The sequence below is a fragment of the Aquila chrysaetos genome, chromosome 4 (genome assembly GCF_900496995.4).
Source record: "Aquila chrysaetos chrysaetos chromosome 4, bAquChr1.4, whole genome shotgun sequence".
NCBI lineage: Eukaryota > Metazoa > Chordata > Aves > Accipitriformes > Accipitridae > Aquila > Aquila chrysaetos.
Window position 1 is genome coordinate 44,626,757 of NC_044007.1, and position 72,089 is coordinate 44,698,845.

At 38.7% G+C, this 72,089-nt stretch overlaps 1 protein-coding gene across 9 annotated transcripts; it reads left to right on the forward strand.

Moving 5' to 3' along the window:
- The first annotated feature begins 8,023 nt into the window (after positions 1–8,023).
- Positions 8,024–54,604, forward strand: PCMTD1 (protein-L-isoaspartate (D-aspartate) O-methyltransferase domain containing 1). 9 transcript variants are annotated; one of them, XM_041122821.1, is made up of 8 exons: positions 8,194–8,290; positions 10,247–10,365; positions 28,323–28,750; positions 33,401–33,503; positions 45,771–45,942; positions 46,483–46,503; positions 47,529–47,652; positions 51,943–54,604. In XM_041122821.1, exons 3-8 carry the CDS (start codon positions 28,444–28,446, stop codon positions 52,311–52,313), a joined length of 1,098 nt encoding a protein of 365 aa, XP_040978755.1. In that variant the 5' UTR covers positions 8,194–8,290; positions 10,247–10,365; positions 28,323–28,443; the 3' UTR covers positions 52,314–54,604. The 9 variants fall into 9 exon arrangements, with proteins under 9 accessions (XP_040978761.1, XP_040978754.1, XP_040978755.1 ...); XM_041122820.1 differs by lacking the exon at positions 10,247–10,365 and having other exon boundaries at positions 8,181–8,290; XM_041122823.1 differs by lacking the exons at positions 8,194–8,290; positions 10,247–10,365 and adding an exon at positions 8,296–8,386.
- The last annotated feature ends 17,485 nt before the right edge of the window (positions 54,605–72,089 follow it).

Genomic DNA, 72,089 nt, shown 5'->3' on the forward strand with positions numbered 1-72,089 from the left:
CTTAAAAGCCTTTGAAATTATTGCATGTAGGCCAGCTGACTATCAATAAGAGGACTAATGATAGTGTATTATCAGCCCATATACAGAAGAGAGGCTCTGCAAGTTAAATGTTAATTCATATAAATTAAATTACATATTGTTCCATGTTTGATTAACAAAATCAGGGAAAATTACAGGCAAATTCTCAACATTTATTAATTTCAGAATAAAATTTTTGCTATTATTTAAGATAAAAACTACAGTAACTTCCTTTCAATATGACTCATTCAAGGGAAGCTCAGACTGTTTGGCTTCAAAATATTAATCATGGTGCTACTAAAAAAAATAGCATTATAAATTTAGCAAAACACCCTATTGATTTAAGAAAAGGATTACATAAAGAGTCTGTTGTTGACTCACTGCCAGCTACAGCCAGAGACAAATCAACATATTTCCAAGGAGAATGTCTCGTGCTTGCAGTTTACAATCAATGAGTAGGACAGAGGTGATAATATATGACACTTTCTGCTGACACATTCATTTTGTATCCTAATATACCTCTGAGACAAATTACAAATGGTTGAAAGCAGAAACACTGAAGGAAGATGTTTCTTTTCTCATCATGGTAAAAAAAAAATAAAAATGAAAGTAGGTATCCATAACCTTTTGAAAAAGAATAGCTTAATATACCCTATTATTTGTAAAATATCATTACAGGTGAGTAAGTTACTTCTATACATGAAATCTAAAAGACAAACACTTGTCTTGGTACCAAATTCTAAAAGATTTTTTTAAACATTTGATTGCATGACTGGATTTTATAGTATGTCCACTGTTACCTAGATGTGATCATTTTGTTATGTTTATGAACATTTGGTTATACACTTATCAGTGACTACAGGCCACTGGAACCCTTCCACTGCTATGATCTCAAGCTTGTTCTTAACAGAAGAAAAAAACACGAAGGCACAAGCAGTAAATTGGAAAAGTAATCTGAAGGCCAGATAGCTGATCATGAGAGACACATCCTTGAGATGAATGCCTATGGCCACAGACACCATTTAATTTCATTTTTCATTTCATTTCAGTCATTTTCATTTTTTAGTTAAAGTATATTTTTTTTCTAGCGTGTGCTTTCAATGTTTTAAAATATGAACTGAGCATAGCTTACGTTCTGACAGCTAAAATAATACTTCTGGCTCTGTGCCATCCTTTGCCTGCAGCCAGGAGCACTCCCAACATGACTGCTCCAGGGAGCCTGGGAGTGCTAACACTGTCTGAGCAGAAGATTTCATGGTAAGGGAAAAAAAGCATCCTGCACTCTCCTGACCAGATGTATGCAGGCATATCACTTCTGGTAATTATCACTGCTATTCCTGCTTACTCAGGGCAACAAAAGAAGATGTTTCTGCTACTATTGTATCACAGTTCCTCTAATAAAGCAGGTAAGAGTTGCAATCACTTAAATGGGGCATGAGAGGTGGGATGCACGGATAGATTACAGGTATCCCAAATAAATGTATGGGACTCAAACCCCAACACATTTTGTTTGGAACTGATTCTGCGTGCTTCAGAAGAGCACGATTGTGACCCACAGCATGTGTAACACTGTTCAAATACTTAATGCAATTTGTGTCTGAGAAGAGTGTATTTCAAAATCTACAGCAATGAAAATCTCTATTCCTAAAAATTACAAATGCCTTTGCAAGGTTACAGTACCAACTGCCTCTCAGAAGGGGGTGGGAGAGGGACAGAGTGTGCAGTTCTAAAAGAAAATTAAAGTGGCAAGTCTTAAAAGACCAGTAGGAATACTCCATGAAGTAAGCTGGCACATAGACATGGCCTGGAGTAAATGATCATTTACTCCTTTTTCAATCAACTAGCTCTGGAGCTTTTAGGAAATGTTATTCTGATCTAAAGCTTTATCAGCATACAACCACTGTTATCTAGAACAGTTATGCTGGGTTTTTTTACCCAATTTGCAGATTAACAAGGCCAAAGATGCAGAGACACTAGAGCTTGCATATGTAGATCTTACCAGTCTCACAGGTGAAATCTTTCAAGCCTCACCTGTCAAAGCAACACCATACAAACGTGACTACGCTACTTCCAGAGCCAGCACACATAGCTGCATGGCTGCATTGCCGGTTTCAGATGTCTGCACCAACAGCCTACAGAGCCAGGTTGATGTTTCACTACTTACCAGGACTGGGGGTTACAACATAATATGTGACTGTGCACTCAGACGAGTCCATTACAGCTTAACTGTGAGTGGGTTGGTGCTATATGTGCAACTGAACAGACTCAGCTTGGGTTTGGTACTCTGTGGGGGCTGATCCAGTTCCCTTCCTAGGAACCTGTACACTACTGATCATAAATCTTTGCAAATGGCCTGGTGGCTGCTGGGGTACAGCTGAGAGCCACAGAAGGTACACTCCAATATCTGGGAGCAAAGAATGCAAAAATAAAACATTTTAGAAGTACGATAGGCAGGCCAAACATTAAGGGTAAAAGAAACTGCTTTCCAGCAGTTATTTCATTACTTTTCCCTTTGTGTTACTTACAATTTTCTCAATAGTACAGTATTTTTTGCTCGCAGACAAGATGTTAATGTGGGAAGACCAAGTCTGCAAGACAGGAGAAATCCACTGCAGCACTTCTCCATTTCAGAGCCCTCTTCCTCAAACAGGCTACACCAATGACAACATATGATACAGTGTGAAGCACATGCTCACTATATCCAATTGCCAGAACTGATATCTACTGTAGGGAGCAGAGGGCAGTATCTGAAAACTGTAACTGCTACTTATAGAGCACATGGATTTTGTGTTCTACACCTGTAAAACTGATCAGTCAAAGCTTGTCAAGAAAGAAAATCCACCAAAAATAAAGGAAAAGAAAGAAGGCAATGAAAAGTTAAAAAGACAAAGAAAGAGCTCATTGCATATACTGTATGAAGGCAAGAATATCAGGAAGGTATCAGTATGAGAGGGCATGCAAAACAGACACAGTAAATCAACTATAATTTTAAAATGCCTGATAATTAAAGATGAAACAAAAGAGCAGAATGAGATTAGATTGAGGGAAGGAAGTCTAATAAGATTGTGGAAACTAGAGAAAAAAACTAGTTACATGTAAAATGACTGAGAAACAGGATGTTACACACTCACTGAAAGTTTGAAACATAAAAGTATATAAGTGTTCACTGTAGTTTCAGTATGAAGACACTATTTTTTTTAATTTTGTGGACTAGAAGGAAAGCAGCAGCTTCTGATCTCCATATCAGTCTAAGCATTGGACTAAGAACAAGTTCAGAAAACAATGCATCCTTCTCATTCTACTTATGGCTGCTCTCGGTGAAACTCTTTGTCCAGTTCTTCCGCTGAAGTTTTTCAGCTCCAACATTTTTACTTTCTAATGACTGTGCTACACTGGCCATGTATTGTCCCTCTGATGAGAATAATAAAAGCAACAGAAACAGCAACGACCATTAACTCTGGTCCTACCATCTTTTTGAGGACAATTTTTTGTTCCTGCTTCGTTGGCATAATGGAAGCTGACAGATATTTTCAATATGGAAAAATATGTGCAAAAAAAAATTAAATATGCAAGAATTGGCAATATTACATCTTTCACACTTATTTTATTCAGTTGAACCACTAACAATTGGAATTATTTGCTGGATTAGAAATTTATAATCTTAACATTTCTTAGAGTTATTCTAAAAATGACTTTCAATATTTGTCTTAGCTTTTTGTCTGCCTCTGATGTAATATCAAGTACTACTTACCCAGATCTTTGTATGATCCCACTCAAGCTAATTCATCTTAATATACAGAGAGGGTCTATGCTTTAAACAGAAATTTAACTTTAGCTTTATGGATCAGGTTATCTATTTACATTTCCATAGTATTTTGATTGTAACATATTCCTCATTGGTTCATCTCTATTTTACTACTATATTAGGGTATTTTTTACATGGACTTTCTGGACCACATGCAGACCCAACACTACATCCTATTTTATTTTTTTATTTAATTTTACAGCCTTCAAAAAGCATCAGTTGAAAAACTCAAGCAGAAGTAACTTCCAATAAAGAAGAAATGCTGATTGTTTTAGATCTCAGGGCCACCATCATACTTCTTAATTATTTTTTCTCAAGCTGACTGAACCTCTGTATTAACTAGATATTAGTTATAACAAATGTGGTTCAAGAAGTGCTGACATTCAGAACACTTCTTCAGATGTTTATCAGTAGGGAAAATGAATGGCAGGTAACCCACAGAACAATAAATATCCATAATTAAAACAGCTACATTAGAATTTGTTTCTATGTCATTGCACACAGTGTCTTTTTAACTCATCTAAAATGAAAGCCAAAGCAAAAAGGGAAAGATAGAATGAAAATTTACCAGAAAAATCTGGTTTCATTAACTACAGAAAAGAGCCGAATCAGAAAATGATCACTGTTTCAAAATAATAGTAAGTTACTAATATTTTCGAAAAAGTAGTGTCAACATTCAAATGCGTGCACCACAATGTGAAATAACTAAATAGAAACAGAGCTAAGGTGTAGGTCTCATATCCTTCTCCTTGCATTAGCTTTCCATAGCTAAACAAGCAAGTAAAGAAATTCTTACTTGGTATGGATAATACTTAAGAAATCCAACAAAACAGTATACTGTTATAACTTTATTAAAATTAGACTGTATTGCAGAACATAAAAAATATTTTAAACACTGTCAGCTAAAGCTCTGTCAAAAATTTTACAATTTTAAGCTTTATTCAATTACCAAAATGGCATATATCTCTAAAAATAAATTTTCAAGAAAAAATACTTGTTTTATATGTATTTTCTGTAGCATTTGAAAATATTTAAAAAGTAACTCAATAACACAGAACATGAAGTTGAAACTGACTTAAAGCAAGCCAACTTAAATGCAATGACACGTAAATGGTTTTCATTAACTAAACTGAGATGTACAAAAAATATAAGCAGTATAAATTACACATTATTTGTTAATTTTATGTTAACAGGATTACATTCAAGGAATGCAGTTTGCACCACTCTACTTTTAAGCTAATGACATTTTTAGGAAGGCCAAAATGCTGGTTTAGTCTAAAAAGCAACTTTTTTCTACATAAATAAGAAATTAAATACACCTAACTACTCAATATATACATCATCATCTTCATTTGGAATAATTTTCATTATAAAATGCTATGCATATCTAACTTTCTGCTCAATATGGTTACAGTTAAGTCTCAATACTTAACCTTAATGACCCGTAGCAGCAAATTTCGAATTTATCTAAAAAATGGCAGTCTTGAGTATGTATTTTTCTGTTAGGCATATGAATATTATAACCTTGACCAGCAGCACAGAACGAAGACAGACTGGATTCTTCCACCTAGTTCAGACTTTCTTTATTTGCATGATCATGAAAAAATAACAGAGAATTGGTACAAAGAATTGAAAGAATAAATAACGCTCAAATCTGCAGAGACAGTAAAAAAACCCCAAACTTTCATAGAATAATGAAGTTTTGGGGGTACATTAGCCTACACAATCCATTGTTTTATGAGGGTGAAAGGATGTTCACTGTGCTTCAATTAAGAAGTGCTCTGCATGGGTTTTGAACTCAGCTAATTTATACAGAGCTTTCATGGGCCTGTCATGTAATACTTAAGCTGAGATATGTTTTTTGAGAATATTAACTTATACTCAAATGAAAAGAAAGGTTGCCCAAATTATGCACATCTCAAATTTAAAATAATGTAACAATAAGTATCTTTCACATCAAGATGCAGAAGTTACATACTGCAACAGGAAATATGTACCTTCTAGTCTGACGATGGATGATGGGAATTAGAGCAAATTTGGACAATTGTACATGCTTGAGTAGAATTTTCTGCTCGACCTGAATGCTGAAGCTTCTTTTCAGCTCTGAGAGAAGACGGCAGAATGACCTTCCTAATTGGATGTCCATGTCCACTGTAAATGGAAAAAAATGGTATCAGTTCAAGCCTAACACGGTAATTTACAGGGAAAAAAGCTATCTGAAAAATTTTCTTAAAATTAAATGAGCAAAATATGGCCATAACTTCTGTCCTGCGTGAATAAAGATTAAGTGCACCTTGTCTGACAGGTAATGTGTTGGTCATGCACAAGAAGATCTAGATGCGATGGACAGAGAGGGAATGAACAGGAAACCCTCATACGTACAATAGGCAGGGAATTATACACACTTATTACATCTATCTAAAAATTCTTAATAGAAGAAATATTCAATACTGAAAGCCAGCAAAAGTTACTTAAGTTTACTATCTGAGGGCAAGGCATATTTCAATGTAAAAATGGAATTTGTTTCTCCTCCCCTCCATTTCTCTCATGCAAGGGGCCATCAGTAACAGTACAGCAGTAACAGTACAGCAATTTGTAGGACTATTTGAATCCCTCAGTCCAACTAACAAAAGACAGAATTATTTCTCAGTCATAGCCTAGCAGAAACTCTCCCCCTCATGTTGCCAATTATCTCCACCTCAGTCGTTGCCCTCTACAACCATTGTGTGCAGCAGGTATTAACTAACTCCACCCCCCAACAGAGCAATACTCACTCCTGGCCTCTTACCAGCTACATTTTTGTGTACTTCATTTCCCAGGGCTTTTACTTAGAAATCCTGTTCCACCAGTACTCAAACTTTGGCTAAAGCTCAAAACTTTATGCCTCTCAGCTGCATTTCGCAAAACTCTCAATACTTAAACCACTCCAGATTAAATTATCATTGTAAATGTCACCAAGTTACCCAAATTGCTGTTTTTATTCTAACAACCACTCTAGATCTTCAGGTTTTCATATCCAGTACCCTGAAGTCAACAAACACTACACCTTTTGCCTGATCATTTGGTATGAACTTACTGTTCCGCAAGTGTGAATACCACCCATTTTCTGATACTGATCTCTGGTGTTTCTCATTCCTTTCCTCAATGGAAAACTGATTAGCCAAGCTCCTGCAAGTCCTGACACCTGTGTACTTTTAATTCTTCAAAACACCATAAGCAGCCTACTTTCCTCACTCTCCGACTCCCCAGTCTCATGTCATTCCTCCAGCCCCCTCTGCAACCAAACACGAGACGATGCCTTGGAAACCTCGCTTGAGACCAGGGCTCAGAATGACCCAATACCTTCGATCACCTCGGGCTTCCCCTGGGGCCCCAGGCTGCCTCGGCCTCCACTTAGTCCTGTCTGTTCCTTTCCACAGCGCTTCCTCCTTTCTCAAATTCCTGAGCTTTCCCTGGGATCTCTCTTCCTCCCTGTAGTTTTTCAAACTATCTCATCTTTCAGAGCATCGGCAACATCAAAGCCCGAAGCCCCTTCTCTCGGGGGCCGGGCAGTGCCGCTTTCGGACTCCCCTTGTGAGAGGCCCTACGGAAGGGGGATCTGAAGAGACGCCGGCCTCCCCCTTGCCTCTGCTCGTCGGAGAAAGGCGAAAACGCCGTAAAATTAGGAGGCCCGGTGAAAGCAGAGCAATCCCGCACGGACACCGAGCACCTTGCACATGTTTTAAAAACCGGGCCTGAGCAGCTGCGCGTCCTCCCTCGCCCTCCTGCGGTGCGGCGGCTCCTCCCCCCGCGGCCGGCCCCGGCCCCGGCCCGTCCCTCCACTGCGAGAACCCTTCCTCAGCAGCTCACGGGAGACAAGCGGGCCGCCTGCCACGGGCGGTGGGGACACGGGCGTCGCGGCCCGGCCCGCTCCCAGGAAGGGGTTTCCAACCGGGCGGGGGAGGGGAGAGCCTGTGGCCTGGCGCTACCGCGAGGACAAGGATCCCCACGTCCCTAGGCGACTGGTGACGAGCGCCGTGAACGCCGGCCCCCCATTGGCTCTGGCGCTGGCAAAGCGCGGCCAATCACGGCTCGAAACAGAGCGGCTCGCCTTCCCCCCCCCTCCCCCTTTCGAGCCGCCCCGTGGCGCGGAGGGGGTTCGGCCGCCTGCGGAGGCGCAGGGTCACGTGACCTTCTGTTTACATCCTCTCAGCTGTTGGGGCCCCTCCTCCCCTCGCCGTCTCTCGCACCAACACAAACGGCGGCGGCGACCCGCGGACCCCTCCGACGTGCGGGCCGGGGGAGGGTAACGCCGGCGGCACGCCGCCCTCCGCTCGCACCGGCCCCCGCTCCCTCGGCGATCGCCCCCTCTGCGCTCCGCCCGGGCGACGGGAGCGCTTTCCCGCCCGCATTTCCCCGCACCCCCCCGCCCCAGGCGGGTCTCGCCGCTGCCGCTCCGCGCAGGGTCCGGGGCCCGCTGCAGAACGGGTGAGTGTCCCGCGGGCGAGGTGGAGGGGGCCGGGCGGAACTGCGCTCCCCGGCCGCGCTGTGCGGCGCGGAGACCGCCGTCGGATAGCCGGGACGGTGAGTTGGGGCGGTGGGGGAGCGCGGCCCGCCGGCCCCCGGCCCTCCCCTCGCCTCCCCGGGCGCTCCGGTTCCCATTGTCCGTTGGCCGCGCACGCAGGCGCGCGCCCTGCGGAGCGGGGGGAGGGGGAAGGTTGTTTTCGTGCAGCCGGGACGGGGCGAGGGCTTGCTGCCGCTCGCCTCCGCGGGGTGGGGACGGACGGGACGGGGAGTGTGTGCGTACACCCTCGGCAGCCCCTTCCTCCTCCTCCTCCTTCGGTCGGTCCCCCCCCACCCCCCGCGTCCTTTCGCCGCCTGCGTAATAAATAATCTCTGGCCCAAAAAGGGGTTGGGAGGAGAGGTGGTTGATGCGGCTGCCGCGGGCCCGGGGCAGGTGTGAGGGGACGGGGACGAGAGAGAAGGTTCCAGCCTTGAGGTCCGGGCGGGAAGTAGAGGCAAGGTGAGGGCAGCGCTCGAGCGCTCGTCTCCCCGCTGTGGCTCTGCGCCCTGCCTCCTCCCCGTGACGGCTGGGTTGGCTTTTTTTTTTTTACCTTTGAGGAAATGCAGTGAGAACGGGAGCTTACTCCCCGCCCCCCCTGAATCCCTGTAACCTCAGCGTTTTGCGGGGGCTGCGTCTTCCAGGCCGAGGCATTTTGGAGGAGGCAAAAGGGAGTGTGAGACAACATTTTGTTCTGTTTCAAGAAAAACCTGTGGGCTAGGGAAGGGTGTCTCTGCTTTCGGGAGGGGAGGTGGTGTGGCAGCAGCGAGAGGAAAATACTTTGTTTACATAAGTGAAGTACGTAAAACGCAGGGTAAGTTTGCCCTCCGGCCCGCACGCCGCGGTGGGCAGGCGGCGGTGAGCGGCCCTGGCGGCAGCCGCGAGGGAAGGAGAAGGCTGCCGCTGCCCCCCGCCTTGCCATAAACGCACATTCTGTCTCTGTTTACATTGTGGTCTCTGTTTTGGCTGGGAGCAGCGTAAGGGGAGGAGCAGGAACTCGCTCCGGGGCAGCCACCTCCTCCCTTCTCTGTTTTCTTTGTTGTTATCTGTTCGGGAGAGACGTCCTGGGGACACGTCTGCCTGTAGCAGAGCTGCAGCCGATGTGATTCCTCTTCGGACCGAAACCTCGGGCCGCCGCCTTCTGTGCATCTGCGGGTCTCGTCTCTCCTGCGTCGTCGCCCTCCTCCCCCCTGCCTCGGCAGTTGTCAGCGGCTCGCAGTGAAGTTGGAGGAAGGGGAAGGGAGGGCGGAGGGGGAAGGAATCTTGGCATTTATTTGATACGCAGTCAGCAACCTGGGCCTGATTTGTACAGCTCTGTCGTCTTTGACAGCAAAAGGGAAAAAAGGAAAACCACTTATGGTGGAAGGACGGGGGGTGTGTGTGTGTTCACTTTTCTTGGTGGAAGATGAAGGAAAACATCTTTAGAGTCTGCATGAGAGAAGAGATGGAAGTACTGAACTGGTGCAATGTTTGGGGAGAATGCTCGTGTCCTTGCAGTACTTGCCCATGTAGCTACTGTTCTCCTGGCGGGTATTTTTTACTCCTGTCAGGTAAAAGTCAAGCACAGTTGAACTGCAAGACTTTAGCAAGGAAGTAAGGTTTCTTCTCATAATAAGCAATAAACTTTGAGACGCACACAAAAAAGAGACACAGGTAAGGCTAGTCAGCACTACAGTGAATTAGTGAAGATACTCAATCCCTCTTGACCATACGCCTTCTGTATTACAGAGAATGCTTTTAAGATGCAAGATGAAAACAATCTAATGCTTAAAGTTAGTAAATGATAAGAGTGTATTCTTAGAATGCCTTTGTAACCATAATTCATTATTCTTGCAAATGAATCATAATATGTGTGATACATTTTTTTTTTTTTCCCCCCACAGGACCCTTACCTTACTCTGGGCAGACTATCTCTGGAAGGAATCAGGCTTGGATAAATGGAGCTGTCTTCTGCAGAACTCCAGCCTGATTTGTTGGGAAAGTTTGAAAAATATTTAAAGGTGTAGGTGGAGAAATGTATGAAAGATCTATTAGTATTTTAACTGACTTTGGGTGAATAAATATAATGTAATGATAGGAATGTAAGAAGTACGTGAGTGAGGTCAGAGAGCCACAATGAGGGCTTTGGAGATGGACACTTTGCCAGATGTTCTTTACAACAGTCAGTGTCCCTCAGAAATGCAAGGAAGAACAATTGGATGTTGTTGGGAGGTCTGCAGTGAGGAGAATGTAATGAAATCACAGAAACAGAAAAAAGTGTGTAATACTGGGCAGCCCTGGATGGCCAAATGTTATCGCTGGGTCTGTGCAGGGTTATGTTCCTTCCCTGCATAATCTCTGATCTTCACTGTAGAATTCTTGTAAAAATCTTTCTGCTGTTCCTAACTGGCTTTCTCCCTGGGTTTTCTTCATCCGATCTCAGACTTCGTGTTGTGACTTGCTTTAGATACTTGACCAGCCAGTTTGAATTTTGCAGTACTCTATTTATATGTTTATGAAGTCTTGCCATTTTTATGGTACTAATCTTGGCAGAGTGGTGATTTTTATTGCTCAGTCTTCTGTTCGCCTGTCAGTGACTGCCCCAAGCTGCAGCAGCTCCTTTTGAAGAGGCTTCTGCCTAACAGGAGACTAACAATAGGACCCGACTGCCAGATATGTATTGTAGTTTTCCGTGCCTGTACTGGACCATACCAGAGCAGTCACTTGGCTGTGTTTCTGGAAACTTGGAAGTGTGGTTCCTTTCAGATGGTAAGTGTGTATTCTGAAGCTAAAGGTAGACTGAAGAATAATACCAGTGCAGATGGAAGTCTCTAAAGAGCATGTTGGCTGTAACTTTTTTAGGCAAACTTGAAAGAAAAAACAGTAACACAAAGATCAAATTTGGAGTTCCTACTGTAAGACATGGTTAGTAATACAGTTGTGTTTTTTTTTTTTTCCCCAAAGATGCTCCCAAAACTCAATATAGGCAAGATAGTTTTTCCATACAGTGTTCCAGAAAGGTTTATGCCAGGAGTTTTAAGAGTTTCCCAAAACAAATACATTAAAAGCAATTCTGAAATAGTTAGGCAGGATGGGAATGCTCATCCAAGTATTCAGTGCATTGTGAGAAACACCTGAGAATACAGTCATTGTTTCTGGATGAGAAGTGTCTTTACACGTACCTGTTCTTTTCATTTCCTGCTTTGTTCCCGTTTTCAGCAGGAATGTCACAGAGATCTGCTATTTTACCCTGCTGAACTGAAAGTGATGCTCTGTAGCTGATCATTAATCAGCTCTCTGTGTAAGGAAAGTGCCTTGAAGTCTACAGCACTTGGCACTCTTGAATGCAAACATCATTGAATATTACCTCATTTATTTTACCTACTTAGAATGTAAATTCCTACAAGCAAAAGTAGGAAGCATATATGTGCCATCTTGTTTTGCAAATGAGTAATCAGGTACGTGGCTGGCCTAAAGGCACTCTAGGAATCTTCTGGTAGGGTCAGAAGTTGATCTGTATGCTTCATGTTCTCCAACCAATGACTGAGAAATTTTTTTGATGGAGAATTCTTTTAATGTATCTGGTTTGCAGAAGTGAGATCACAGTGTTCCATCACTTCCTTTTATGGATTTCTGGGGAGTAAAGTGAAGTATTTTATATTAAATGTTATGGGTATAATTACATGAAAACATCAGGAAATAACTGCAGTGTTCCAATTCCTTTGGGACTTCCTTGTGTGCAGTGGATGTTAATGAGAGCCTTCAGGCCTGCTTAATGCAAGCTCTTAAAGCAATTGCTGCTGCTATGTTGTTTAAGAAAACTGGGCTGGGCTTCTCAGCCTTGAAGAAACGGTAGAATTTGTAGCAGGTTAGGATGCTGAATATCGTTTTTTGCAGGTCTGAAGGATTAGCTGACTGCCATTCAGAACAGTAGTGTTAGTTCTTTGTCCTTTTTGTCCTGGTACATCATGCCAACTTTATGTTTCAGAGTTAGTGTTGCTACTGCAAAGTTGACAGTGATGTTAACTAATCCCAAGGAGCTTGAAATCCTGATGAATGTGTCTGTGTGTATTCTTGTTAAATGTACTTCTGATCAGAAGCTTACTGGAAACATTGAAAGTAAAAAGTAAAGTAGAAGTAAAGTAAAAGTAAACTGAAAGTAAAGATATCTTTAAAGATGGCACTTAGTCCTAAGAAACTTATTATTTCTGAAAGCAAAACTATTGGAAGTTGTATCTAGAGAGCAACTGTGGTGTCCATCACTTGTATGTTGTGACTACAATTGGTATGTGATTTATTTCTCAATTTTATTAGTCCTTTAAATTGAAGCACAAAAATATAATTTGTCCTTCATTGTGAAGAGAAAGCACTGGTTTAGAAGTCATCATAGAGCAGTAAAAAAAAAAAAAGACAAAACCCCAAACTCCACAGCCTGGAAATAGTTTAGATGTGACATCAGGAGTCACCATGGTAACTCTCAGGCTACAGATTCTGGTGTATTCTCATGTGGAGGAGTTCTAGAGCGGGGAGGTGATCGTGGAGCAGGAGAAAACTGCCCCTCTGGTTAGAGGGCTGTCTTGTGGCAGAAAAAGACTTGGAGCTTAAAAGATGCATTTAATGAAGGCTGATTCTGGAGTTCTGGCTTTGTTTTGTATAATGTTTAGTGAAGAAAGGATGTAAAGATCTAGTTTGTTACAAGTGCGGAACATTGAGTTCTGCGTTGCACGAAGTTGAAAATTTAATGTACTGCAAGTGTTGTTAAGGTGATGTAAAATACTGAGGCTTAGAATTTGTCTCAAGTATTGCATTTCACTCCAGATTTTCTCAAAGTAGTATTTGCTCAGCATACAGTTGCAAAACAAATACTGAGTTTGGATTTGCAGTGTTTCTAGGATGTAAAAGAAGACAAATGGAATTAATGTTTAAAAACTTGTTTGAGGAAACAATCCAGAACTTGCCAACAAAACCCTAAAATAAGATTTAAAAACTAATTTAAAAGCTAACAGGCTTAGAGCAAGCAGTTTGATAATGATGTGGGATGTTCGGAATGCTGCGTGGAGGACATTTATATGAAGGTGCTATAGGGCATCTGAGTTGTCAGCATGGAGCTGTTAGATATGAGATGGGGTTTACTGAGGGCCTGTGTTCTTCTGAAGTTAAAAAAAAAAAAAGATGGCAGGCAGGATGAAGTCAAGTAGAGGTAGCTGAGCAGTTAGAAAAGGGACAGTCTTTGTCTTGGTTGCTAACATGCACCCTTTACTGGAGATGGTGTGTGTTTATATGCACAAATGCACAAAGAATATGTGTACAACCAACCAGTTGTGCAGCAACGTAGTGACTGTGAACAGGATCTCTGTCCTGAGAGTTTTTTAGAACCTGGTGGTGACAGGCTGCACATTTAGTTCTGGTCACAAGTCAGAGCATCTCCAGGTTCGTTCTTTTGGTCTCTCGTCTTAGGAGTCTTTTGGCCAATGATGCCTTAACTTTTATCTGGTTGCTTTTCCAGTCCCAACTGTTGCGTTCCTTTCAAAGGACACATCCCTCAGCTTTACGTGGTTTGTGTTCTGTCTAGGAGTCTTAAATCACACAACAGCAGCAACACTTCTTGCTTATTTGCAGGGAAGCAAGGACAGGATGTGGGCAGAAGAGTTTTCTCTTGTGTTACTTAACACTAGTTGTTGCCATATCATAGGCCAAGTAGCCTATAGTTAGCATAAGCACCTACAATAGCACTAGAGGTCTGTTTAAGCCCCTGAGTCACATCACAAGTATCAAAGGCTTGCTGTTATTACTACAAAAACTTTTCTTGGCATGATTTCTAAATAGGTAACGCTTATTAAAGCTGTCAGTAATCATGATTATTTCTTCATTTTTTTGTAACAATTGGCTTGTTAAAGTCTTAAATGATAGGTGCATATTTCTAATGGCAAATTAAGCAATCTTGAAAACTATTTTCAGGATGAATAGCAGCAACTTTGTGACACTGGATAATGTTTCACCAGGAGGCATCTAAATGTCATTGGGAAGTTTTTTTTCTTTTTATTTTCTAGCTGATGTCTACAAATGTTTTTATAGATTTAGTGGTAGCAATTGGAGTCAAATCAGAGTTCTTGTACGGTACTAGTTTAAGATGTCGTGAAAGGCAGTATGCAGTAATACAGTAGACACAAAATACATGTGCTCCTGAACGTAACTATTCACAGTATGCATGTTGGTACTATCCTTCAAGCAAAACAAATAGCATTTGTTATCAGTTCCTGTTGCCTTCAGGAGTGAAAGGGAAGTAAATTACAAAGAGAATGTCTAAGAGATGACATGTTTGTCTTAATTATTTGTTCATATTTAAAAAAAAAATGACAACCTGCTTCTCCAAAAAGAGATACCTGCATCAATGTATGGCTTCCATAAGTGAAGTGGTAGTCATTGGAATTCTTTACAGTAATTGTCAGCTAGTGAATTGCATCCAGCAATTGATATGCCTGTGGTGTCCCTGTCCTAAATGAAAGGCTTAATTCCTATAAATGGTTGTTTTAACATTGAATGAGGAATTAGGACCATGTGGTTGGACGAATGAGAAGTGGTTACTATTCTGAGAATTTATTTGGGTTATTTCTGTAGCAGATGTTTTCAGTGGATATTCAGGAATTACCATGTGGTTTTCTTTACAAATATTTGAAAGAAAAAGCCGAGTAATACTCTTCAACCCAGTCCGGACCACTGTGCTATAAAATGATCTATATATCAAAGTTAGAGAAGAGAGTTGGAGCCACTATCCTGGTAATCATATTTTCAATGCAATTGTTTTTGCTTGATAGGTATGGCTAAAAGGTATGCAAGTTAGCATTGCTGAAAACGAACTCTGAAGTTCACTAACGGAGATGCTTAATTTCAGCAAACAAAGCAAAAGGTTAATATTCCTGCAGTACTAATAATTTCAAGTAATCGGGAATGCTGTGAGTATTTCTACTAGGACATCAGTTTGCCATTAAAGGATTTGATTTCCATCTGAAAATCTTTGCCTAAGACCCATGAAGTTCTTGTTTACTATGTTCTTCTTGTTGGATTCTGGCAGGTAGGGTTTTGCTGGGACATGTGACCCTGCTGTTTATTTGCGAAGCTCTCCCCTTTACCCTTTTGAGAATGAACTGTGGTTTTGTTTCCATTCTGTGTAGCCACCTGCTGTCTAGTTTCTTAAGCTTTGCTGTGTTCTTCCTTCAAGAAACTCTAAATTTGGCATCATTGCAGCCAGGAGGTCAACGAAACTGGAAGGACACCGAAAAGTTGAGTTGCTCAGTTTCTTCGTAACTTCTGCTGAGCTGACAGTTGCAACATTATAAATCCCATAGGCGTTAGTCTCTGCTTATTTACTTCAGTTAATTCATTAGGACTAAAACTCATTACTGCTGAATTTCCTGAGATTCTGCAGTGCTTTCTGGAGTAATTAATTTGTCAGAAAAAGTCAGTGTAGGATTTGACTTCTCCATTCTGGGGTGCTCTGGATAAACTGGAGTTGTTCATTATATAACTACAGCAGGTTATGTGACTGTAGCAGCCTCTTGTGTTATATTTGTAAACTACATTTCGCTCAGGTGAAAACCATGTGCTTTGTATGACTGAAAAAAACCTGATGGGGTAGGATTATGCAGATGAAGATACACTGTGCAAGTGCACAGCTGCTACATAAGCAATGATAAAAGGTTCTCAAGTTCCATTTCTTGGTGAAATATTTGTATGAATATCTTGAAGTGGTCACTGAAGCTTTCCTAAATGCTCCAAATCCCCTTCAGACTACATCTGCTGTTGCTTGTACTGTGAGTAAATCATAACTTTGGAGCCATATTTGTATTAGTACTTGATTCATACCTGGAGACAGAGAAAAACAGTAGTGCAGAAACATTTTCAAGTTAAAAATGTGCTTATGTATTTTGGTTTTGGCTTTTAAAGAAGGCCTATAAGGGGTTTTGTTCCAAGTATTTCAAGTTCTTAGTTTAAACATGCACAACCCCTGGTCCAGCCAGTAGTGAGGCTGAGCACATATTCTCAGTAGCACAAAAACACATGTATTCAGCATGTACGTATATAAATGCATAGTTGGCCACCACATCAACACAGAAAGCACAGTACTAATGCAAGCACAAACAGTGCCAGTGGCCTTATCCTGTTGACCTTTCTGGATGGTCAAGCTGAATGTCTGCTAGTGACAAATGCATGTATATAGTATGGATCCTTCCAGTTACTGGGATTAGACACTCGTTCTACCCTGCAACTGGCCCTTGGGTTCATTTATCCCCCAATTGCCTCTTAGACACGCACACAGTCATGCTCAGCCACCAATCCCAAACACCACAGGTTCTCTAGCAGTCAACTCCTTCAGTTGCCTCACTCGGACAGTCTGCCAGGTCCCTGGTTCCCAGGCCACACTGCCAGTTTGCTGGCTAGTCCAGCTTGGTATTCCCTGTGGTTGCACCTTGACCAGCAAAAGCTCACCCCCTCCTTTGCTGGCACCACAGACCTGCGGGCCCCTGTGACCTGTGGTGTGACTCCGCTTGTCAAGTAGATTCACATGCACAATGAAGAGAGCCCCAGGAAAAGACTTAAAAAAGGAGGTTAATGAGCAGACAGGATAGACAGCAGTGATTTGGGGCAGAGCACAGCTAGACACACATACTGACCTGCAACCTGTTCACAGGTGACCTGTCCCTCTTGTCACCATGGCTCTCTGTTTTCCAATACTTGTTCTTCCCCAAGCTGCTTTGATCCCTCCCTTTCCCCACCTTTGGTTCCTCCCCTAAACATCCCGTAACAGGACTTGTGCAATCCCCAAGTGCTTTTCCCCTGCATCCCATGATAAATCTGGTAACCCTGTAAGCAGTCACATCTCTCCATCTGAAAACGGCCCTGGAGAGGCTGGGGGGTGGTGGGGAAGTGGGGAGAGCTGATGGTTCTCCTGCAGTAGCCCTGGGAGGAGCTGGGTCAGGGTGTTAAGGTGAGTTCAACCCAGGAGTGTGCCTCTCTGCTCCTTTGTCTGTGTGCAGAATAGCTTTTTATCCTATAACCTACCAGGGTTAACTCTGATATGTGCTGGCAAATAATCTTTAATCGTTTGCAAGCCCAGTTGAAAATTTATGGAAGTTGCTGGCTGGCCGTAGAGGTGTGAATTAAAGTGATATGGTTACAAAAGCAATACTTTGAAATGTTACCTCAAAGTAGGGTGTTTTAATAGCAACAGGAACAGGGAGAATGCTAGAATGATTGCATGAAACTTTGTGGAACAGGCTTTGGTAACAGTCTTAAGGCTGTAACCTTTTAAATTGTAAAATAAGGAGTTGATTTCCTTCCCCCTCCCCCCCCTCCCCCTGCCCCGGATGACTTGCATTTGTGTAGAGACTTCTTTGGTAGACTTTTAAAATACATTTAGTTCATACTTGATTTGTACATTTTGAAAGTTTTGATAAATCATCAGTTTCCTTTGCTAAGAACCATGAAGGGATAGTTAATCTCTTTTACATAAAGTAAGCATTGGACATCTTAAGAAACAGGGATTTATGGACAAGGTCACATCAGTTTAGGGTGTGCTGTTTATAGATTTATGGTGTATGTGGAGGATGAGGCAGATTATGACATGGGCCTTTAAATGTGAGGCGCTGGGAGATATGCAGGATTTGGGGATTAAAAAGAAGAAAGTTAGGTGCAAGTAGATAGCCGTTGCTTTCTTTGACAAGATAAAAGTAACTTAGTGTGCATGTGTTTTACTAAACAAGCTACATTTGAAAAAATTGGTGATCTAGTGTGATGCTCCTGGAAGATCGCATCAGTGAAAGAATTTTGTGTCATGGTTCTGAGGAAGAGAAGCAGGAAACAGGAGTAGGCCTTACTCAGTTCTTCCCTCTTGAGGGTTGCAGGCCTAAGTAATAAAGTAACCTCTCAAAACATATTGTTGTATTGCACTGGACTATTCTAAGAATCTAGTAAACAGGATCAGGACTTGAACTTTTTTTCTTTAATTTTATTTATTTAGTGTCTCTTAAGAAGAGGATGCATAATAAATAAAAGTTGAGATTCTCAGGCTGTGAAAGTAAACATTTTGGTAATACAGTATTAGAAATTGTTTATGCTGTGATTATTGCATGCTATTTTGATACTTTTAGATGTATTTCTAAAGATCAGAAAACCCAAAGGTTTTAGTGCATTTGGAGCTTGATAAAGTTGATTGATATTTTTGGTTTTTATTTGGGCCTGGGTTTTTTTTGGAGACTGCAGTAAATGCATAGCTCTAAGATGAGGTTTCAAGTGTCAGGAATGTAACCATCTTCTATTTTTACACTTGACCTCATTTCTATTTTCTTTTGCTAAAGGCAACAGGCGTATGTTGTTCTGTTACTGCTGGAAATGAGTTATTTAAGTAACTTGAAATGTTTATGTGCAATAAGCTTTTGAACTTTACCACTGGCTGAAATAGTGAATACTTTGTCTTAGGCCACATTTCGCCTACTCAAAATTATATGAACTGTGACTTGATCTGCTTAAGAGCTATAGCTGCAGAAACTACGTTTGTGGTAGAAGGTTAGGAAAGTACGTTTCAGTTCTTGTACTAAACCTGCTTGATATTTCATTATAAAAGAGGATTCTCTCCACCACCCCGCCCACCCCTTGCCAGCTGTTACTGGTTGCTCTCTGAAGGTGATACTGAAAGTAAAGGAGCACCATATTTTACTGTGGTTTGTTACCTTCAGGTCACCACAAACTAACAAGTTTTATTTTAAAAACATTGAGTATTTGGCTTGTCCTTTATGTCATCGTGTCTTGGTTGTCTTGTGATCAGGATAATGTTAAAATTTACAGAAATGTTTGTGTCAGTTGTATGCCTTTTGCCTTTTCAGGCTAAACAGGATTAGATACTCCAAGTGTTGGTTTTTCTTTTACACATCTCTCTACAGCTCTTCTAATTCTTAACATTTGACTGTTAACGGCTTACATAAACCTGCTTGAAATGAGTATTCTCTGTTAAATACCCTTGCACAAAGCTATGTATTGTGGCGATGAGTTTTGCAGCCTGGTCGCTCTGTAGCTCACTAATTCCTGTGAAATATGTGCACAGACAGCAGTTTCTCTTCTGAAAAACAGGTGCATGATACAGACTGAGTGAATATCAGACATCTGTATGTATTAAACATCACTGATTCATATCTGTCTTACGAACTTCTGGTATTTTAGTCTTGCCAGTGAACAAGCTGCTATTATCTGGTACCTCCTGTTGCTGTGGGTCTGTTAGGCCCTCTAGAGAAGCTTCTCATATTTCTCCTTTCTCCCAGCCAGTCTGTGATAAAGCAGTGCTATTTGACTAGTTTATACTGGATGCACTTAAAATAGTTGTAGCCTTGGAATAGGCAGAGCTGTAGGCACACCTCTCAGGAGCTGAGACCTTAAAAAGCGTCCTATAAGAGGACTGCCAGGTTCTTTCACAGACACTACTGTCAGAGGAAGGATAGGGGATCTTATATATGTTGGACATTGGATTAAGCTGACATCCTTTGCTTATGAGATCTTTTTGTGGGACTTTGACAGGTCACTAAGCCATTTTAAGCTCCCCAGAGAAGAGACCATTTTATGCAGTATCTTACAAATGAGCACCACCAAATGTTTTGGACTCGTGTGGGAAGAGAAGCAATATTAATTGTTTTGAAATCTGCAGGTGATCGGATACTATAGGGTACACAGAGTCGGCACAGAGCTAGTTTTCATTCACTTATAAAGGTATACACGCAACCTCTTGAGGTGTAATCACCACTTTGCATGTAGCTGAACTCTGATGGTAAGCAACAGACTGGCAACTATTGTTTTGTTGACATCTTATCACCGTGTACTGTGAAAAACGCATGCCATGCTGCTCTGATCAAGTACTGTTACCAGGAACTGCTAAGTTCCACCACTCAAGCTGCATCATACACTGCCATAGACATCAGTTCTTGTCATTGTCAATCAGTTATTCAGACTTTTGTTAGCAGTTAACACTGCTCTCTGAAATTATTGAAATAATTTAAATTTTTTTTCTTTAAATCTTGTAGACAGTATCACTGGACTGACATATAACAAATTTTAGTTCTTTGCTTTTTCTGATCATACTAGCTAACAGCATCTTGCTGCTTTGGAAGATGATTTTCAGAGCACTTCTGTTCATCTGCTTCAGAATATGAGGAGGAGCTGGTTCTGGGGACTGAGCAGCAACTGGTTATTAATATTGTCCATCAGTAATGGACAAGCTGTTTATGCCTGACAGACTAATGTCTTCTGCACAGGCAGTAATGTTGGGTGCTTAAAATCTCATGAGACTTTTGCAAAGACAGGCAATCAGAGTATTCCAGAGCTGTTTAACATCTCATCAGCCTCTCATCCATGGAGGCTTTTTCATTTTATAAATAAGAGCATTTCTTAACAAAAGTTCTATGGCAGAGGCTGGCTAAATTAAAACTTACTGTGAAATTAGATACTAGTAGATCCTTTTAAGAAAAGGGAGTGTTTCTGTGCTTGGTTCCAATTTAAAGCTTTTTGTAACATGAGTGACTAGATTCAAAATATTTGTGGGTATGCAAATCCCAAAGATCTCATGTATTTGAGGTGGGAGGTGGGGGGACAATAATTTTCTGCAGATGACCAACAGACAGTCTTTACTAGTGATTAATGAGTCAGTAAACTAGGGCAGTGAGACAGCTTTTCTGTCTTTCGGCAGGGAGTTTTTGCAGGATATAATTAAGAAAGGTCAGTTAGTGGCCCAGAGAGCATTCTAGGATGTGAACACTGAAGCTGGGTCTGTGGTGACCATAGTGACAGCTATTGGAAAATCATATGCACAGCCCTAAATAGATAGACCACAGCTGAGGACTTGCTTTCTGAGGGTATAGGGCTATTTTAGTACTTACTGGGTATAGATCTACACCTTTAAATTTCAGAAACTACCCTCTACTGTAGGTTTCACCCCAGTATGGCAAATTACGCTTCTAGCTGTCTGGGGTGGAAATGGTGAACTCTTACTTCTTTGTTTTGAAGTAGGCATTCCGAACATGTTTATGTGTGTCATAGATGGGAGACTTTGAAGAAACTGCTTGTGAAGCCTGGGAGGCTCAGCTTTGCCAGCATTTTTTGGTTGCCTAGATTTTAAGCAGTGAGGAGAACTGAATCAGGATATGGTGTTAAGCTATGCATTAAAAGTTCCATCCAGGAAATAAGTAGGATTCTTTGCTTTGCTTTTTAATAAGAGGTAATGAATTTTAAAGTCTTTATCAGCATACCTGAAAACAGGTCTGGCATACAGAACTGGTGTATAGAAAATGTTCTTTTCAGCATTCAGTCCTTGCCATTGTGTGAAGAGGGTAGGTAGAATTTCAGATGAGAAAAACAAATCCAGTACAGAAGAAAATATAGACTGAGAAAGGAATATATCCCAGTCCAAAGAAGGAAAAAGAAAATATGTGGGTTTGGTTTTGTTTTGGTTTTTTTTCCTGGGTGAACAACCAACAAAATTCTATGTTGCTTTATTACTTTAAGTTCCTGTGAACTGTCTCGATTTTTTTTTTTTTTAATAAGAAAAAAAAAGTCAAAAGGTTGAGTAGACATTTAGCAAGGTTGGTTCAAAAATTACCCCCTTATGTAACTACCAAGGTTGAGGTCATTTGGTCATGAAATCTGTGCTGATGTGCTTGTCACTGCTTATATGTTTGTGGAGCGCCATAAGCTTCAGTGCATCTTCTGAGAGAAATGCAGTACCATGTGTGCTGTTTGGTGTGTTCAGGTGACTGGAGATGAAGGAAGAGTAAGAGCAAGCACACACCTGGAATCTTGTATAAACAGCTGTTGAAGGCCTAAACAGCAGGATCAGGACTTAAGCTTACATCAGACTTGACAAATATTTTCTGCCCAAGTAGGTCAATGCAATTCAGGTTAAGTCAGTAGTTGTAGCTGTTTACATTCATTTGGCTTAATGTTAATCCTGTGGTCTGTTCCTTGTTCTATTGGTATATTACAAAGAACCTTGAAGTGTGCTTTGTGGAGTACATTACATTAGAGAGTTGACTGTACTTGTTTTTGTACTTGCTTCTGTTTAACTTGAAAAGCTTCTTGAAATGATTCACTGAACAGTAGGTTAGGATTAAATGTTTTTGAGTGAGATGAGTCTGGAGTATAGACTTCAAAAATGTGCAGTGTTTCTGATAGAGTTTTCCTTAATGCACCAAGTAGTATATTACTATATCCTGAAAACAACAGTTTTCCTTCTTTCTAAACTATTTGGAGTGACAAAACAAATAGCTGTGGAAGAGAAGGCAGTTCAAGTAGCAGCTAATTGCCAAAGCACTTAGACTTGTTACTGCCTTTAGTAGCAGTTTAGCAGCAAGGCATGTCTAAGACTTGATGCTGAAATTCCTCTGTGTCCCACAGTTTATTCTGATTTTTGTAGTCACCTACTACAATTGCCTCTAGCACACAGTTCATATTTTGGTTTTCTCCAGCCTTTGCCTGGTGAAGCTAATGTTACAATTTCTCTTTTCCTTTCAGATAGTAATCAATCATTCTGTTTATTCAGAAGGCCCTGCCGAAATCTTATACTTAGGTCTGCAGTTTGGAGTTGAATTCTCTCGTACAGCACTGTTAGAATACTTGGGAGGAAAGGGGAAGCTAAACTAAAAATGGAATCCTTCTGTTGTAGGAGTCTCTGGATGGGTCGAGGACAGGTACAACACGATCTTGAGTTCATTACGGCTGCAGGAGTGGCATAAATTGAGTCTGAACAGAAGTAGGTCTAACACTTGGTGGCCTGGGAAACTTTAAACCTCTGCTGATCCTAGTGGTGTTGCTGACTTCTGCCATGAGTAAACTGAAACTGTTAAATGGGCTGAAGTGTTTCAGGCCCTTGTGTGCATTCGTGGTTAATTCCCTCCTATCGCCAGTCACAGAATATTTCTTTTTGGGGGAACTTAACAGCTGACTCCTATGTCTATATTTATGCATAGCTCAGTGGTTTATTGTTGTCCCTTCCCTGTCCTTCCTTCCTGGGTAAGGTGGAAGGTTTACCAAGCGATTCCGTATGCCATCTATGTATTTGAAGTAATGCATCACAGTCTTGATTCAGTGTGGTATGGTGTGCTCCAAGCTGATATCTTAGTGAAAATAGTTCTGAGGAGGATATCTGCATTAGTTCTGAGGATCAGACTTGAAATATGGCTGATCCCATTTACTATATTTTGTCTTCTACTTTTCATCCTTTGAAACAAAATAAGAGTCAAGTTAGTAGGCTGAAATAACTTTTATTTTTAAGCAGTCACCTGTGTGGAGTCAGGATGTGTCGGTATTACAAGGTACTAAATTTGTAAGATACTTGACATTGTATGGATTTAGCAAAGGCGAGGTTTTGTTTGTCAAATTAACTTGATACCTTGCTAGCATGGTATTTAATCAAGTGTACAAGTCATTACTGACCTAAGGAATTAATTTGAAGTGCAAATATATATGTAAAAATTCTGAAAAGTGCAAAACTTGTGTCCCTTTGAAAGCTGGCAAAAAAAACTTGGCAAACCTTACATCTGGTTACTAACTTCTCAGATAAGAGTTTTTCATAGCTTATAAAATGGTGGAGAATTAAAATGCACTCAAATTGTCAGCACTTTTTAGATTCACGTAGCCAAAGAACACCTGTTCAATTAATGTGACAATGTCTGATTTTTTATTTAATATTATTTATGGTAAGGAATTACAGTAAAATTGGTTACAAGTTAGGTCAGAAACGAGTCAGAGCTGTTGTGATACAATTGTGTGGATTTTTGCAGAAATTGGAAAGTGTGTTGACATTCCATTTTTATTGTGAATGTAAGAAACCTTAAGATAAAGCGTTCCAACTCGTAAAAATAAATTAATGAATAGTATGGAATGACAAACAGAGGGGTTTTTTAAATTGTAAGTGGTTTTAATCAGTGAACTTTTTTATTCAAGACTATATTGAAATTTTAACTCCTAAACTACAATTCCTGTTGGCTTCTGTATTCCAAAGATTCCTAAGGCTAAAGGCAATTACTACATTTTGTTAATGTTATGCACCCTTCCCCTTTCTTCTGAAATTTCTGTACCTCTTGGTGTAATAGGCATCAGAACGCTGCTTGTGCTTTTTGTGAGCTGTGTGTGTTTCAATTTAGGTATCAGTGAGCTTCACAGGATGCTTTCTGTGAGCTTTGCAGCTATGTAGAAAGTTTTATCATAGTATGATCTGCTGTCTTTATCTTGGTCCTGGGTCAGCTGTCACAAGGAAGCTTTGACTAATTTGCCCTTTTTCTGTAGCTGTGCTAAAATAGCTCGTGAGGTGGTTTTTGTGTGTTTAAAACAGTAGAAAATGTGTCTGACCACACATCCATTGCCTGTTCGAAGCAAGTAATTTTGCTTTCATAAGGTAAAAGCTTACAAACATAACAACATTGGAGGAAAGTAAAATATAAAAAAATATTTCTCTCGGCATAAGAGGTCACTTTTCATGAGAAGATCTATTTCTTTAACTTCCTAGGGTGTTTTTTGTTTTTTTACCAAAAATATTTTCCACTTGAGTAGTATTTTTGCTTATCTATAGCTGTAGAGTTCAAAGTAGAGCACCACAGTTGATTAATGAAAGCAAACCAAAAGCAAGATAGCTAAAAAGCAAAATATATCACTGTCTACCTAATGTCACCGTTTTCAGCCAGGGGCATTGTGTCCAGAGTGAGATGCAACCTTCAGCTGCACTTCTGACTAGCCACTCTGTTCTGCTGCATAAGCATCCCATTCTTGAGAGGAGGCTCTCTGTTTGTTTTCTCCCCTGCTTCCCACGATGTCATGCTGTGTACCAGACCTTTTCTGTTCTTGCTTTTAAGATTCTGCGTGATAACCATTAATGAAGGTGAAATGCTTGGTGGGTCTCATCAGTAGAAAATCTTGTGATACTACAGTAACTTTAGCTGTCAGATAATACCAAGAATATAAAATTACAAAATACCTGAAGACATTAATTCTGGTTTAGCATAGTGACTATACTGAAATTAGCAAATGTTATTTATGGGAAAGAAATTTTATATGAAACTAATAAAGACATTTTTTGATAGAAACGATAAAGCTTTAGGTTGGAAGAATAGCCTTTTTCCATCTGAGCTGTTTGTGTATTTGCCTGCTCACCAGTTGAGTGTAGCTAGTTGGTGAAGTTCTCCATCTGCTGGTGCGAGGTGGTGAATGCACTCTGCAGGTAGGGCTGGAAGTGGTATTTCTGTTTCTCAAATGTAACAGCTGCATTAGTCTTCAAGAAACTCAGTTCTTACATTTACTTTTTAGTTGAGATATGTTTGGAAATAATTTTAAGGTAATCATGAACTTATTAGGATGAAGGGATGGCAAAAACTATTGCTTTAGTCACTGTAGATTATTTAACTTGTTAACTATCATTTGATTCAGTAGTTCATTGAACTTGTAGCTGTGATGGGCTACAAGTGAGCAGGGCTGGAATATTTTTACAGACTATTTTTCCTTAAAAAAAAAAAAAAAAAATCCTCCCTCAAGTTCTGTATTTCCTGTCTAAATTGTCCCTTAGTTTTTTCACAATTAAAGGGATGTTCCTGTGCGATTAAACACACCCTGGCCTACTTACTCTGCTGTGGAACACTAGGATGTTGAGAAGTGTGGTTTTTCTGCTTTCATTAAAGGTTTTCCTGCTGGTTGATAATTGCACCTGGTGACTTTTACCTCTTCCTGCTCCAGAACATCAGTGAGAATTGGTTTTGCTTCACACAGAAGCATACAGCTGAGTGGTGAACAGTCATCATTTCACCCATGGTTTTACCAGGGCTCTAGCAGCCCTGAGCATTCCCCCTGTCTTTCTTTATGTTTGTAGTTAAGGAGAAGCATTGCAACTGTGATCTGGTAAATTTGAGCTTGTGTGCTTGAAATTTTAAACCTAGCTATATATCTTAGCACTGGTACTATATGGTTATTCATCTTCATTAGTGACTTGGTGTTTTATGTAAATTAATGCAAGGCAAGGATAAGGAAACACTTGTGTCAGAATTGCAAATAGAAATTAGGTGGTGTCCTTTGTTGGAAGACTGTTTTGTGACAGCCATCTGGACAGGGGAGGGATAAGAATTGTACAACTTTTGGTGTTGGATGCTGTAGAAACTTTTTTTTTTTTTTAAGCAAGATGATAGCAGGCCAAAACAAATGTCAAAGTTTAATCTTAGTTTCCACTTACTTAGGATTATGTGCATTTTCATATATGCCCTTTCTGCTCAGAACTGGTCTAGTTCTCTGGTTTAGTACTCCTTTGATTCTCAGTTTGGTGTTCAGAGAAGTGAATGTACTCATTGGACTACAGTCCAGGAAGTGAGTACATTTTTTTTGCATTTGCAAGGATGTTTCAGTGCTTTACTTCAGAGTCGTTGCTGTTTGCAGTTTAATCATTCAGGAAAATGGTTCAAACTCCAGAAGTCTTTGTTTAATGTTGCAATGGGGGGAAAAAAAAAACCTACCAAACTTCAAGTTGCTTGTAGTTTCTGGATGTTTCCATTTCATTTTATGGAAAGGTTTATTAGTACTGTTTTAATAGAGGCCTGTTAAACATGTGGAAAAGGATTCGTTAGTGTTCTAAAAAGGTCCTTCATTTAAAGTATTTAACCATAAAAATTGTGTTGCAGTGACCCCCATAATGTAAGCTTAGGAACCACCTTTATTCTGGTAACTTAAATGACCTTGGGCATCTGGATTGTGTTTGTGAATTCTTGACTCACGAATTTGCACAAATAGGCATGTACAAAACAGGAATTTGCTGAATTGCGTTGGAGTATTCTCAGATAAAAGATTACATTCATGTTTTTAAAAAGAATGCTCAGTGAAATACGCTTGTTTGAGGAGGCAGACGGAATTTTTTAAAAGGTGTTACTCAGCAATGCAATTAAAGAGTCAGAGGTGAGTGTGTCTTTGGTTTTGTTTGGTTTTTTTTTCCTTGTTAACTAGGTTACCTAGAATGTGCAACAGGATTCATGATGGTCATTGTCTTCTGGCTTTCTAAGCTGACTTTGTAATTAATGTTAACAGCTAGCTCACTATGGGTACTCTGTTCATCTAGAAGTGGTGGATTAAACCTTATTGTTTTCCTTTCTTCTAGTCTTCTGTTGCTATCTTACTGGTAATTCATGCAACATTAAAAATTTTAACATCTGGATTTTGAGTTCAGTGATTAATAATGTAATAACTGCAGATAAAATACAGATGAAGGAATTATTTTGAAGTGAATATGCTGTGTAGAATTCATGAAACTTGCTAGTCACTGAAGAGCCAGCAAGCAGTTGAAAACTTCTAGGAATTTGCACTCCTCTAGTGAATATGGCAGGCATTAGGAGGAGCTAAGATACTCAGAGGGGTTTTCTGTGCTGAATCCAGAACAGAGCAATGTGTGGTTCTCTGCACTAGTATTCTGGTTCAACTCAAAAGTGAACATCTGAGAAGCATCTCATGGACATAACCATTCACTTGGCTTTGTCTCTCACTGTGGGGTGACTTCAGAGCATGTAAACCCAGTTCCTTTCAAATGTAACTAAGTTGGTACATGCTCTAACTGCTGTTAGACATTTAGTTCTCGGGATGGGACTAGAGGTAGTCCAAAGGCAGTTGCTGTCCTCCCCAAATACATCTAATATGGGTGATAGGTTGTTAGTACTGTAGTGTTTTCAGTGTCTGTGTAAACTCTTACGCTGTATTGCTTGCTAATGTACACAGCCCATGTTGACATATTAAAACTAAGCTTAAAAACATTGGATTGAGTTAAAATCTAAATGGCAGAATTTTGATTAAATACTAGCTGCCGGGACTCTTAATAGTTCTGCTTCGTGAAGTGATCCAATACTAACAGTATTTCCTCACCCTCTAACAGTTGTTGATTTCTCTGTCTTTTGAAACTCAAGTTATGTAAATGTATCTATTTTCCAGGATTCGTTTGTGATGTGCTTCTGAAAGAAGAACTGAGAATCCATTACATACTTAACGCTTTTGGGAAAACTCTCCTCCGAATGTATTTTGCAAACTAATTGAATTATTGTAGAAATTCAGCATGGGAGGAGCTGTGAGTGCTGGAGAAGACAATGATGACTTAATTGATAACTTGAAAGAAGCTCAGTACATTCGCACTGAGAGTGTGGAGCAAGCCTTCAGAGCAATTGATCGTGGTGATTATTATCTGGAAGGATACAGGGACAATGCTTATAAAGACTTGGCCTGGAAGCATGGAAACATACATTTGTCAGCACCTTGCATTTATTCTGAAGTCATGGAAGCACTGAAGCTTCAGCCTGGATTATCTTTTCTAAATCTGGGTAGTGGAACCGGATACTTGAGTACAATGGTGGGATTAATATTAGGTAACTTGAACATTTTTATTTTAATGTAGTCCTTCTGCGTATTTTTAGGACATTATACAAGCCCTGTAAAACTTCTTTAAAAGTGACAGCACTATACTTAAGACTGGGTGTTTGAAATGTGGTGTTAAAATATTCTATGTTATCTACAAGTTCTTCACTGGCACTGCTGTTCAGTGACATTTCATGGAGTGTTTTGGAAGAGCCAATTGTTCCTGCTTGCCTTTCTATAGTCTAAAATTCTCATTTGAAAGGGAACAGTCCTTTTATTGCTTAAAAGGAAAAGGCATAGCGGAACAATTTTTGAGGACTAAAATTTTAGTTTGCACCATGTTTATGCCCTTGCTCTAGGTTACTGTTTTGATCTTCAGTTTATGGAAAGAAAAATGTAAATTGTAAAGACTAATGACTCTTGAAAAAACTTAATTGAGAAAGAAATCTCTATAAGCATGCAAAAAAATTATTTTAAAATATATTTATTTAATCATTTTATTAGTGAGAAAGTTTTGGGATGTAGACTGATCAGACTGTTTAAACACTGCAGGCCTGTAGGTTTTTAAAGCTATTTTAACAGATTAGCACCACGTTTTTTCTTCTGTTTTAAAATACACTCCTGTATGAAAAAAGATTGAATTAAATATTGCTGACTAAATTTAAATTTTAAAACCTACCTTGGAGAGAAAAATGCTTTAATTCCCCCTCTCCCCCAATATTTATAATACAGAGCATGTGTACCAACAAAAAACTTTTTTTACAGATGAATTTCATTACATGAAATAACTTCATTTATTTTAGTATGTAGTTTTCATAGATATAATTCTATTGACTGTATTACATGGAGTTTTCATATTTCCTTGGTTGCAGAAACCTTGCTGACAGGTAATATACAGATTTTACATATATTTATTTATATATACAACTGAGGTGTGAAGAGTTGGTTTGTTGATTTTCAATTAGTTACTGTCTGTCATCTGTTCTTACTTACTAAAGAGTAGAAATTATCTCTAATAGTACATAACAAATGTCATTTGTTGGCATCTCTGGCAGTGTCTTTTGTTCCAATTAATACCAATAAATTCAACGGATTCCACTGTTCTCTTGTGGAAACAGGAATTATGTTCATTCACAGGTAAAAATAAAAAAAAAAAAGATAGGTACTCTATTGGAGTGTTACTTTGCCCTTTTCAAGAGTGTTTCTATTTGGGAGTAGATATTTTTAATGAGATTGTAATATTTTGGGTTCAGCATTCTATTTCAGTATTAAAACAATTAGTAAATATTGCAGCGTTTTTTCTCTAAAATGTTTGTTCAGAGTAGTGAGTAATGGTATTCATTTATTTCTCTGCATTGTAGAAAGCTTTGTTATTTCAGTATTCTTTCTTAACTATGATGTTTAAAAAAGAATTTGTGGCTTATGTATATTGCACTTTTATCTGTGTATTTATCTAACCTATTTTGAGTGGCTGCCGGTTGGCTGTTGAATGCTGCTGGGTTTGACCTCTCCTTATCAAGCAGAATTCTTATCCTTCAGAATATTATATGCAGAGTTGAAGAAATTAAACAGAAAAAGGCTTGTCTTCTACAGAGGGTGAGATTGCCTGACACCCTCCGAGGAGCACAGTTATGCTGCAGATGTTCCCACAGAGCCAGCTCAGGTGCTGATACTTCTCTAGCAGTGCTGAGGAGCCTGGAGCAGTGACTGTTCAGCTACTGACAAAGTAGACTGCCCATGTTTCTGTAGTGCTGTACCCAGTCTCCAAAGTCTGCTTAGTGTTGTAATGTGGTTTGAGTGCTAGGCTGAGGCATGGAAGGTATAAATACAATTTGTGTGCTTTTATTTTCTTACTCTGCTCCCTTTGATAAAAATTACTAGTTATATATAATCATTCTTTATTTTAGGATTTGTTTTAAACCAGGGAACAGCTGCTTTAACAAAGAAAAATAGACATAATTTTCTGACAAATAAACCATATATATTTTTAAAAGCTCACATTTTTTTTAAACCAATTTCAGTGTGCGCTGCAATTAGTAACGGAGAACCATGTGTTTTTTGACAGTAGTTGGGTATCTTTCAATTTGACAATGTAGTGAGTAGTATTTCTGCCACATTGGCAGTGTCAAAACGACTAGATTAAATTAGCAAACAATTTGAAACTGGTAGACACTTGTAAGTGTAGCAACATACTAAATAAAACCACACCACTCCATAGAGATTAAATTAACTGTTGCTGATAACTGTTAAAATGTAAATGTAGTTCAGACTAGATGGTAGAATTGCTAGCTGATTACACTGAAAGAGGTCTGTTGACTTTGCAGAGTAGCAGGGAAGTTGGTTTCACGTTTTTAGAATGGCTAACTCTTTGCTTAAATGTACAGCTGTGACTCTCCTGATGAAAGAAGAGAACATGCTTCTCCTATTTCCGTTCAAATTCCGAATACTGTGGTGTGTCATGTTGTGGTGGTGTCTTGCATTCATAGATTTAATTTCAAGCTGTTGGAGCAACTGACATTTACAGGTCTTTTTTAGTTCTTTGTTTTTCAAAATTGAGTATTGAAAGGAATGTATATGTGAATTTTGGGACAGATGATGATGCATTTTTAATTTACTTTAAATTATGAGGTTAAAGGAATGGCAATTAAATTTTAATTAAAACATACTTTCGATGCTGTTGCGTGCTGTAGAACTGTAACTACACTGGTTAGAAACATAGCCTATTACTGTGCAAGGGAACATTAAATAAACAGGAAGGGATTGCCTATGTTTATGCTTTTCTTAATGAGATAGATAATAAACTAAATTTACAGTAGGTATGAGCGTCAACAGGAGGTACAAGTTTTCACAAGTTGTAAGAATGTCCTTTGTGTGATCCACCTACCTCTTGCCTGCCATCAGAGAGGTCTTACAACCACTGCCTGTGGTAACCTAATAGATTCGTTTTATTTCACCTAGTAGAAAATGTTCTGAACTATGTTAAGAATGGCAATTATTAATCGGATTAATGGCATATACTGTTTTTTTCTTGCAGTAAAATGAAACCTTTCTCAGTAACCCTAGGTCTGTTCTGTTAATCGGTGTCCTAGAAAAGACAACTTGAATTGTGTTTCATTGGAGTAACATCGTCGAGCTAAATATTTAGGAAAGATTTAGAATGCAGTAGAGGATATAAATATAAGTTTTGTTTAATCTTACTGATGTTTACTTTCTCTTCTTCCCCTTCCCTCTCCCTTTTTGAGTTCTCTGCTCCAGTGACTAAAGTCCCTGGGCTATCAGTGCATGTTAAATATAGAATCCCCACAGCAAATGTGACTATCTGATTCAGATTCCTTCCTGATGTGGATAATCCTCTGTCGTGGTTTAACCCCAGCCAGCAGCTAAGCACCACGCAGCCGCTCACTCACTCCCCCCCCCCACCCAGTGGGATGGGGGAGAAAATCGGGAAAAAGAAGCAAAACCCACGGGTTGAGATAAGAACAGTTTCATAGGACAGAAAAGAAGAAACGAATAATGATAATGATGACACTAATAAAATGACAACAGCAATAATGAAAGGATTGGAATGTACAAATGATGCGCAGTGCAATTGCTCACCACCCGCCGACCGGCACCCAGCTAGTCCCCGAGCGGCGATTCCCCGCCCCCACCTCCCAGTTCCTATACTAGATGTGACGTCCCATGGTATGGAATACACCGTTGGCCAGTTTGGGTCAGGTGCCCTGGCTGTGTCCTGTGCCAACTTCTTGTGCCCCTCCAGCTTTCTCGCTGGCTGGGCATGAGAAGCTGAGAAATCCTTGACATTAGTCTAAACACTACTAGCAGCAACTGAAAACATCGGTGTTATCAACATTCTTCTCATACTGAACTCAAAACATAGCACCGTACCAGCTACTAGGAAGACAGTTAACTCTATTCCAGCTGAAACTAGGACATCCTCATAATACTGTCTCATGATTTTTTCTTGTTCCTGAAAAATAGCATTATCTTTTGGCACACAAATTGACTTGGAAATATACTTGGATTTGATTGCAGGAAAGCAGTGTTGCAATTGTGATGGGATTGTGATGAGTGAACATAACATGGTCAAATTCAGTGTTCTAGATGGAAATTAATTATTATATAAGTAAATCAGGAGCAGACTTCTGATTTTGGAACCTGCGAAATAGAAGAGCAGATGTGGCTAAGGGATATAATACCTGATTTCTGAATTGTCAAAAGCTGAAAATTTTGTTGTAAGGAAACTTCAAAATTTAAATGTCAAAATAGAGACTAAATTATAATTTGAAATTGTTGTATTCCAACTAAATACTGTGTGGAAAAAGAAGTTGCTCAGACTGACTTAAGTGTAGTCAGATTCATTTTTTTTCTGCTTGCTTATGAAGAAAATTCATTCTATAAAATTGTTTTGCCAGAGTTCTGTCCCTGTTCTTTCATTGATTCTTTGGCCTTTTACCTTCCTCTTAAACACGGGTAATGCAGATGCAAAAAATAACTTTGTCTAGCAGTGTTGGGAGACCTTTGTCTTTTGTGATGTTAGTGCTTTTACAGATGAAATGTATAATGCTGTTCCATGCGGTTGTGCTGTGCTTAAAAGGAAAAAAAAAAAAAACAAACTAAAACAAAAAACCCACAAACCACCCTGCTGTTTTTATTTACAGGACCTTTTGGGATAAATCATGGAATAGAGCTTCATTCAGATGTGGTAGAATATGCCAAGGAGAAATTGGAGAGCTTCATAAAATATAGTGATAGCTTTGATAAGTAAGTATCTAATTTGTCCAGTTCACGTTGCAGCAACATTTTTGTTTTTAAACTGAGTGCATCATTGCTTACAAGTTTAGGGAGGGGAGAAGAATGGCATCACACAACCAAAACACAAAACTTCCAGTTGGTGACACTAGTTTATAAGGTAAGTTAAGGCTTAAGAAAGCACCCTTTTGAAGTGTGGGAGTATTCCTGCTGTGTAATACTTAACAAAATTGATTTCCCTGCATTTTGGCGGTGTGTATACATAGACACGTACACGTATGTATGTGCACGTACATGCATATATATATAACGTACTTAAGAGAGTGACGTGATATGCAGGTGTCTTTGCATGTATAGAGTAATTCATAGCCATTAAGTCAGGTTTTGTTATATAACTGTATATCATCTTTCTGTACAGGAGTAGCTTATTTCTAGTCTACCACTGTTGATCTAGACGTGAGTAGATTTATCTGATTGCCTTCATGTTTATTACCTGAAGAGATGGATTTAGGAGTATTCATATATGCTCATGCACAACTCATTTTTACTGGTATACTTCTGGGTTGCAGGGGTTTGAACCTTATTGGTTCTACCTACTCAACAATTTTTTATTACTTATTTTAAGTTGGATCATAAGAATCTGGATCTTGGGCCTCTCTGCCTCTGTAAAAGGGAAAGCAAGGTTCTAGCTAGGGCTGTGCTCTGTAAAGACTTTCTTCTTTACAGGAAGTAAGTTCTCCAACAGTGATTATAAGGTAGCTTCTGGAAATGCAGAAAAGCTTTTGAATTGTAGGAGTAGCCTAAGAATTGCACATCCTATGCCTCTTTCCTTCCCCAGCGGGCAGCAGGGAGTATTCTTTCTATCCCTTTATCTTTGTTGTAATGTGTTTTATGAACTACCATGCTCTTGGTTATGTTGGCTGGAGCTCAATCCACTTTTTTCTATACCCCAAACTTTGGGAGCTCTGGTATGACCACAGGCCTTCCTCCGTATGCTCCTAAGTAACAGAAGGCTCTTAGAGTATAAAGTATCATCCTAGTGTTACCTGTATCTGAATTAAATTCTGTACTTCTGTTACTGGCTAGATGATTTTAGTACTATGTTCCCCCATTAGAATAAATAAAACTATGTAAGAGAAAATACTTACATTTCATTACTACTGTCTTAATTTTAATACAAGCACTTATGTTAGCTGAGGTTAATACATACAGAAGTCAGAACAAATAAAAATGGATTCAGTCAGGAACTTTATGAAGCACTTTATATATCCTTTCTTAAAAAAACGTGTGAAATGTGGTCACTCGTGATCATTACTCATACTGCATTAGGGGTTCTATTAAGTTAGACGTACCTGCCAGCTAATCAGTTCCTGCACTTACCTGTACTCCTGCATTTCTGTGGGTCCGTGTACTGAGACATAGAAAAAGCTGGTTTTGATTGAAATGTCTTTCCGATTTGGTGATATGTTTATGTACAGAATTTAAGAGAAACTGAGTGAAGGGGTAGCAAGGAAATTGTATTATTAAAACAAAACCTGATTAGGATATTTATGTAACGGAATATCACAACACTGGGGTTTACACTTTAAAACATGCAAGAACTGGAAAAAAAATTTGCTAAACATGGCATAAGTGAATGTCAGTGTTTTTATGTATGTTGTGTTTGAAGGAAATAAGTGATTCTACACAGTAAATGATCTAAATACTCTTAAAGGAGGTGTATTTTCCCCTAATTCAGCAAAGATCAGCTCTGGGGACAGCATTATAAATGCTGTGTACTATTTACAATGATAGTTAAACTGATCTTTAGTTATACAGTGTTATTCCAATGAGGGGGAAGAAGTCAGCAGGTTGGTGAATATGATGTAAATTTTATCACTAATTTGTATATTATATTTTGGCATATGCTGTTTAACAATCCACCTTTTCCTCACAACAGTAAAGTACTAAGCAATGGCTACAGAAACACCCTCCTCACCAACTTAACAAAAATTATACTTCTGTGAAAGTGCTTTTTGTTACAAATCTACTTGGTAGTAGCTGCACTGCAGCTGACATGATACTGATTGGCTGGTTGGATTTTGTGTTTTGTGGGGGGATTTGTAACTTGTCTGCATAGCTGATTCTGGCTAACTGCTTTCTTTGTAAGTACTCTGTATTTTAATGTAGTTAATGAAGATGGTGTGTGGGTTTTTCTGTGATGGGGTCCTTCTATATTATTTTCTTAATACAAGCAAATTTATACAGCATGTCTTGAATTTTAATCTGCCTCTCAAAGTAACGTGCTCTGGGTGAGTAAGTCTGGTTTTGATTCTTGTTTCAGTAACTTTTTCCTGCATCTTCATTTATAAGTGAAAGAGGTTTACAAAACATTGTATGGCCTGTGGCATCTGAACTTAACTACTGATTTGGTCAGCTTAGTATTTGGACAAAAGACCACCCAAGAAAAAGGTGTGCGGTGTCTGTCTACGTTGAACACTGGCGTATACCTAGCAGGTGTCCTTACTGTTTGAAAATAGATTTTACATGGCAGACTGGTATGGATGAAGTTAATTGTCTGAGTGGACGTGTGTGCGTGTGAGTTGGGGAAAAATACCTTACGCTTGCAAGTAGCCTCTAACGAGGCATGTGGGGAACAGAAGGAGGACAGAGACCATGTTCTGTTTTCCTGGCAGTAACGGAGTTAAGTGAATGGGAAATTCTGTAAAACTTTACGTGGCCACTTCCCTGCGTTCGTTCTTTAGTGTATAATATTCTGCAGTCTGAATATTTTAAGCAATCTCGTTTTGAAACAAAAAATGGGTTTAACCTTGTGGGTGGGTACTTGGAGAGCTTCAACCTACATCCTAAATAAAGACTTTGTAACTTTGTGGTATTCCTTTGCTTGGAGCAATAGGCCATTGGCTTTGCATCAGACTTTTGCATGGAGCTGTGTCATGATGATTTAGGTGGGTTTTTGCCTGATAAAGCAAGATGGAATATTGCTTTGATGCCATTGTTATGGGGGAAAGATCCAGTGATGAGTGGTATAATACAACTGTTTATCTTGATTCCTGATAAGAATGTCATTGAAATGTAATTTAAAACTTACTTTTCTATGATGGGGGTAGGCGCTTCAACACAGACTGGAAGCAATGTAAAAATAGCATGCCCAGAAGGATTTGAGATGCTCTCTCTGCCTCAAGGGAGGGTTGCCTACCTCTGGTAGGTGGGCTTCTCTCAGTTTTGACCTCTTGAACTGTTCATTGGAGCAAAAGCTTTTCCAGATACCTGTTTCAGAAAGACAAATAATTCCAGTAATCACTTGTATCTGTATCCATATCCCACCAATCTATAAAAACAGTTTTCTTCTAAATGGAGGTGGAGTTGTTCATTCCGAGAGGTAAAATGCTGCCTTGATTTTACTTGACAACATATGTTTGCCAGTAGAAGCAAAGGAGAAGTTTCATCTGAAAGCATCTGAAAGTGTCGTCATGGTTGAGGTGCAAAGATTGTAATTATAGACTAAAGAAAGTTCTCTGTCTGAGACTGAAATATGCGTAAGGCTCTCTTTCATTCTTAAAACCTTCAGGAAATGCATGCCAGTTAGGGGGAGAAAAATCATTCCTTAAGAAGGCTCTATCTAAAACACATATGTGCAAGTACCAGGCCCCGCTTCACCTGTTTATTGAAGGGGAATGTGTTGTCTTTTCTGCTCCCAGTCAACTTCTAGACCTAGAATATCCAGCTCGGAGAGAGAGCCACAGGGCAAGGCTAGGTTGCCCATCTTCTAGCACCCTATCAAAAACCAAACCTGGGTAAGCTGGTGAAGTCCCTGCTGTGAAAGAAAATCACCAACCCTTCTCAGGATCAAAAGAAACCACTTCAATGGTAAGTGACAAGAACCCTAGTACTACTTCTGGGATAACTTTTATGGGTGAAACTTCTTCCTGAAGTCCTGTAGTAGGTTGTGTTAGCATTGACAAATAGTAAGGTTAATCTTCCAACAGAATATTTATTTGTCTTCATGAAAATTCAGGGCTTCTGCTAGGACTCTGAAGGCTTACTTTCTTTTCATTAAAGCAGATTTGAAATGGAAAGTTCCTTGTATACTCACAAAGAAAATAAAGCTCCTGCCTGCCTGTGCAGCTGGTTAATGATTGCAGGAAAAGCAAACTGTCACCAAAACTCACTGATGGCTTTCTCAGTTTGAATTTTACTGATAATTTAGTCTTAGTTTCAAATAGTGTAAACAATGGGTTTTTTTCTAGTGGTGAATAAATTCTTGTTGAGGTTTAGTCTAACCAGAACAACACAGAGACTACAAGAATTCCAGTGGGATTCTTTGATGCCAGAGGTTATGTTAAACAAAAAAGAAAAGGAAAATAGGCTTTTGGAATATCCCTTTTTTATTTAGAGACATTAGAGAGAAGTACTGTTTCTAATCCTACGCCTTGTAAACCAGAAGGCTCCAAAAATGACAATTGAATCTGCTCTTACCTAGGAAGGAACTAAAGCTGCATTTTTCATGTATTTGATAGTTGCAGAAATACATATTCTTGCCCTAAGAACCACATAAAAAATATCTTCTAGAAATAAATAAATAAATAAATCCCATGGTGGACCCTGCCTTTCTTTGGAAATCTCTCATTGCTACAAGTTTTGATAGTATTTAGAACATTTGTTATGTTAAAGCAAGTGATGGCAGTGCTCAATGCATGGTTCCTATAAAATCTGTTGCTTCACAAAAACCCGCTGTATAAAATATGACAATTTCAACCTATAAAACCATTTTTCTGCTTTGGTAAAAAAAGAAAGCAAATACTCTTCTGTTCTTGTAACCAGATAAGTGGTTTTCCAGGCTTCTATCCATGGATGTATCAGGGCCCTGACAATAAAGTGAAGTGACAGAATTTTTTTCTCGCTTCCGTATTCCTGTCCACTTTTCTTAAAATTCACTGTGGAATTGATAAAAAGTATTCCTTCAATATAATTCTTCATTTTACCACCAAAACTTCAATATAGTACATAATGAAGTTTAAATTTTGTAAACCAGTGTTGAAGGGAGAGGGAGATTAGTTGTAAGTAATTTTAAGAACCAGTGTTTGAAGTTTTCTTCAATTAAGAGTAATGTGTTTTAGTCCACTTCAGTGAAACTGATGAGAACATCAGAAATTATAAACATATAAACAAGATAGCTGAGGTTGTAGAATAGGAAAACAAGACAATTTTATTCAGAAATGGAGATGACAAATACAAGTGAAACAGAGATACAGGTTTCTCACTTACTGTCCCTACAGCATTGCCTAGAAGCTGAAAAAATGTTCAAGACAAAATTACCGAATAGAAATTTTACCAGCATCACTTTTGTCTGTTACTCTAATGCTGATTAGAATTACTATTATTGTAATTGGATGCAAGGGAGTTAAAAGTTGTCATTGTAGATTCTGTTTTCAAAGATTTAATATTTTTATTTCTGTTCATTCTAATATTTGTAGTTTACATGCGGAAGGTCTCACAAATAATACTAATAGGTAAGATGCGTGTAACTTTTCAACAAAACATGGTAGCAATCCATGAATATGCATTTATACATGAACCAAAGACTAGTTCAAAGAGCTTGAAAAAAATGCTTAAGTAAGATCGAATGAGCAATGAAGAAAAAAATACAAAAAAAGGTGGAAAGAATTTGGCATTTTGCCCTGCTATTGTCCCACTTAATAGGAAAAGAATTAACACCTTTAAAGATTGTTTTCCCATATTAACTGATGCAGGTTTTAAGTTTCTTGTCTATTTAAGATTACATCACTAGCTATCACTGACAGGATATGACGTGGGAAGTATTTATTGAGAAACAAATGGGAAAACCGTTTCCTGCAATATACATAAGTACCTTTAAATCTGATACTAACTCTAAGGCACTTTTGCAGTCAAGTAAAATGAAAAAGGCTAATGAGGCATCGAAATTGGAAAGTATTTCATTATTCTGTTGCGTGTTCTTGTGGCATCTTATATCACATAAAACCATGTGAGTATTCACCTTCATCTGTGGTTTTCAAAGAAGATAAGTTTTATGTCAGTTTAAAACTTGAAAAATTAATTAAACGATCCGAGAGCTTCTTCAAGGTTTCCTTTAGTGAATGCATTAGCGTTTAAACAGGTTCTAGGAGTACTTGGAGTGAGATTGCTGATCTATGAAATTCTTGTTTGACATAGGAGAAGCTCTGAGAGTATTGTCTTTTTAATGCAAATGGACAAAGGAGCCAGAACTTCCTAGATTAAATTATGTGTAGCTTTTCAGTCTGTGTCTTAAAATAACCACAGGAAACACTTACTTTTCAGCTGCTGTAGCTGTGTTTTAAAAACATAGGCCACTTTTTTGTTGGTGAAAAGAGTAAGAAACTTCTAAACCAGTCTGCCAGAACTGATTTTTTTTTTTTTTTTTTATTCCCTTCTTCCCCCACCCCGAGGAGTCCTGGTGCTAAAAATATGGTCAGCAGTATATTAGAATTAGGACAGCAGTATGTTAGTATAGGACAAAAGTAAGTGTTATTTCCTTGTCACAGTAGCAAAAATAGTTTAGTGTTTTATCGTATGTTTTCAGAGTTTGCACATTTTGCAGATGGAGATCAATGTCTGGTTATTAATGTATTTGATGGTTTAAGGGAAGTTTGATATAAAGCTAATTTCATGAGTTCTTAGGCTGGATTTACTATTCTGTTCTGGAATATGTATTAAAACCTGGGTTTTTTTCCCAAGAACAGTTGTGTGAAATTTGCCTTGCAATGCTTTTGAATTTTTTGTTCCAGTGTAGTGTCACTGTAACTCAAACGGCAAGTGCTAACAACTTGCCAACATTTTCTTATACATCATTAAAGTTGAAGAGTAGTCCTTTGTGCCCTAAATTTAAATAAATTTCCTATTAGAGGGGAGTTACTTGGAGCAGCATGATGGTACTGAATGAGATTTCAGACTTTTTGGAGGGTTTGAGTTTACTGACTGAAGGAAATCAGTGTGGATGGGAAAACAGTTTACTAAATTCATACTGAAATGGGTTTTCTTTCTGTAAGGGCTGTGAACAGCAAGCTGAGATATGAGTGTGATGAGTAAATATAGGGATAGGCAGAAGTGTACTGTTAGATGATATCATGGTATGAATGTAGTAGTTGAGAGGTATAGAATGTAGCTGGACTGATGCTGGTTTTAAGAACTAATCAGTTTTTCTCTTAGCAAAAGACAGGTGTAAGTAGTTTAAGCAGCTCCTAAGTATTACTTTTTTTAAGCATCTTGTAACATGTTTTACTGTTTCCTTCAAACACAAGCCTGTGGATGTTGAAAGTTGTTTTTCCTTCAAATTACTTGATTTTTTTTTTTTGCCCCAATTTTATTGAGTTTCTTCCTTTTTAAAGAATCATGTATACCACTTAAAACAACAACAACAAAAAGACAATTCATGCCTACTTGCACTTAGTTTCATCTTCAAGAGACATCAGCATAATATCCTGCATTCGTGAAGGTTGTATAGATAGAAGAGCTTAGCCCAAGAAGCGTCCTGTACATCTTCAGAGTTGGACGTAATTAAAGGGTAGGTTCTGTGGGTGGGTGTTATGGTAGGACCAACCAATGAATCCCCTTGTAAAAAAACAAACAAACAAACAAAAAAACCAAACAAAGAAACCCCCCAAAAAACCAAAAAAACCCAAAACAACAACAAAAAAAACCCCAACCCCAAAACCAAAAAACCCTGCTATTAGAGTAGGTCATTGTACTATGCTCTCTTACTTTTTTTATTAATATCTCTATCGCACAAATACTGGATTGGTGGATATGGATACAAAGCAACAAATTTTAATCTTAGCTCTTTGCTATAAATGTTTTTTTAAATGGATGTTCATTTTATTACAATAGTAATCCTTCATTGTGTTGATACATATGGAGAAACTTAACATGGTCAGTAACGATCTACTACTTGATAATTTTCTTCAGTTGCTGCAGCAAAGACAGAAATGCACTTTTAAGTTCTACAGAATTTTTTTTTTACATTTAGCTGAAAGAAAAGTACTGTGGCTATGTTGAGGATGAACTTGAAACGCCCATCCTTGAGGGGTAGATTACAAAAATGCAAGAGATGGAAGGGCAGAATCAGGTCAGCAGGTGTTTTATGTGCTTAAAGCTGCTTGATTATCTTGGGCCATTGCTGAACGTAATCTGTGTGTGCTTAAATTTATCCTATGGAAAGTGCTTGTTTAAATATAATTTTTCTGTTGCAATGTTATCTGTAATGGGAACTCTTAATTTCTGTTCTGTTGGCTGTTGGTTCTCTTGTAATTAAGATACCAGATTCAACTGCAGAACCTAATGTGATTAAAACTTCTCCACATTGTTCCAGCGCTTAATTTTTGCCTTTTTTGGCATCTGTTGTATGAAATAAGAGTTTTTTTCATGTTACCTATATAATGCTCTGTCAGGCCACTGTGGCCATCTACTAGAGGTGAACAAACGGTAAAGAACACTTGGCATTTCTTAGTTCTATTTCAACTCAGTAACAAAAAAACCCAATCTGAGTGAAATATTACCTCATCTTGATAGATAGTTTATGTGATTGTCAATATTGCATGTTAAAGCAGTGCACCATTTATTTTCAGCAGTGTTATTAGTCTAATAAAGGATAACTCAGTGTAACGCAGAAGGAAATTGAATAGCTGATCTTTTTTGATAATCCCAAAGGCAATAGGAATAAAATCAACTTGTTGGGTATAGTGACAATGAGGACTAAAAGAATGTGATTAGGTCAAGTTCCACTTCCACTGTAAAACAATGTGGTTGATACTTCTTTCATACTGTAAGACTAACAGGCTGTGATGCTATTGGTAGGTATTCTTAAAATTGCCTACTCTCTTGTATTTGCAGAACCTTTGTATTTATGTTTTAGATAATTTCCTCATCGAATGATGGAGTCTTTTATACTTGAGTAAAACTGAACTTAACTTTGCTTATTTTGAAAATTATTTGTAGTTAGTAGAACAAACTCTCAGAATTTTACTTTAGTCTCTGTTGGAAGGTCATCACAAATTACTGGATTAGGTAAAGACAAGAAAATGGTACATTCATTTATCAGCTTTTTCTGGTTCAGAGGCATGTGTATCTTTTTGTGAAAATTGAATCAGCTGAAGATTCAGGGAGTGACGAAAGTCTTGTTGCGTCACTGGTGGGGTTTACTTCACATGGGAGTGTGGAGGAGTACAGTTCAACTTCGTACAACTTAACTAGGTTTGAAGAGTCCATAGTGCTCTGCTGAGTATGAACTCTCTATGCCTTTGTTTCTGGTGTTTTGTCACGGCTCATACCATAACAAACTAAGCAGTTGATTCTGTGGGAGGCACGAATGAAGAGGGTTGGCTTTTGAACTCCCATGTTGCTATGACCAGAGACAGTTTATAACCTTTTCCTCTCATTTCTTCTACCTACTGTTAGCTTTCCGGGTAACAGGAAGCTACTTACGGCAATTCCTGAACTGCTTATGTTCGAGTGGGCAGCTGGCATACCAGTGCAGGCCAGCTGGGTGTTAACATTGCACAGCCAGGTGAGCTGAGTAGAACCCCTTGTTTTTCATCTGACATGGACTAAAGAGATGTCTTCAGGAATTACATGTACCCTAGTCTGTACAGTGTTCAGGTTTGCTGTGGGAAATTAGTCTTTCAGGAAACCCCAGCTGTTCACAGATTGGGTTGAAACTAACTGAAGCTATGTGGGGGAAGAAGGTATTTTTTAAAGTAAATGGACTAAACTGGCTGGTTTGGTCATAGGCCTCGTGTCTCTACAAAGCTGTGCTAAGTCCACCCAATTTTGAAGTGCTTATAGGCAGAGTTGGTCTCTAGTGCTTAACCCATCTCATTCTTACAGGTGTAATAGGAAGTTGCTTCTGTGCCTTCATTTGCACTTTGTGCCCTTCTGGTTGCAAGCTCTGGAGCTAAATGAGAAATTCTCTTCAGCTTTTACTATATTTGTAAAGACCACTGTGGATTTTCATCTACAGCTCATGTATAGAGTGTTTTGTGTCTGGAGAATGTTTTCTGTTTTTTTCTTTTGTCTTGTATTTTTGATTCCTTGGAGAGTTTGATGTTCCTGCTTATTTTAAGAGGGTATGACCAGTGGCTTTATGAGCTTTAGGGTGGCTTCTAGTAGAGGAAGCAGTTCAGGAGTATCTGGTAATAAGCTTGCCAGCTTTTAGAGAAGCATTCTGAGAAGATGAGAAGAAGTTGTGAAAGTTGCCATGTTAGGCAGGCAGGCTGTCTTCATTTTTCTAAAACTAACCAGGGACTGTCTCAAGATTTAAAACTACATTTTAGAAAAGTACCATATTCTCTCTATCACTGTCCCCCCCCCCGCTCCTTCATCTTGTACTTTTGAAGCCCACAGAGGTATTTTGCTCAAACTTTCAAATTAAATTGATGATGTGATCCTTACTTAAATTGTAGGCAACCTGAAATTAAAACTACAGCATGAACTGCCTGATTGACCTTCACTGAACGTAGAAAAATACATGATAGTCCAAGTGCTTATGAAATGAGATCACTTCTTGAGCAAAGTGATCAGTGCCTTGGGTTTCATTTTCTTCCCAGCATTTAACCTTGCCTAATATATTTCTAGATCTTTCTGTGTTAATCTGAAATTATTTCTACCACAGTTCAGGCTGGGCTAGCTGCCCAGTTGTGTGCAACAAGGCAGTCATTCCCCACTCCCCCTCCCTCTCCCTTTTTTCTTTTTAATATACCAATGTTGTTGTAGCTTTCAGTTTTTCCTCTGGATTTGGATGAGGAAACAACATTACCGATGGTTGGCCACATAGAGCATGTGGGACAGCTGTGCAGTAGTTGGTAAAGGATTCTGTGGTCTGTTTGTGACTAGTCAAAGAAGGAAGCGTTGCATTATTTTCAAGATCAACCATCACATCTTGGGGAAGAAATACACTTCAAGCAAAAAACTTGTTTAATATAATTCTGATTTGTTAATGGCAGTGCTGTAGATAGGAAAGTCAGCCAAGCCTTACAGGCAGCATCCCTAAGCAGTGAAAGCTGCCAAGCTTCACTGTAACTGAAGAAATGTAGATTTGAATGTTGTCAGGTGGTGTACTGGGATTTGCCACTGCTAGCCAAGTTAAAAAAATAATATTCTTCCAATGACAGTCAGCTGTAAAGTTCATAAAATGGCTACATTATTTGAATAAGTTTTTAGAAAAATTCATTCATTCTGGATGAGGTTTGAGATGCATTGGATTTTAATACTGCCAGATGAAGTTTATGAACTATTTCATGTAACAAGGTGTTAGGTTTTACTTAATATTTTTTTCTAAGAAAACCATAAATCCTTTCTATGAGCTCCTTTGTAACCTCTCTTCTTAATTTTAAAGTGCTTGGGGAAAACGTAAAGTTACTCGCTGAAGGAATTTTTTAACAAAAAGGTAAATTACTTTTATTATGGTGTGAACAGCTGAAGCAATAAGGTGCTGCAGAGATTTGAAAAATGTCACAAAATACCAGTGTAATGGAGAATATATGTAGCTTTGGCAATAAAGGTCTATCCTGTCCATCTTTACTTTGCTGTATTATGCAGCAACGAAGAGTACTTAGAGTCGTTGCAACTTCTGTTATAAACTTAGGTCCACTTAAAAGCAGTTGTATAACTTCCACTTGCTGATGAAAATTAGAACAGATACTTCTGAGATAATTAATCCTTTTTTTTTTTTTTCTTGCTTTGTGTGTGGTCAAAAAATAACAGACTTTTCCATTAAATTCCTTTTTTGGGGAAAAGTGGATTGGGCTCCAGGTGGAAAATTGGGAGGTGGAGGAAAACAAGTCCTTTAAAAGCCTAGTTTTTAAAAAAAATGGAGGGGAGCTATTAGGAAATGAATGCCTGAAATTCAAAAGCCTGGATATTGCACGTTGTTGATAATATACTATTTTAAAGGCACTTTTATTGTATGGCTTGTAAGATTTCTTTAGACAAATCTATTTGCTTGCAGTTAGGAAGTCTGGTGATGCTTTGAGGCCTTTTCTGTTCTGCATAATACATAATTATAACTGTTTAAGAGTTTTTCTTTGGTGGTCCATGATGTGGCAGAAAAAACCAGATTATTTTCAAAGTGGTATTGCCTTAATACAGACTTTTAAAGTATGTATGCTAATCTTCATTACATGAGGGAAGATATGAAAAATATTTTTTCTGTCTTTATCTGGACTGGCTTTTAAAAATCATAATTTGAAATGTGTCCCCTCTTTGTTTTTTTTTTCTTCCCCTTAGATTTGAGTTCTGTGAACCTGCTTTTGTGGTTGGTAATTGTTTGGAAATAGCTTCAGACAGTCATCAATATGACCGGATTTACTGTGGAGCTGGAGTCCAGAAAGACCATGAAAACTACATGAAAATTTTATTGAAAGTTGGAGGCATTTTAGTAATGCCTATAGAAGATCAGGTGACTTAGTGACAATTTCCCCTTTTTATCTTTTAGTATGAGAAATACATTATTTAAGGAATGCTTTCAAATGTATATTTGACTAAGTTAATGTTCAACTAATGATATCTTGATTCAGTGTATTGTTGCAGTTAAGCAGATGCTAGTCTTTTTAATGAAGTCTTGAACTTTAAGGGAAGAAACTTGTAGGAAAGCATCAATATCCTGCTTCCAACAAAGTCTGTTGCAAAACTGCGTCTTCAGTAAAACTAGAACTCCATTCATAGTATTTTCGGTGTATTACACTAGTCCCAGAACTGCTTTGAAATCTCCCTGCCACACAGATGTTTTCAGTCAGTACTTCAAAAAAAAAAAAACCACCCTCTAAACCAAGAGAATTTATTTCAGAGAAATATAAAATAGCTGTGATTAGTGGGACATTGTAAGGAGAGGAAAAAAACTGAAGGAAAAAATATTACTTTTTCCCAGCAGATTAAACATTTTTCAGATGGGTGTATTATTTTAATAATACTTCACACTTCTATCACTTTTCATCCTTAGATCTCAAAAGGCTTTACAAAGGTAAGTATTATTCTCCCTGTTATACTAATAGGGAAATTGAGAAGGACAGATTGTGTCTTAAGTTGATGTCATCCTGAATACAATTACTGAAATGCTTGTTGATAAACACGCTAGTTACTTTTTCTTCCAAAAAGAATTACTGCATTATGTATTTGCTTCCTCAAAATACCAAAGTGATTTAAACATAGCCTGCATGATTCAGTTCCATAATTATTTTTTTTTTCAGTATTTATTGGACTAAGATACTGTCAGTTGAAATTGATGGAATCCAACTTAAAAGCAGTCACAATCTGAAAGCAAAATTAAAACTGTGAATATTTCTACCTTATATACAAATGGTTAGGGGGCTAGGGCATGTAAAATACAAGGAGCAGCTGAAAGATCTGGGTTAATCTAGCCTGCAGAGAAACAGCTAAGGGAACATTTAATTCCTGACTTGGCTTCTTAAAGGGGTAGATAATTTACTTAGTAGACAGGAGTCCAATTCTCCTCAGAGGTACACAGCAAACTGGAAGAAGAATGTTATGAATGGCAGCAAGGGGGCATTCTATCTGCATATAGGGAAAACAGTTTTTCATAATGGGAGTGGTTGAACACTACAGCAGGTTGCCTAGACAGGTTGGGGAATCTCAGTCCTAGGAAATCTTTTGAACTTCATCAGAAAAGCTTCTGAGTAGCCTGATTTAACTTTGAAGTTGGTCTTGTTCAAGCAGGAGGTAGGACTCCAGAGGTTGCTTCCAATTTAAGGTACTTGGTGATCTTTCAGAAAAATCAGAAAAAGCAAAACTTAACTCAGGCCTTAATTTTCCAGCTGCATCTCTTCCCATTGCCAAAGAGCCTTATTCGGTACTCTAGTGAGCAAGTAATTTGAAGGTCCAAGGAATATGAAAGTCCTTTCTGTTCATAAAACAGCCTTTATAAATTAATTTTGAAGCAAATTAAAACAGCAGTGTGTTTGAACACCAATCTGAATAGTATTGAGTATGACAAAACTGTAACCACTGATTTATTTTGTTTTTATGCAGCTAACACAAATCTTGAGAACAGGACAAAACACGTGGGAAAGTAAAAATATCCTTGCTGTTTCATTTGCTCCACTAGTGCAACCAAACAGAAATGACAACGGCAAACATGACACTGTGGGACTGCGTAAGTGTCATTTGTGCTTGCTCCCTTTGGCTTGATGGGTTGTTATAGTGCCTGCTGGTGGTGTTCTGGAAGTGGGGAGACTATGCTATACAGACATAATGTGATAGAACAGGAACATACAGTTAGCAAAGCAGTAGCTCACTAATACGTTTTTGTGCTTCTGGCCACCTGTTCTTTGTTACTAAATAATTAGTATTCTGAATTAAAGTGATACAGTGTTTCCATCTTATTTTTCCAGACTTCTCTTCCTTTCAGGTTCAGCTTCTCTATTTCTAGTGAGGTATAGATAAAATAGCAAGCTAATATTAGGTCTGTCAGGAGTGCTAACTTTCTCATGGTCTCCCAGAGAAAAATATTTCTTCTCTTCCCCCTGAAACGGACGGAACAGGTCTAAACTGCTGCTGTGGTACGGTAGGATATTAATAACTGTGTGTGCTTGTGTCTGTCTACAACTGATAGAGTCATGCTTAGCTGTCTTTTATTAGTCATTGGGGTTGGCTTTCTAGCTGCAATGCTTTGAATTAGGTTAGTAAAGGTATTTAGAAAGTCTCTGAAAGTACCTCTGTTGGCAAGATGATAAGATAGCATGATAAGGGGAAGGGGAAAAAAGTGGCAGAGAAAGGTGTAGTGTTGAAATTTGCTGTCAGAGTAGACAGGGCTAGGACTAGAGTAATACACAGAGCTTCAGTAGCCTGTGGGAACTTAAATAAACCTAACAAAGAGCCTAGAAGATATTTTCTCTCCTGTTTTGTTCTATTAACATACAACCAAAGGGAACTAATCCCCCTGTCCTCTTGGCGTTTTTCTTGCCTCCATGCACATTTTTTTAACTGTGAAATGGGTATAAACCCTTCAGGAGTCCAGGATGTCCTATCAGGTTGCATTGCCTGTAACTACTGAGTAATAGAGAGGCTGTTGAGAGTGTGTGTGAGCTTGCCAAGGATAGTTCCTTAATACAGTTACCTTTACTGATTTTGTTTAAAGTACAGAAGATCCTTTCCTTTATGTATAATCAGTTCTTCCTCAGAAATAATTCATTTTGGTTGTTTTAACACTTGCTTTTTGAGACCTGAGAAGTTACTTCCTGAAATTAACTTGCTAATACAAGATTTATTTTTTTTTTTTCCTCTGTTCTTTGCTTTAGGTGTAGTCCATAATAGATAGTCTGCATCATGACTAACAGTGAAATACAGTAGTGGCTTGTCAAACTTTCTGGTCTTACTATGATTTTTATGCAGTCTAATTCCCTAGAAGATAGAAGAGGATTTTCAAGTGTTCTCCATCACCATTCCTGAATTTTCAGAATGAAAATAGTGCAGACAGTAGCGCTCAGAACTGAACTGTAGTACAATAAAGGTGTTTCCTCTAAGTAGCTTAAAATAATTTCAAAATGACTTTTTAGTGAGAAGATGAAAATAACATGCAAATGTGCTACTAAGTTGGCACTATTTAAAAGGGAAAAAAAAAAACCCGCAAAACAACATTAGGGGCTTGAAGTTGCACTGCAAAATGAAATCAGTAAAATAGGCTTCTTTCCACTGCTCAGGCTGGTCTAGTTTTATCGTGAAGCTTAAAAAAATGTTCAGATTAGTCTAGTAAACATTATCCTTCTGTAAACTTTAGCCAGAAATTTCAGATGGCACTACTAAGTAAACATGGAGTCTATGCCATACTTTGGGAAACCCTTGAATACCTTCTGACACATATGTAATGTTATATATAGACTATAGTTATAACTCTCATGTACATAGGTATCAGTAAAATACCTTTCAGCCAGTCATTCTCAAAGTAGAATCTTTTTCTCGTAGAAAACTACAGCAGTGTTGCTAAAAGGATCATTTTACCAACTTAGTTACTGGTTAGGACACAGTTCACTGCTGCTAGACATTTGGAAGGAAGTGGACATTAAACATGCAAAAATTGCATCCTGTTCCTTCCATTTAAAAAAAAAAATAAATCCATAATGTGAATAGTTTGATTAATGCTGTTAGGAGAGAAACTAAGACAGAGTGGCAGTAAACCACATCCAGATTCTCATGTTATGTGTAAATGATTTAAGATTGCTTATTCAGCACCAGGGTGGTTATACCTGTGTGGCATGTTGCAAGCAAGGATGAACGCTGTCTTTGGGTAGACTGTAAGCTATGTGATGAAGGTCAAGCACCACTAGTATTGGTAAAGTAAATTCTGCATCTCAACAAAGTTTTACATTTGAGCAGGATTTTAACATGGTTGCATAGCTTTGCTTAACTTAGTATGGGAAGTAAACTTGTGTTGACCCACAGTGTACTGTATGAACTAACAACTGTGATCATGAGCCCAGTACATACATCACTGATAAGTCACAATGATAGGTTTTATTGAAATCTAATCTTCTTTTTTTATTTAATCATAATGAAGGAGAAAAGATGAAACTTCTTAGATTCAGTTAAATTTTACTATATTTTTAAGTTGGTTACCCTCAGATACAATTTTTAAACATTAAGCAACTTTGAGAAGATCACTCATTAAAACAAAAGTTAGTTGTATTTCTTGGTCCACTTGGCTTAAATCCATGAATATCAGTAGATCTTAAGGCTACTTCTGTTATTTGAAGTCTTCCCTAGGTGTCCTCCTGAGTAGTTCTGTATTCAAACAGATTTTATATTACCTGCATAGGAAAGCTTTCTGACTGTGTTACTGTAAGACTTCCTAACTATCCTTCCTACCTCTCAAGCATTTTTGTTGTTGTTGTTTTAAATACAGCAAGTCTGAAGCTTTCTAAAAGCTCATTTTCTTTATGCTGTGTGTGTGTCTGGAATTTCTGAACAGAAGTGCAGGAGCTTCAGGCCTTGACTTACTTCATGTAGTATGAATTGTTGGTAGTTAACAATTACAGCTTATTATCTGGGATGTGACTGTGAGGGCCTTACTTTGTCTTTAAAACTTTTAGATGCTGTCTTCTTCAAAATCAAATAGAATATAATCAATCATAACTAGCACTAAAAATGATATGGTTAGTTTATATTATCTTACAGGATAAGAAAGCTGAGAGTTTACTGCTTTTACACCTTTTTCAGGATACTGTTTCAAAATTTTCTTCCACCCTCTTTTGAAGGAAATAATTTTTTTTTTTTCCTTCTGATTTTATGAAGTCTCTCTTACATGGTTCTGTATACAGGACAAATGCCTGCTACTCCATTACTTCAACTTCATATACCTACCTTGTGCTTGCATTTACTATGATTGGCATACAGTCTGCAGTCATGGCTTGTTTAGCGTGATCTTACAAATGTGTTTTGGATAGTTAGATAGGGTTTTGTTCTTGAATTTTGACTTGGTTTTATATTAAACAAATGAGGCTTGTTCTTTTTTCTGTTTTTGTTGGCATTAGCTGAAATCAGTATTGCCAGTCATAAACATACTTTCCGTCTCAGATATGAGTAACTAGCATGCAATTGAAGTCAGTGTATGAAACAATAGATTTTGTTTGAAGGACACTGAGTGTTTTTTAAGCTGAATGCAATATTGGAAGTGTAATTATCAAAATTATTTCTTCACTAACTTCCTTGCCATAGTCCCCACTAATTTTATGCTACTTTGTATAGGAAGAAAAATGTTGAAGGGTTGAACAGGCTGTGGTTTTCATTGGCGTGCTTTTTTGGTTTTGTTTTCCTTGGAATTAGCCAGCTGTAGCTCATCTAGGGCAGGCATCCACCAGCCCAGCAATATTTAGTCATCACCTCCCTGTCTGTCATTGGAAAATATGTGCCTTTTGGCTTTTTGTTACTTGCTTTTTTTTCTTCAGGACTTCAGTAATTCTGATTCCTTTTCTGCTGCAAAAATATGGGTGACTTACCTGGTTGGTCAGCTGTGAAGTTGATGTGGCCCTCCCTCATCAGTTGGATTCAGTACAAAGTAGGGAAAAGCATAGTGAATGGGAGAGAGAGGCAGAAGAAAGGCACTTGCCTAAACAAATGTGACATAGGGGTAGAAATTGTTTCCCAGCAGCAGGATCTTAAAACAGTGCCAGGTGCTAAAAGGTGACTTATTTGTTGTGTGCTTTCTTAAATTTACTTTAATAACCTGTTTACGCTTCTACTTCTCTTGCACAACTGTCAAAAGACCTCTTAATTTCTTGGACTGTGCCACAGGGTTTGTCAAGGTGGCTATCTACCCTTGTTTCTTTTGCATATTGTATCATGTACTAAAATTTCAATTGTTCTTGAACATTAGTCTTACTGCCTTGCGGCTAATTTTTTTGCTAAAGGGAAATTTCACTTAGTATAACTTACTTTTCTTTCATTTTAGCTCCATGTGCTGTTAGGAATCTCCAGGACCTAGCTCGAATATATATCAGACGCACCCTTAGAAACTTCATAAATGAGGAGATGAAAGCCAAGGGTATTGCTCAGAAGGCTCCTCCAAAACGAAAACGCAGGAGATGTCGTAGACGCAGGATTAACACCTATGTGTTTGTTGGTAATCAGCTCATTCCTCAGCCTCTAGATAGTGAAGAAGATGAAAGAATGGAAGATGACAACAAAGAGGAAGAGGATAAAGATCACAGTGAGGCCTTGAAGCCAGAAGAGCCTCCTCGAAATCTGTTGAGAGAGAAGATTATGAGTCTACCATTACCTGAATCTTTAAAAGCATACTTGACCTATTACAGAGAGAAATAACTTGTTTTAAGTAGAAATAATGCCTACTGATAGTTCCTTTATTCTTGAAAATGTAGCATTTATTAAAAAGTAGGTGGACAGATTATTATTAGTCTTTCATCGAGACTGAAGTACAGCGATAAATCATAACATGTCTCTATCTTGTCTTTGCTACAAGGAAGACTTGCATTCAACAGTAGAATCCCTTTTTAAAAATCTATTTTTCTTTAAATTTTGAAAATGCTGTTTTAACACTGATAGAAATATATATTCCATTATGCAGCACTAATCAATATTTTGCATGGTAAGTCTTTTTTGATCCCTAACAGATTTGTATTGATAAAAGGATGAGTGAAATTTTATATATGCTAAATAATTGTTAAACATGTGCATCTGACTTGATGAGCAATTTGTCTGTATTTATTATTATTAGGGAAACATTTTAAACATGCAGACACTTATCCTCTAATGTCAGAATCAGACCCTTTTAAAGTTTATTTTACTATGGCTTTGTTGCAATCATTATTACTATGTTGGTATAGATGTATTCCAACAACACAAGTGCAATAAATGTATACAGACACTGAATGAGCTGGCTTTAATGAAATATGAAAATACAAGTTCTGAAATGTCAGATGACCCTGCTACTTCTGCATCTATATCTTTTGCCAAAAGATCTTGAGAAAAGTAACAGCTTCTCTCAGAGCCTTAAAGAAACATCATATTGAATAAGAAGCAAAGCAATGCTTACTTCAGCTCTGCTTATATTTAACTCCATTCTACACTTTCAGTATTTCTAACTAGAAGCACTTCCTCGTTTGTGGGAAGTTAAGGACAGTACATTTTGTTATTTCTACAGCTCACAGCATTGAGTCAAAATGTTTGGTAATACAAAATTGTAATTTAGATTTCAGTCATCTATATTTACTGCTTTTAAGTAGAGGTAGAATTTCAACAAAGTTTAGTTTGTATTGCTTATTGGGATAGTATAATAGTAGAAGTTAGAATTTGTTCAGCAAATGCACTTTAGTAAGTGAATTTTATACTTAACTTGCATCTCCAAGAAGGTAGACTTGTGCTGGCCTATATTTTGTTTCTGAGCATGGCTCTTAGCACAAAAATATAAAGTCATATGCATCTTTTGGAAACCTAAAAGTAGCAGTGCAACTGTGGGGACCCACAATAGTGCTGATTTACATCCTTCTACGATTTTTCCTCTTCTAGTTGTGAAGTTATTTGCAGTTCTCATTTTTAACTTTGCTTTTGTCATCATAATTTCTTCATTCTGTTGTAATGTAACCATGAGGGAAAACACTGTTTATTAAGAACTTGGTATGATATGCATTAAAAGCCACAATCATCGGAAACGTATGCCTGTTGGACCCAGTGAAAAACATTCCTCTTGAAATATCCTGCACGATACATTTTATAATACTGGTAAGAATTTTTTTGTGTAATAATAATAAACCAAAATAATCACATCTCTCTAAAACAGTAAATGTTCCTAGTCCAAGTATTTATAACCAGCCAATATTCATATGGTCTAACAGTCCAATATTGACTTTAAAATACATAAGCATTTTGCTGCATCTGAGGAGGAAGACAATACATAATGCCATGACACTGACTCTTCATGGTGCATTTCATGCTGTAGTCCCTGTTTTTTAAGGTACATCATAGTAATGTTTAAGTGGAACTTCATGAAGGCCTGTTGTACCAGCATGTGGAGTTACTTTCCGCAATATATTTACAGTATAAGTAAACAAAACTATTTGAAATAAATATTTTGACTTTATTTTAAAAGCAGGAAAAACTAATAAGAAATAGTTTTCCAAAATAATGATACTAATAAAGTAATTGTGATGCTTCAGCTGTAAGAATTGAACATAATCTTGTTTTAAATTGATTATTTTAGATGGGGTTTAAATAATCTGAAGTTTGAGATGTTTTTTGTCTCTCCTTTTCTTGGAATCTACATCCATAAGCTCAAGAGTATGAGATTACTAAATATTACTTAAATACTTCAAGGACTTTATACAGGATGCTTTTGGAGAATAAATTTCTGCATTCTTTCACACCTGTATACTTGGAAAAAATGGACAGCGGATGACTTGTCATGATTCTTCAGTATGTAAGGTTTTTTTGGAGTCACTGAAAGAATGTTTCTTCTGTGTTTTATATGTGGGTTTATTTTACACTCTTGAATTTATATTTACATAAATAAAAAGGTAGAAACGCAAAATTAATTAAAAATTTTTGCCATCTCAGTTGATGATGGGGACATTGTTGCAATAAAATGTTTTTTTGTGTTTTCTGCTTGTTTGAATTTCTGTGTTTCTATGCAAGTATTTTCAGTTATTTGGAAATTCAGATACCAGTTTGTTCATAGTTAGGTCAGTAACTTCTTAATAAAGGCTATTCTTGAATTTCAGAAATAAAGTAATACACCTTCTTGCTAAATTTTGAATTTTTGCAAAGGTTGGAAGATGAGATGTTATTCATGACACAGGAAAGCTGTTTTGGGCCCAGCACTACTGTTGAAGTACTCATGTGGAAAGTTAGTTTCTTCTGGACTGCCCAGAAGCTATACTTGGGCTATATACTCAAGAACAGTTTCATGGGGTTTTTTTTCCTAAATATTGAGATTGTTTTCACCCTCAACAGAGCAACTATCTGGGTCCAAATAAATAAGGAAAACTTTGAGGTAAAAACAGCAAGGGAGTGAGTCACACTTCCTATGGAAACTCCCTCTTGGTGCAGCAGTATATTGTTACCAGTTAGAGGAGAAATGCAAGTTGGGTAAGGCCAGGCTGACCAGCAATACTGTAATTGTGGTCACTGTAAGGAAGGATGTGATGAATTGGAACTTCCAGCAATTTTTATCTTCTTTGGTCTGGTGGAAGACTTGAGACCAGTGCAGTCTTTTCAGAAGACCTGGAGTACTTAATCCCATGTTGTTCAGGAAAAGCTAAACAGCTGCCTTCCAAAAACTTGGGAAATGGCTTTCCTTGAAATGAATCTGAACAGCTTCGTTCGGCTGAGCGCTATCTCTTGCTTGTTGAGATGCTGGCAACTTAAGTCTATTTTCTTTTTTCTTTCTTTTTTTTTTTTTTAAAAAAAATCCTGTCATTTTTTTTTCTCTAAACTACTTTAAATGCATCTTCACCTGTCAGTTGGAAAACAAATGGGGAATGTGATCAGATGTGCTATGTTCTGATTAAAGCTGTTTTAACTCATTAATCCAACTCTCAAGAGTGTCTCCTACTCATGTAATTGAGTAGAACAGAAGGCTTCTACCTTTGTGTGATTTACTAATCAATTATAGAAGATAAAGGAGTTGTGTGCTATGTTCTTACATGTGTCTACAGAACTCCACCTTAATGAGTTCCTAATTATTTTGACATTTGAAGCATGTATGAGGTCCTTTCCATAAACTTGTTTTGAGAAGGTCGTTGGAGCGTAATGGGAACAGTAAGGCTTTAAAGTTGTGTGTTTCTTGATATCCTTTAGTAAAATTAACTTCAGTAAAATCTAGATGGCTGGCTTGATAAATGTCTGCTTCCTTGGCTTCTGTCGCTTCACAGTGTACGTCTCAACTTGTTAAATTACTCTGTTCAAGTAAAGCTGGCTTGTTTATCCACAGGCTTGCACCATGTTTCTGGTCAGTATGCAACACTGATTTATTGGTGCTTTTTAACATGGTGGTAACATTTTCTTTCTAGAGTCCTCTGCTTGTCATCCTTTGTATTCTGTGATGCTTTAAAGAGGTTTATCGGGGAGCTAAGGGAACTTACACCTCCCTGTTAAAGCTCTGTCCTCTGCTGCTGTGAACTAGGAATCTGTGTAATACCTTGCCAGGATATTTTGCAAAATACTTCTGTGCTGGAGAGAAGCGAAAGCGCTACAGAAAGCACTGAATTGTTTCCTCTGCCTCTTCCTTCATGCATTCACAAGCAGCCATAATGATTGTAGGCTGGAAGAAGAGGGAACAGGGGGAAAAAGTGTATCAGTACATGCTAAATGCTGTTTTGTCTTTTTATGAGCATTTCCTTGCCATTTTGGTAGTCTTTGTCCTGACATAGATCTACAGGGGGTTTTGTGGATATACACTTTGGAGTCTTCTCTCAGGCATCCTTTTGAGTTCCTGCACCAGGATATTCAGTTTGATCACGTTTCTGTTTACTTTGATTTTGAAGCCTAGTGGCTTCTATTCATGTCACATTTCTGAAAATTGGGCTATTTAAGTAAGGAAACTAACTAGTTCAGGAGCCTTACTTTAGACTCTTGCTTCTGAAATGGTGTTGGTAAATTGCAGATCCTTATTACAAATCTGTATGACAACCTGTATGTCCAAGATAGAGACTGTTTCCATCTTCTGATTTAAACCACCATGACTGAAGTGGCCATTTTTATACTGAAGCTTTCACCTGATTCCTAGTCAAGATCTGGAGGCTCACCAATCTGTACTTCCTGGAAGGGGGTCGGTGGGTTTTTTTCCTTCGGAAGGTGTTAACACTCAAACTCATTGTTTTAGGCAGGGGGGCAGGGACACACACACACACATGTTCTCTCTTTTGCTGAGATCTGAACAGTCTAAGAATCGTGGTTAATCTAGACCTAAATATTTTAGAAAACAGTAGCGCACTTACAGTACTTTTATGTAGAGGAAAGAAAATGACAGTAATAATCACAGTAATACAATTAAAATTGTAATACGTGCACTTCTTCGTTTTTGTTCCTCTTGGAGTTGCAATTAATCTCCCTTCATTTGCCCCGAGTGTTAAATCCACAGCTTGCAACTGCTGGAGAGGGTAACACAGTTCTGTGCCTCTGCAGTCCTTCATGGGAGGAATATTTTGTTGATGTTGCTGGTTCCTCTTGCTCTCTCAGGATCAGCTTGGGAGTCATTCGTATGTTGGATAATGTGCTTTGGCATCTTCTTCTTCATTGTTCTGTAGCTCCAGCTTGTATCCAAGTTTTTTATGTGTGATTATCTGCATATGTTAGGTACCATGTTTTGTTACCCTTAAGACCAGTTTTGTCAAGCTTTGGGTCTGCATTTTTTTTTTTTTTTAACTGACCATTACAGAGGTGTGCACAGCTGTGGGATCTCCAGTACCAACTGTGGGCCTCGGCTCTTGTCATCCCATGCCAGTATTCACCTACGCCGCCTCCTGTGTTCCCGCTTCTCAGGGCCTCTGCTCGCTTACCAGGGCTGCATTTTCTGCACTACGTCATTGTGTGAAAATGATAAATAGCTCGTTCTGCCACCAGTAATGACTTGTTACTGTTACCTATGTAAAACTAGGCTGGTACCACACTAAGATAAAAATGAGCAAAACAGATTACCTATAGACACCAGGTCAACTAGAGAGTCACTGAGTAAAAGCTACAGGCAGGTGAAGGAAGACTTGGATGTAGCCAGTCCAGAGGCCTTGCAAACTAATACAAAGTGTATGGCCTGCTGTTGGCAATGTCAGTACCATATTGCAGGGTTATACAAGGGTGAAAACAAGCTTTCATGTCTCTACTTGACTAAGTGATCAAAAAGCATTTTTTTTTTAGGGTTGGGCTGGGAGCAGGGTTAAAGGAGGAATGAGAGGAGGGAAATTTATATAGGGGAAGGTGACTGGTAAATAGACAGTAGCAACAAGTCAGTTTGTCACCAAAAATTTAGCAAAAAGTTTTGATTCCCGTTTCAAAATCTTTAATTTCTGCCAGTTCCCTGGTCTGTACAGTCAATGGTCTTTGTATGTTAGCTTGAAAGGAGATTTTGCTCGGTGTTCTAACCACTTTAAATACCTGGGTTTAATATTTCTAACCTTAGTTTTGGTCCTGGCCTTCAGTTTGTGTCTCTGCTAAATGGTACAGTGCATATTTGTGCTGTAATCAGTAAGAGCAAACATATAGTGCACTGGTTTTGTACTGTTTGCTCCACATCTAACAAATTCTGTAACGTTGGCTTTCAGTAATCTGTTAACAGTAGTGACCTTTTTAGATCAGCATCCTACAAAACTAAGTCTGTTATTTGTAGTCCTTTTTAGCTTGTTTTTTTCAAGACTCAATGGGTTGGTTTTCTACAAAATAAAAAAAAAAGTAGTACATACCTAGAAAATGCTTTCTGACCTTGCTGAGGAATTGTATCAAAAAAATTGTGCATAATAAATTGCACCAAAAGAGGGCAGGATTGCCTTACAGGAAACTTAAAGGGTCTGTACTGACAACTGGTAGAAAAGACAAATATCTACATTGATGTTTTTATAATGAAAGATTTCTTTGAGTAACTTGCTTAGATACATATCTGGAGAAGGGAGAATCATTCTCCAAGTCTTTTTATGATTTTTCCAAATTTCTGAAATTTCTGTTTAGGGGTATAGCATAATAGTTCTTTTCTGGGGTAATCTGAGACCTTTTCAGAGTTGCTGATGTGGATAAAGCCTTCCATTCATAGAAATTCAAGGTACCACACTGTAAAAGGGTCTGTAAGAGCTTGACTAACTGTGTAGTTGGGCATTAGCTGTCTTCAGCTGCCAGAGTTGTTTTAGATTTCGTGCTAATGCTTACTTCAGACCATATGTGAAGACTGGACATTAGGACATGTGAGGAAAGCATGGCTGTGCAGAAAACGGCCGTGCATGACATCATCCATACCTGTGCGTGACTCTTACAGACCTATGTAACGCAGTAGGCAGCTACTGCTGTGCCTGCTCTACAGCGCTGCTGCTCGTCTCCTGAGCTGGAGAGCAGCGTGTGTGGCAGAGGCATTGGCTGGAAGGGAGGCCGTAGTTGTGAAGCAAATGTGCATTAAATGTTATGACTGTCGCACTAAAGCCTGGCCCCAGCAGGACAACGTTTCTCGGAGAAAGAGGTGTAAGTTGCGGGGAAGCACCTTGCAGCACTGCTTGGTGGTCTGCTTCCAAGGGCCCGGGCAACAGTTTTGTCCATTCCGGATCCTCTACCTATGCCACAAACAGATCCCAGTCCTACCTTTAGTGTTTGCAGCAGCAGCCAAGCTAGCTGTCCAAGCCTCTGGATTATGCAAACTGGCAGTTTTGCAGTCCTGAGAGTTTATAGTCTCTGGCAGTTGCTGATGTACTTCTGAAAAGGGGGGAAAATATGAAATGGTGGCCAAAAAAGCAAGCGTCATATTTAAAGCATGAGACAAACAGATCTGTCATGCTGTTTCCACAGCATGCTCTCGACTTTGCCAATGATGCCGGTGCTGAGATGAGCATTGGCAACAATCTTATTAGGATGCAGTTTCAACTTCTCTTGAAAAATGGAACACATTTCTAAACTATTGTGATAGCAGAGGGAGGACGTGAATGCTGAATGCTCAGAGGCCAGAGTGAGGTTTTGCATGGATGCAAATGTTGGCAGGCTTGTTAGCTTAAATAGCACAAGGTACACAGAGTGCTACTAAGCAGCTTTCAGACCACAGTTTGTATATGCTGAGATGTGGAATAGGGGTAACACAAGCTATCTTCCTATGAAAACCTAGTGCTTCATTCCACAGCTCCTCTTTTCTACTCACAGATGCTCCCTAAAATAGGGATTGTGTGAATATGTTGTAGAAAGCAGTTACAGGATCATCATCTTAAGTACCTGCACTCAGTGACTTCTCCCATATCCGGAAACTGGGATTTTAGGTTTTCTTTAACCCTTACTAAATCTTTTTAATAGTGATGTGCATCTCCATGACCTTATCTCACTTCAGGAAATTGGGTTTAAAAACTAATCAGTCTATTTTTTTTCCCCTTGAACACAAAAATATATTTCATTAATTTTTTGGTGGAGAAGGGGGGGTAACTGATGTTTTGGGGAGCGATAGTGATGTGATACTAATTTGAGATTGATAATAAATTCTGATGTAACTGTTTTCCTGTAAACATAATATCTCATTTTATTGCTATTGAAATCATCATGCTAATGTCCTTTTCTCTGCAGTGGTGGTAGCAATTATGGTGAGACAAATTTAGTTCTGTCACAGTAGCCTTGCTTTTTTTTTATCCGCTACTGATCTTTCACCTTGTATCTAATCCATGGACTCCAGTGGTTGCTAATTGCAAGCCACTGTCTGTGTAAGATGCTGGGAGGAGAACATCATCCCTAGGAACTGATCACATGTGAAACGCTGAACACCAGTGGATAATGGAGTTATGAGATCCTTTTCGGGCAAATACAAATTTAAAAAAAAATCAAAGGACTTGCAAATCATAGGCAAAGGTCCACAGAAGAGTTCAAGTGTCCAGCTGCCACTTGAGGCACCTAAAATAAAAGTTTGTATGTCCATAGGTTCTCAATTCAACCGCTATCTCCAATTCTCACCTGCCTGCCATGGGGTTTAATATAACTTAGTTGTCACGTAAGTCCCGACAGGGATCACAGAGCAGGTATTCCCCAGTTCATTTTGTCCTGAAAGCTCAAACCACTCCTGCTGAATTAGGCCTTGGACCTCAGAGCAGGTGAATGATGCTATTGCAAACAGCAAGAGATACTGATGCAAGTGCTCTCTCAAAACCAGGAAGACCAAGGTTTTCAATGAAGGTTCCCCTCTGACAGGTAAGAGCTCTAACTTCCATGTTGGGAGAATTTATGGAAGTGAATGACAGCCATCTTTTCCTCTCTTAGGCTTCAATATTTGTGGCTGGTTGAACTAGTTCCCATGTCATCATGCTGACTGCTGTGAATCCTGTGCTGTTTCCCACAAATTCTCTCAGGTGTGTGGTGGACAGGTAGCAGGATACCAGGTCTTGCTTAATCTATTTAACCCTTCTGAGGAAAAAAAGCCGTACCACAGAGCAAAATGTATATTTGTTTGCATGAGCTTTATGTTAGGTTCAAATCCTTTTTTTTTTTTTTTTTTTTTTTTTTCCTTTCAGAGAGGATAGCTTTTGTAAGTCAATTGCTTTTAATGATGCAGCCTTGCTTTGCTGTGAAGTTGCTTGGAGATTTCAGAATCGATATTAAAAAAAGGGAGATTGAAAAGGCTATTGAAAGTGTTTGTTTGGTCACAAACAAGAATGGCAAAAATGCCAACTATGCTTTTCGACAATTTTTAAAGCTCTGTGTCAAAGCAATTTCCTAATTAGTGCTTGGGGATATGGCTAAGAACAGACAATAAAATCATTAACGAAAATAGCTGAACAATAAGCTTTTCACTGTATTGTTCTCTGACATACTAGAAATAAATATTCTAGAAACTTTTCTCTTTAAACAGAATATAAATTTCTGCCTTGGATTTTTCCTATAACAGTGTACTACCAGTTGCAAATATAACTCTAATGTATTTTGATAAAGAGCAGTAGTCTACTCAGGAGTAACTGAAAAAGATGAAATCCTTATTCCATTCAAGTCAATAGGGGTTCTGCTATTGCCTCCAATAAATACTGGATTTCACTGTTGTAAAAAAATTTCCTGTCTCTGAAGAGTTTATAGTATAGTATAGACAAAGAAGAGCTGAAGTATGTAGGAAAAGAATACAGTATGCAAGAAGTGTGTAACCAGTTTCATGTCACATTAGTTCTTACATTTTATTTTCTCTTAAAAGAATTTGTTCAAATTTAAAGCAAGGCCTCTTCTGGTGTGAAATATGTGAATTGGAGCTTTCATAGGAGCATGAAGGTTTCACTAGGATATGAGCTGAGGAGGTGGAGCAGAAAGTGAGGAGAAAAAAAGCTGGAAGGTGAGAGGGAACTGTGAGTAACTGGCACAAAGGACGGACCTGATTTGCTCTGGGATTATACTAGTGGGAGGGGGAGTGGGACCAATGAACAGCAACTAAAGAGAAGATGCAAAATGGCATTGATAGTATTGTAGCTTGGAAGAGCAAGCCGCTGATTTTTGTACCTCACATGGGAACCTCCTGAGGTTTTGTAAGCTTCCGAAGCCTCAGCGGGACCTGTTGGCTCTGGTAGGTGGTGGTTGGGCTGCTATGGCACAGCCTTGCTTGACTTATGACCTAGTCTGACTAAAAGGGCTACCAATTTATTCTCCCAGATTTGTCCAAATAACTCGGAGGATGGCAAGAAAGTTTATTCAGGTGCTCATAACATTTCACTGACACAAGTCCTCACATCTTGAATGGGCTGGTCTTGTTCACATTGAAACCCCTCGGTTCTGCAAATTTCATTTCTCCAACACTCTTGCTTTCAGGGTCCAATCTAAGATGTATGTAAGGCCTCAAAGAAAAAAAACACGAAACAATAGCCCACTGAATGTATGTGATATGCCCCTTGCACTTCTGTGCTAGATCAGAGTGTTTGAAAATCCTCTTTGTCTTTTGAATGTGCTAACTTTTGAGCTGTAGATTATTCTGTGTGGAAGATGGAAAGGAAATGTGATTCTTCTGAGTCTCTTCAGCTGAAATTATTTTAATTTACATGGAATAATTCAGTAAGCATTAGGTCAGAGACAACTAAAAACCGATGGTTTTGGTGGGTAGGGTCCTCACTGGGGAGAAGGGACTTGAATTTCAACCTGAAATCCAATGTGTGTTTAAATATTTTATTTTAAGCACCCTCATAAGGAACAAACTAAATCCAGAAAAAGCCAGGTAGGTTTTTTTATCCAAAAAGGGAAGAACAAGTGATAGAGAGACAAGACTTTGGCTGAGACATCTCTAAACAGAGTTCCCAGAAGGGAGGAAGGGACATGGAGATGGAAGGGAGAGGAGGGGAAAGTGGTGGGAACTGGGCAGGAGCAGAGCCACAAACATGGACACAGTTCTGACTGGAAACAGGTAAAAGGTAGCAGATATGCAGAGATTGGGGCTGGGGGGGGGGGAGGAGGGCTGTGTCTGCCCCCAAAAAGGGAGAGGGATGAACTCACTGGCAGTCACTAAGTGCTGATTCAGGCACCAGCTCCTGCTCCCTGCAGGGTCCGGCCAGCCCTTCCCCAGCCAGGTCTTGCCATGACCACCCCATCTCCCATCAGCACATTTCCTTCAAGGGAGCAGAGAAAATAATAGAAAACCGTTCCTGTAGTAATTCAGCTGCTGAGGAAAGGAAGAGCTGGCATTCACACTTTTTTTCATGAGAAAGGAGCAGCACAGGCATCCATCAGGTGAATGCTCAGCCCTTTCAGTCTCAATGAAGATAAATGGTAGGACTCAATGAAATACCCTGTTCCTAAAACTGTTAAATTTCAGACTCGCCTTCTAGTCCTGCCTTTTTGTCAGCATTTCCTTTTAGCTGAATACTCTCCCTGGCCTTGGCGGTTCCCCTGTCGCCAGCCTTGATATTGGGGCCTCACAAGCACAGAGGGAGGGAGAGTGCTTGATGCAGGGTACCACACATAACTTTAAGTCTGCAGTTAAACAAGGGGCTGACTGGAGGGAGGGAGAGGGCTGCTGTGGAGTATCTCTTTGGTATGGGGCCCAACAGGATTTTCTGAATAAATATACATGCTCTACACTGTGGTCCAAAGGAACAATATTAATTTCCTCTAAAGATGCCAGTTTATTTTCATAAAAATGCAAAGCTGTAAACAAAGAGCCTGTCTCCAAAATTTTTTTCTTAAAATTTGAAGTGTTGCCTGGCAATAGGAGCATTTACACCCTGTAGGCAACATGTCCAGAAGTTAGGGAATATTACACAATGCTAATGTTAAAGCTGTGAGATCTAAGCTGTTTAGTGGATCTAGCCACAAATTTCCAATTCTGGCAGCAGATCTGAGGAAACAGCCTTTCTTAGTAAGAGGGATGCAGGAAATCTGGGGGAATTGGAGGCTCCTTCAGTGGTCTGTTGGTGACTGTACATGTCAGTAGCCCATGCATCAGTTTATCCCTCAGGAAAATATGCTTTGTGTCACTGAACCCTTTTGGCAAATGCTTTTACAAGAAGGACTACTTCACTATAAGAAGCAGTTTATTGTTTAAATGAGACCTCACGCAGCTGGGCCTAGATCCTGGCGCAGGACAAACCAAGTCAGCGAGCTGCTTTCCTCCTAGTTTCTCTGGATGAGGAAGGAACGGGGAAAGACAGCAGTGAAAGACACAAGAAGGAGCAAGAGCAAAAGAGAGGGGGTTTGCCTCCCCAGGCTGCAGAGAATGTGATGTAGCTTTCAGACTCTGCACCTAGATAGCTTCTTGCTGGTCGCAGTCTGAGATTGATATTATCTCTGAGGAATTTTGGAAGCAGACTGCATTTGGCAGCTCTCCTCTTGCAAGACAGTTTGTCATCAGCAACATATGTCCCCTTTCCCTGTAGGCACATGCACAGCTGAGTTGTCCAGACTGGCTTTCATTACTTTTCAGGTGAGGACAAGCTCTTCCTCTGCCTCATCTTTCCCTTTGAAAAGTCTCTGCGCCTGCCCAGAGACTGTCCAGAAACTGTCCCGGTGCATGAGCAGAACCTCAAAATATTTGAATTTCTGGAAATACTGAAGGTCAAAGTGTGGCAGCTCCCAAGTGCCTAGTGCTGGCAGGACCTCTGAGCAGAATAGAAGGTGGCAGCAGCAGGGCAGAAAATTGTCTGCTTAAATGAGAAGTGCTTATTTCTCGCACCATGTGGCTGCATGACATGGTGCGCAGGTGCCCTGGCTGAATAAAAAAGCTGCCGGATGCTGTGGTAATGTTAATAGTAGGAAACGTCTTCATACACATGGACGCTGAAGCATATTGGATGGCAGGCTTGAGGCCACGCAGTGCGATTGCTGGTGGAGGAAGCTGATGTGCATTTGAAGGTTTGGGCTTTGCTGGTTCTCCTTGCTGCTAAGCCAGGATACCTTTTTCTCTGCTCAAGAGATAAGCCTCCCACACTGTAGTTTTTAGAGCAAACTTCACTACACAGCCAGTAATGGCAGATGTTTTTCAGCTTGATTACTTCTATTGTCATTTAGTTAAGGTTCCCACATGTAATTTTTGCTCTCCTTATGTTTGTACATCAGAAGGGGATGCTTGGAAATGCTTGTTTTGTGGGAGCGTAATAGGAACAAGGAATACTGGATAATGATTATAGCAGCATGGGATTATCAAATTACTCTTATTTCAGAGTATGTGCTTATAAGTGATTAAGTTTTTGAGCCTGCCACCTCATTGTGAACTGTTTAAAATCAAAATTAGTTTGATTGTAACTGATTAAAGCTACTGTGGGCAAACACGCTCTGTTTGCCTGTCCAATTCTCTGTGTGTGGACGAAGTCAGGAGTTGTGCTAGTTTGCCTTCAGAAAAGAGTTACGACAATGTTAGGAACTTTGTAATCATTGGTTTTGTCTTTATAGCCTCAATAGCGATCTGCCTGATGCTTTTTTGGAGCCTGGGAAGCAAGTGGCAGTTTATTAAATGGGTGAACAATGGATGGCTGGAAATTACAGGGGAATGAAAGAACTCTGGGCTGGATTTGATCACAATTGAATTAATCTTCTCAAATACAGTGTGTTACCTGAAGGTGCTAAGCAGTAAGTTTTGTAGCCGCAACACTGTGTGTTGTTCCTTCAAATTCTCTTTCCTGAAGCTCAGATCAATAAAAACTTCGCCCTAGCTCACCCCCTTATTTCTCTTAAAGAAAAAAAGGGCAATTTACAGTCACAGCACCTACCTACAGCTGAATGCTGGAGGCCTTAACCTTCATTAAGAAGTTAAGTCATCTGTGGATTATATTGGAATTAATTGATGAATTACAACCAGATTATCAAAAACATTGCTATTGTTGTTTCTACTGTTTGAGTCACAAATCATTCACAAAGGGCCCACGTGTCAAGCTCGTTGCACAGTCCATGCACCGGTTTACAGTCTGAGGTCAGATTCTGCCTATTGCTCCTCCACGAGGGAGCCTCTGTTGTGGAAGGCAGTGAGGTCCCACGTAAATGCTGCCAGTTTCCCGAGTGGCACGGCTTGCCCAGTCAGAGCCAGGGACCTGGTGAGATGCTGCCCACAGCTGAAAGAAATGTGGAAACGTGTAGTAGAGAGGGTGGAATAGCACTGGGAAGATATTGTATATGCAGTATAGAAAAGAGCGAACGAAAAGTCTGTAGAGAAAATCACTGAAACATCGCTTTTCCTCAATGGATGCCTATGAGGTTTTTCTTTGTCAAAAGTTGTGTCATTTGGGAGGGCACCAGTCCCCTCCAGGCTGCTGCACGTGAGGAATCTACCATCTACTGTAATAATCATCCCTGTTGCATACCTTCCACAAGAAGGATCGTGTATTTATCTTGGTAGTTTTCTTTATCATTGGTGGTGTTTAATTAATCAGTGTTTTGCACAGCACTAATATGGGATTTTAAAAGAGAATTATGACCGCGTGCTCCATAGAAGGTAGAATAGGCGTAGAAAATTAAAACCTCTAGGAGCAGAGAGATTTATTTCAAAGTATTTAAATTATTTTAATGGTAACAAAGGTTTGCAATGTATTATAAGCAATGCCTTGAACTCCCACAGTGTACCATTTTTCAGGCATGTGACCTGAAAAAAGATACAAGTGATAAAAGCTCTGCTCTGGAACAGATCTGCTTACTTACCATAAGAAAAAAATTACCAAGCACTGCAAACGTACCCACAAGCGCACTAGGGAAAGTTTTGTATGCATTTAATTGGCCCTGTTTATTTATTAATTTAAGCTATAACCTTATTCTGTCAAAGCGTAGAAAACTAGGGCTGTTTAAGCATAAGCCAAGTAAACTTAAGCTAAATGCGCAACTACAGCTACTTGAAATCTTATACTCTGTCTTCAGTATTAACCTGGTTATACATGCATGTGACATACCATTAAAGTCCGTCAAAGAGCATGAATTCCCTTATCAACCTAAAAGATCCCTAAATCTTCCGCTTTTTGAAATGGATCAGAACATTGGGAGATTTAAAAAATCCTGATAATAAATACAGGGTTTTTAGATGCAAACTAACTGCTTGCTAACAAAGAGTCTAACATTGTCTCGACTGTTTCAGCTGAGTGCTCTCCATCATTGTAATATGTCATGCAATTCTCTGGTGAATTGTATCGGTATGTATATAAAAGTTAAACAACTAAAGAAAAAGTCAAATAAGTGAAATACTTGGTTGTCCTTTGAATATAGGCAGCGCTTTCTCAGACATAAATTCTAAATACCTGTTTAAAAGCTGTTTTTTTCTATTCTAGGATTCCTTTCATATATTGTAGGATGCATTTCTCTTACTTGGATTGTGTCAAATCTATATTTGATCTATTTGTGGCATGTTTTGCTTGGTGTAGAAATGAAGAGTCTACCTCTTCCTGTGAAGAAATTAAACTGTAAAAAGAATAAGGTTGGTCAAAAAGATACTTTTCCATCTTGAAGAAATCATTTCTGCTTTGTCAAGGACAAAGTAGGATTTTGCTTGAGATTTGACAGTTCTCATTCTAGCTGTTAATCTATGTGTTTTATTGGATCAAAAGAATTTCATGTTTCCTTAGCAGGAATGGTGATCAAACACAGCTTTGTTTTTTGTTTTTTTTTTTTTGTTTGTTTGTTTGTTTGTTTGTTTTTTTTCCCACATCTCAGATGGTATGCCTAAAGCCATAATCAAACATGAGGTGTGGGGGGGTTCTTTCTTTTATTGTATGTTGTTACTCTTTGAGCTGGAAACCCTTTCAGTGGGGACAAAAATAATTCTTTTTTTTTTTTTTGCAAGATGCTTATGAAAAGAAAGCACTCACTTGTAGAAATGTTGTGAGCTTGGACCAAATTTGACATCTGGTTTCCTGAATAGAATCTGCATTCTTCATCTACCTGATGTCTTGTCAAACCTGCCACTGACCAATAGCTATTCCAGAATGACTTTTTTTTTTTAATTATGTCTAAATATGAATCTCCCAGTAGCTGAGCAATCTCTTGTCACAAGCTTATCTGAACTGACTTTAGAAACAAAGGAAGTGTGGACTGTGCCTATCGAGCCTGAAGTCTTTTGCTTTGCAGTTTGCAGTTTGTTATGAACTTTCCTGCTGTTTTACCTCTCCAAAATTGAATGGAAGAAGCAAAAAAGACGTGAGAATTTTATAGTAGGGGTGCCAGATGTTTAGGTTTGAGGTCCTTCAGAAAGACCAAGTGATGTTTGGATTCCAGTAATTTTTTCAATGGGGCATGCTAACAGAAGTGGCATGCTCTTGTTCTTTAAATGCGTATTTTGTTGTATGGTAGCATATGGCTCCACAAACTTGCTTTGGTATTGTTAGTGTCCTGAACTATGGGAGAGGTTGTCAGATATACCTCAAGAGAAGCAGGATGCTTTGGCAAATGCATGCAGAAACCAGTCATGTTTATGCTTAAAACTTCTGTATGTACCTGTTTACATCTCATTCTGTAGTTCTTAGTAGTATGATTTGGCAGATTGGAAGTTTTCAGTCCCCTCCAATACTCTACCCTGATTCTAAGAGTTTCTGAAAGTATTCATGAGTTCAAGTTTAAACCTGACAAATTGGTTTTAGAGAACTAATAGAGCATTTTGTAAAATATTCCTCTCTACCTTTTAAAAATGCTTTGTCTAGTATTTTTGGTAAGGAATATCCTATCCTTTAGTTATCCTTACACTAATTTTCAAAATGGTTCTATGTAAACAAGACCTAAGAGACTCCTGCTCCAGTCTTTCCCCATCTATGTCTGAAAAATATTGGGGTGCATGGAAGACTTGAACCTACTGGTTCAATTTCCATTCATGAAAATCTAGTCATACAGCAAACCATTAGAAGAATTTGAGCTACTGGTAATGCAATGAACCCACTGCATACATTAATAACCAGGTTTATAGAAAAGCTGTGTGAATTAGTAATTACAAGTCAAATTTAAAGTGTATAATATGAATACATTTAAGGAAACTTCAAGTATACTTCCTGCAAGCAAAGTGTCTCTGTGTACCCTTTCCAGATATTGGATGCTCCTGACCCTATGTTAGATTTCCCTAAAAATCTCTCCGAATTATAAAGCAAAGTACCAAGGAAGAATAGAGAATTGTTCCAGAAAAATTTCCAGCAAAGAATTTTCTGCAAAAAATTTCCCATTCTCCATTTTGCCCTGTTTAGAAAAGTTTCTTGTAAAGGTCTCCATGTCTCTTAGAAATCTATTTTTCATTCTTCTTTTCATTGGCTGACAACTTGTTTTCTAGGAAAAAGAAAAAAAAAAAAGCCATAGTTTGTGGCTGTAGTAATCATCTTTTCCTCAGTCAGTGAAAGCTGGTTGCTTATCGCTGCCTTTGAAGAGCACTGTAAAACAGTCATCTGATTTGATGCAGTTGTAGCACTAATGAACTGCATACAGCTGATGCCTGGGACACACAGCCTGTCATTCATGAAGAGCATAGAAAATACTTCCAACATGCCCAGCAATGACACTTTGAAAAGAATTTAATGACAATGACACATTTCCTTTTGCAATATGCAGCCAGAAAAGTCTCCTGTAAAACATACAAGGAGAGATGGATAGCAGAGGAATCTCAGGACTTCGCAAGAGAATGCTTTCAGTGGAGAAAGGAAAATATTTTAGCAAAACTTTACGATTTAACTATGCTTGTAGGACAATATATTGCATTTTTACACTCCCTTTCTTTTATGTATATTTGTGTTCCACAAAATTAAACTGAGAACAGATTTTATTGTATAGAATAAGGAGAAGTGCAGTTTATTTTCCTTTTTATGTAGTTCACTGGAAATTACTTAAAGAATGTTATTTCAGAGCATCATTCAAAAATTGTCAGTTACTATGCTAGCTGGTAATGAGCTATAAAACTATAAACTTCTCAGTTTCTGGGTATCAATGTTATGTTGTTATGAATTCACTATTTAATAAATTTCTTTATCAGTACTTTTCTTGATACTGACTTTGTTACAGGGTAGAGGTGAAGACAGGTTCATGGAATATATAAATGACATAAGTGTTCTTAGAATAATTTATATAGTCTTTCTAAGGTGGACAGGCTGCTTTTTGGAATAAGAAGCAGGGAAAAACTTTGTGTATCAGACTGTTATCCAGTTTCTAAATATTGATAGGTGGATTATCCCATCTGTCTATTATTAGATTTTTTTTATTTTTTTTTACAGTACTGGTCCGGTCATAGACAAATCCTATACTGTTTGCACTGTCAGTCTGATCCTCTAGGACTTCCCATTTCATGTTTCTCAGCTACCTTCTAGCTTTAGCTGATGACTGGGTGGTCATTACCCACTACAACTGATGGTGAATGACTGTATATGCACACCTCTTCCTCTGCAAAACTGAGATAGATAAAGTGGTTTAGTTTAAAGTTTTTTATTGAAATTCCTTGAACAGAAGGCACTGTGGAGGGTGTTGGTGCTGTCTTGGTGGCTACAAACGCGTTGGAGGGGTGGGGGTTGGTGATGCAGTAGATGGGCTTCTGGGTGGCTGAACGCACAGGTTCTGGGGGGGACATTCACCAGGAGGGTTACTGGTGGGTCCATGGGGCAAACCTTCCTCTGAGGCTCAACAAAAGACTAGAGAAGAAGATATTTTGAGAATTATCTCATCATAAAGGGATGGAGTTGGACAGTAGTTGTGAATAGATCACATTATTGGGGTCTTTTAAAATAATATAAGCTTTTTTTTTTTTTTGTATTCAAAGGCAAGATTTCTGAGCATATGAAGCAAGTATCAGTAGAGGTTTTTTAATGGTTTACAAGGAACAGTGTTAATAAGTTTACTGTCAGTAATGGAAAAAGAAAGGAATATAAAACTATTAGAAGGGTGTGCTTTCAAATTTCTAATGGGTCTGCTATCTTATAAAATATTTCCAGTATTTTTTTTTTTAAATAATAACAGAAAAAAATCACTTACAAGTTTTTCTGGGTTCATGTCTTTCACTTAATGGGAGGACACCAAGACAGATTTAGTGTAAGTAAAAATTTCATTAGTGTATGCTACTGTAATGGTGTTAATGTCTGATAATTCATTCCAGCTTCAAGTAACTTTGTAGCTTACAGCCTGAGGTAATAACTAACATATTCACAGATCACAGGCAAGTTTGGGTAGGGCTTGTGGCAATTGCCTCCAAATTCAATTTTTTTTTCTAGGAAATGTGAAAATTTTTTAGGCAATTTCTCCGGATTGGCTGGAATTTCTAATGATTGCCATGTTACTATTTTGTATTTGTTCATGTCTTAACCTTGATGGATAAGTAAGTCTGGAAGAAAATTCCCGGTTAAAACAAAGTCCACAAGGTGAAAATTTGGACAGAAAGGTATAGAAAAAGCAAAGGAAGGACACACAGAGGACGCTGATGGTTCTGTTCCTTTGATTTCTGTAAAGGGGTAAGCCCCAAGGCCCACTGTATCAGTGCTGGTCTGTGCAAAATTGCCTTGTATTTCAGAGTTTGCTTTCAAAAAAGACTGCCTTATTACATTTGAAGTGGGGAATCTTTTCTTACTGACTCCACTCAGCTCCTGTTGCTTTTCAGCAAAGCCAAATGCAACACACCTTTGCTGTTGTTCTTTCATTTATTCCTTATGACCTTTTTGATGATCTTTTTAGAGCCTGATGCAGATTTTGGGACAGTAGATATGATATCAGACTCCTAAAATCTGCATAGCAAAGTGCAAATGACTGTTTTGTGTACACACACAATGCCGAGGGCCACATCTCTCCGTCTGCAACTAAAGTTACTCTATCAGTCTTTGCAGATTCATGTTCTTAAAACAGACTCACCCATCAGTTTTGCAGGGGAAGAGTGGGGAAGCACAATAAGATAGACACTGAAGTTTACTGTAGAGAATTTTACTTGAAGATCTCTGTAGTTTCAGTAGCCATGAGTGTATGCTGTAATTTGTGTGTTTACACTAACAGTGGGAAATATCTAATAATAGGAGCCTATAAAAACTGAAGGTTCAATTTTCTTGA

Coding starts and splice junctions, on each gene's coding strand:
- PCMTD1 (XM_041122820.1), top strand. CDS start 28,444: ATGGGAGGAGCTGTGAGTGCTGGAGAAGACAATGATGACTTAATTGAT. Junction 46,504..47,528: donor TCTCAAAAGGCTTTACAAAG/GTAAGTATTATT, acceptor GTTTTTATGCAG/CTAACACAAATCTTGAGAAC. Junction 47,653..51,942: donor ACATGACACTGTGGGACTGC/GTAAGTGTCATT, acceptor CTTTCATTTTAG/CTCCATGTGCTGTTAGGAAT.